Source organism: Gadus chalcogrammus, chromosome 3 (genome assembly GCF_026213295.1).
Source record: "Gadus chalcogrammus isolate NIFS_2021 chromosome 3, NIFS_Gcha_1.0, whole genome shotgun sequence".
Taxonomy (NCBI): Eukaryota; Metazoa; Chordata; class Actinopteri; order Gadiformes; family Gadidae; genus Gadus; species Gadus chalcogrammus.
Genome location: NC_079414.1, coordinates 12,580,875 through 12,650,775, shown reverse-complemented (window position 1 = coordinate 12,650,775; position 69,901 = coordinate 12,580,875). Strand labels below are relative to the sequence as shown.

Here is a 69,901-nt window from a genome sequence, read left to right as displayed (position 1 = left end):
TCCCAAAAAGGTTGTAATAAAAAAAAAAAAGATGATCAGATTTGCATTAGTTCTAGAGCATTAGAGGTCCAATGGCAGCGTGAGATGTACTTGTCCAAGCGGTGGAAGTGTTGTCAACTCTGCATTGCCAGGGTGGGTGAACCAGGTTGTGCAACGTGCCAGAAGTGACGTGAACAGAAGTTGTGGCCCCCGGGCTGAGACTTGGCAGCTGTATTTCTCTGGAAAAGCCTTCCTAGAAGCAGTGACACTCAGGAAACGTGTTTACAGGGAAGCCGTCAGCTCTGATCAACAACTGAAAAACAGCAAGGGGAGAGTGAGCAAGAGCGAGAGAGAGAGAGCGAGAGAGAACGATTAGTACTGAAGTTGTTTTGATATGTTGTGCTTCTCAATAGTGATCTTTCGAATACTTGTTGAGATTGCCCAGCTTTCATACTCAATGTCTATACATTTTGGGAAGTTTTCAATACATTTACGGATGGTGAAACCAAATCAGATGCTAAACTCCACACCGTTTTATACAGCTTTATGTAGAAGACAGAAGTGAATCAGCAATACTTTTACTCAAAACTAAAACGGCTACACAGGCCCTAGTTATGCACTAAAGAGGTCCAATTTATTAAATTGAAGAACCTCAGAAGCATGTCCAGAAGTGAGACACAAGAGAGCTCCACTACGGTCACGTCTCCACACCCAGTTTCCTGCTGGTCATGGTGACCATGTGACTGTGTCCATCCGCTAACCGAGCTCCTGTACTGAATAACGGTGACGATGTATTCTGTGTTCCAGTGTCTGTGAATGGATGAGAACATTTGGTCCAAACCCACTTGGCTGGAAGTGTGAACTGTTCCAAGGTACCAACACCAGAGCTTATCTGGATTGTGATAGGTCAAAACAGTAGCAGCGCAAATCTGGTTTCACTTATTTTTTTCTATTCTATGAAGCATGGTTTAATAATTTGCCTTCAAATTTGAAGATATTGTCTTGTTGCCCATAGCCATGTTGACATGCGTGTAGGACATGATTCCTGACTGGTAACAATTCAACATTCCTGGCCAGCTAATCCATAAATGTAACACAGGAATAGTGGGGCCGTCAATGCATAAGAACTGCACACACACACACACACACACACACACACACACACACACACACACACACACACACACACACACACACACACACACACACACACACACACACACACACACACACACACACACACACACACACACACACACACACACACACACAAAGTAAACCAAAACAATAAGAACATTTGATTGGTCTGTTGTGTCCTGGGTTTCTAAAACGGAATCAGTCACAGTTACTCAGCAACAATTGTGCTGCAGATGTTGAGTTACATAACCCAGCACCTAGGGGTTGTACACGGTCTGTAATCATTACTGCACGAGGTGATAAAGGCCGAGAACAGGGGGCAACGTTCGCCTAATGTACAGTAGTGGCCTAACTAGGTCAGTGTACTGAATATGAGACGATTCCAGCTATTTTAAACTATAAAAGATGGGCCTATAACTGAAGTTTCGAGATGACACATCGACACGTTGCTATTGACAGTATACATATTAGACTCAAGTGAACCCCAGATATACATCAACTGAATAACCCATATACAGCTGCTGCATAAGAGTAGCGAGACTTCTATTTAGGGCGACTTTTTTTTTCGTCTCGGTTAAATAGTTTCACGCAGCATGCTTCTGATATGCAGGCCTGAGCGCGGTCTGCGAGCGACTGTATGAAATTTGACTAGACTGTAGTCCATCGTAAGGAGTTCATTCCCGCCAAATATTATTCGATTGATATTGTTGCGATTCATATTCAGTATATGCCTATCTGTGTTGCGTATACGCTCTGGAAACAGCTGTCAAAACAAAGCCCAACAGTGCACGGTGCAAATTGCACAATAGTGGAGTTAGTTCCACCATGGCAAAACTTCATGTATTCAAACAATTCAATAGAGCCAGTGTGTCTTTTGACGTGCATTACTACACTGCCCATGGACAAGTAAGCAATGACGGCACACTTGGGAACGAGAATAAAATCAAGCGAGAAGGGAATGCAAGAACGGACACTTGTACACGTTTAAAAACAATTTGGCAAAGAGCCTTCCTCGGTGACTCATCGCGAACTTACCAAGCACAGTATCAGAAAAGAGATTCACGGGACTCGATGTACGAAAATGTGAGCCGCGATTGAGGAAGGAACTGAACATGGCATGCATCGACTCATGCTTTCTGTGCAGTTTGTCCATGTGTGTATGATTCATACAAAGGACAGCGTCAGCCTGGGATCTAAATCCTCGAGTTTTTTAGGTTGGCCAGAAATAATAAAACGCCCAAATGCGTGTAAAGAGACCTAACAAAAGTGTAACAGAAGGCACAATAGACCCGACAAACAGAGATCACGGGAATTCAAATCACAAGTCTTCCTCGGAAATATAAGTGACAGCAAAAGGACTGATATCGTTCAGTAACGTTCCCACAACAGCCAAGAGTCGACATACGTAACGTTACAGTAATAGAGAAAGGGGCTGTACTACATATGTTTCTGGTTGTAAATACATTTTCCGTCCCGTCAACGAACATTTATCCAAGACAGCTACTATGTGAATATGGACAAAAACAAACTCACGTAATCTAGATCCACCATCGCTGTCCGCCTAGCTGTACGCCACAAGAACTGGGAAAGCTATAACTCACCATGACTAAGCATTGTAGGAGCCTCCCCTTGCTATCAAAATAAGAGTGTGCAATGAGAACACGCGTCTCCGCTGCCTTTAAACGTAAAGGCATTGTAACGTTGTCTGATGGGAGGAGCTTTTATTTAGAAATATACGTTTTTCTATTGGACAATAAAAAACAGTTCTTGGAAATGCGAACGAAGAAATATGACAGTATTGAATCTCGAAACACCATACTGGCAAGAGGCAGGACTGGAACAACCCTTGCTACAAAATAATTAAGAATACATTTAATTGCCATATCAAATGTAAGGATTTCGAAGAAGCCTTTCAAAATAGTTACAAATGGTGTCTTGACGTTATTAGGGATTCCTAAAAAAACGTGCACGTTGCAACATATTCATAGTTGCACACGATTGATTTAAGTTTTCAACACCACTTGTATCTTATAACGGGTAATAGTTTTGCCGGTTTTGTCTCTTGATAAGGTATGGAAAAATAAAGATGCCTTCACGCAATAACAGCTCGATTCTTGACAAAGTATGTTCAAGATTCCACACATTGCCAGCTGTTTTCATACAGACCATCATGGGGCAACACATTTAGGTGTCAATCATCCAGACAGGTAACGCCCGCCTTCAAATAGCGAATTTAGGCAAAAACCACAAGGTGGCAGTATATTGCTATCCTTACAAAACCAATTTAAAAATACCGTCAAATATTTCGGTTTGTTCTGCTCTTAAAATTACATTCTCATGGTCCGTTTTTACCCCATAATGTAGACCCACTGTAAAGTGTGTCGGCCAACAGTCTGAAGCTGAATAGCCTACTAATAAAAGCATCCACTCCTTTTGCATATTATGAAATAAAGAGAACCACGGTCAATTTATGTACATCACAGTACAAGCAATGTGCCAGGTGTTGCCTGGGCACTTTCCTGCTTTAAACCAACCATGCACACCAGCCGGTCAAGTGATGGCGGGCCAGCATGTACAAGAAGGAAGGATAGAATACAATTGCAGACAACTCAGAAAACTGAACAAAAAAGAGCCTTTAATAAAGATACGGGATCTCCATTTCATGAAAAGACAAAATAAAACCGTACAATTTAGAAACCAAGAGGAACAAGGGGCATGACAAAAACGAAGAACCAACAGAACAGGTGAAAGGGAGAGACTAATGGAGGAATGAGGTGTAGGTGGAAAGATTGCCAGGAAAAGCTCAGGTGAGGGAAATTAAGTGATTGCAGACGGGAGTGACAGGAACTGCGAAGCGAGATGGAACGTTAACATCTGATGGACAGGGGGAGAAAAAAACACTAACCATAATAAAGACAAAACATGACATTCCGAACAGTAAAACCTGTACAAAGTAGCCTACTTCATTGCATAAATTATACAGTAACTGGTGGTTATTGGTTTCTTATTATTATTGGTCATAATATAATGAGATAATTATAAACGTTGTTGCCTCTTGTTATATCATGGAACTATTATAATGTGGTTACCTCTGATCGGTGAGATTATAAAACGACTATTATAACTTCTTTGACTCTGATTAGTTATATTTTGAAACTATTATAATTTAGGTGTCTCTGAATGGTTATATGTAACTGATTTTAATTAGGCTGTCTCTGATTGGTTATATTATAATGGGATTATTATAAGGCGGTTATCCACGACAACCAGGGAGGAGATGACCTCCCTGAGTAAAGGGGAGGTCCATGGAAGGAGGGGTGAGGAGGAAAGAGGACATATTAGGATTAATAGAAAAAGTAGAGTCTAACATAAATGGCACATAGCAGAGGACAGAAGACTATGTTCAGTGAAGGGGTGATCAAACTTAATAGTATTTTCTTTAGATAAAATCCAGTAGGCCTACAGCCCCAAAAATGTAACCGTTTAACCCAATTCAAAGCGAGAGGAGGGAGACGGCGACACCAATCCACAGAAACGAAGACATAGTCAGAGGTGGACACCCGGTGGACGTCATAGGCCACCAGGTGGACGTTGTTTGAACTGCACTGGCAGTAGTGATGCCCGGCGGCGGCGCCAGCGTGGTGGGCTGTTCGATTTTCGCTTGTCCCCTGCAAGTGCCCACGTTCCCCGCCTGGTCCACAGCTACCAGCTCTACTGTTTGCGCACAGCAGGAGGCACTGAAGGTAACCATGGTGACGTTCTCTCCGGCCGCTCCAACCTGCTGGCTGGTGTTTAGCGTCCCGTTCCCCTGGCGGACGGAGACCGAGTCAATGCCGGTACCGTTTGCCCCATCTGTCAACTGGGCGGAGAACTGCCACTGGGCGGAGCTACAGAGGGCGGAGCTGGAGGGACATGCGTCTGATATGGAGATCATCTGACACACGGGCCCCGAGACATCCGTCACCTGCGGTCGGGGACAAATATTTTACATTTTTAATAATTAGATTTTAATCCTACGATTTGGAAGCTTGGGACAGAAATGGATGTTAGATAACGATAGTGATTTATGTGAAATAAATTATCCAACACTCAGACATTAGCCAAACCACGTATTGCCGAAATAAGAACAACTTTTGGCTTAGACGAATAGACATAAAAGCTGAAGGTTGAGGCGTTACCTTGGCAGCCAATGCGAGCCTCAGCACAGCGTAGTTGACGTCGGCGTCCTTAGCTGCTTCCACAGTCAGCGTCACGGCGCTCCCGCTCGCCGCGGTCCCTGGCACCATCAGCTCCACCGTGCCGTTGGCTGTTCCCCCGTCGCCCAGGGTTACGGTGGCAGGCGCCGTGCTGGTGTAACCTTGGTCGTTGCTGACGCGCACAGAGTACGTGCCGGTCGCGCTGGCGTTGACCACCCCGTCGGCGGTGGAGGAGACGGTGAAGGGGACTGAGATGGTGGAGCCCGGTTCTACTGAGGTGGCGTTGGCTTGGACCTTGAACCACACAAGTACACATTCAGGGTGAGCTGGTTCGGATGCCCGCTCACACTTGGGTTATTCCAAGCAACTGTTTGGCCACCACTACTAAACAATAATAATAATAATAATAATACGCTTATTTTATATGGAGCCTTTCTCACACCAAGGTGGCTTTACAGATTCATGGGAGCACACACGGAGCAAGACAGCACAGCAGGAAGTACAACAACACAAATAAAAAATAATAATAAATACAGAGGGTCTATGCAGTGGTGGAAGGGGAGAAGTGAACTACATTCGATGGGACAGTTTTTAGGTGTTAGCACATGAGTGTCTGGAGCTACTGAGGCTACACTGGAGGGGTGTGGTGGTGAGGTTGGGCTGGTCAGGAGGAGATGGAGTGCTCACCGAGACGGAGATGCTGGAAGTCTTGATCTGGGTGTTGGCCTGGCGTTGGAAGGTGCCGGGGGCTGACGTGGATCTTGAGGGGGTGCTGGCACTCTCTTCACCCCTCAGACGCACCGAAAACTCCCCCTCTGGCACGTTGGGGAAGGTGACCAGGTAGTTACTGTTGCCCAGCGCCTGTGGAGGGCAGGAACCAAAACACTTGACTGCATCCTCTAAAGCCAGAGGTGGAGGATTGATTGCATGGAGGTTCTATACACGAGTCAGGGTCGCTCGGTGGTTTGAAAAAGTGAGAGAAAAAAATGCGGGAAATTCAAATTCCGCATTTTACCCGAATTGATCCATTGACCTGGCGTGACCCTGAGCCTTCAACCAGAGTGACCTCAGTGAGCTTTGCGGCGTCACTTCCTGTCACTGTCACTAGTAGGCTAGCATTGCCTCCTGGAGGAGAAAAGAGAAAACGAGACTCAGCGGCTGGACACAAACTACAATGGAATTTAGATAGACAAAACATGCCACAACCAACCGGTTAGACTAACCAACAAGGCAGAAACACAGACCAGTTAGACCAACCAACCAGTCAGAAACACAGACAGATTAGAACAACCAACCAGTCAGAATTACAAACCAGTTAGACCAACCAGCAAGTCAGAAACAGAGACCAATAAGACCAACCAACCAGTCAGAAACACAAACCAGTTAGACAAACCAACCAGTCACAAATACAAACCAGTTAGACCAACCAGCCAGTCGGAAACACAAACCAATTAGACCAACCAGTCAGTCGGAAACACAGACCAATTAGACCAACCAGCCAGTCGGAAACACAAACCAGTGGTTAGACCAATCAACCAGTCAGAATCACAGACCAATTAGACAAACCAACCAGTCATAAATACAAACCAGTTAGACATACCAACCAGTCAGAAATACAAACCAGTTAGACAAACCAACCATTCAGAAGCACAGACCAGTTAGACCAACCAACCAGTTTGAACACAAACCAGTTAATTTCCTTGAAGGTTTGGTTCCCACGCTAGTGGAGGAGACATGTGAGCGGGGTTTCACCTGTGAGTGGGCGGCCCTCTTTCAGACTGTAGCCCCTGTGGCCTCCCTCATGCACCTCCATCAGGTTAAAGATGAAGTTCACTGAACTTTGACCTGGAACAGACCCAGCCCGACATAGCCCATTGCTTAAATAGTTGGACATCTGGATCGGAATGGCTTAAAATGGCTTGACCAATCAATGAAATGCTGAGTAGACAGGATGTATACCATTACACCCTAATGCTTCATTGATTGGTTGATAATCTATGGCTTGTGGGCCAATTGTGGGCTTGAAAATCTTACCAGTGACTTTGAGCGAGTAGGGATCATTGGAATTAACCGATATCTCCCATAATCCCGTCTGATTGTCAGTGTGGAGGCTGAAGCGTCTCAGGTTGCCCACGGTGGAGAAGGTTCCCAATGGGCCGCTGGGCTGGCTGGAGCCCTGGGAGGTACCTGCACAACAGGTACACACAGTATAGTACAGAGCCGGCAAAAGTGCTCCAGTACTCATGTGAGACTTAAGGCCCAATCCCATTTCTACCCCTTACCCCTCCCCCTTGTTTTGAAGGGGTAAGGGGAAGGCGTAAGGGGAAGGCGTAAGGGGTAGAAATGGGACAACTTTTGAAAAATAGCTTTCAAGTTTTTCTGGGCCTGCAGGGCTGCCAGTCCACCTGTAAATAAAGTTCCCTTCAATGGAACGCATCAGTGCCCGCCCCCCTTTTTGAACAGCTCTGGTTCCGGAAGTAAATATCCCCTCATCTTCTCGTCTTACTTTACAGAAAAGCGTTATATAAAGAGTTTAAAGCCTGATTTATCCCACTAATTATTCGTGAACATAAAACATTTGATTTTGAGCAAAATAAAAATTAAATAAACGGCCCTGGGTACAAGCCTGTGTACATTATTTATAACTCTTTCACTTATAACGAGTGAATGAACTACTTTTCCGACGACTTACAACCCAAGTGCGGTTCTTGCATCTTTGAACCTTAGCCGTTATTTAGTGTTTACATTGTTAAAGGTTGTATCAGCGATGTTGGGTGACGTCACTTCTGTCGGTATTTGAAGCGAGATCCCAAACAGAGTCAGCTCGCCCCTCCCTTCCGTGTTTCGTGCTTCCAGTAAAAACAATCATGATCATGAACCGCACAACACCCACCCCTTGTCGGTGATTGGTTGTTATACCACTGATTTTGTTGGAGCGGTTGGAGGTACCATTTGTCTTTGTGCACAATCTCGGAGCATATATAGGATGCGCACAGAGAGACCCAGTTTTTTGACAGCCTGCTTATTGGACGGGCAGCTAGCGGATCGTGAGGAAAGATCAGATGAATGTGATCATTTATGTTTCAGCGTAGAATTGCTGATACCATCTTTAATGAAAGTGTTTTAATATATTGACTGTGTGTATGTATATTGTTTCATATAGTGTTTATAGTGTTGGCGTTGACATGGTACAGTGCTTCGTTCCTGATTGCAATCACCACTTAGGTGTTAGGAGTGTTTTGGCTAAGACACGGTAGATGGGTTTTTAAGGTAATAATAACGTTACTAGTATTTAATACACATGAATTCAGTTACCCCTTCCAGTTATATATTCTTTCAACGTTATGTAGCCTATTCATAGCCTTTATCCTAGCCAAATAACTGTATAGCACTGCTATATCATATGTAGCACTTGCATATAGCAGACATGCCGAATAAAACATGTTTTTCTGGAAACCTTTATTTAACTTGTGGCTTCTACAGGAGCATATACCATTGTTTCACAATCTCTTGGCGCGTGGTAAATATACCTTGGAGGGTGACGAAATAATGGCTATTAATCAAAACCTCTATGCAGAATATGAATGTGATTTCCGTAACCACAATAAGATCTTTTCAGGTGTGTTGCATTGACGCTTAATCAGCAGACAATGGCATGCCTTTAACCTATAGAAGAAGGTAACATTTTTAATGTTGTCCTGCTTAAAGAAGAATGCATTGCTTATCTATAACTGCACTGTGTATTACTTAAAAAAAGGCGATGTCACTGATATTTTCAATGATACTGCCTATCCAAAGAAATGGGATCATTAACAAGCTGTTTATTTTTGTAACCAAAATATCCCATATCTCTGAATCTTCGCTCTGGGAATATTAAGTCAGTAATATTGAATGGAGTGAGTGGTACCTGAGGAGCTTGTGAGGTTAAAGGTGAGGGAAGCAGCTCCTGTGATATAGGCAGTTAGGTTTCTCATGGATCCGTCCACCTGGAAGCTGAAGGTGTCTGGCTTCCCTGGCTTCCTTATAGCCTGGATCAGCGTGACCTGCCATAGTGAGAACAACAGAACAGGTGTTCAGCTCAACACACTATTCATCAGGTCAACTACTGAATGGAGTACAGTTCAGTATGAAGTTCCGCACATAGCAGAAACCTTCATGTGTAGGCTTCATTGTGCGAGTGCTAGCTAAAGCCTACACATGCTGCAATGCAAGGTGTTCAAGCACCTTCTTCCAAGTGGTTTGAAACATGTTTAAATTGTTTGTACTGCAGGTTGTGCTGGTATTGCAGGTTGATAGGTAACTGAACTGCCAAAGGTTACAAGGTTGATGTCTTTCCAAAACCTTACTAGGTTACAAACATACAATTGATTTCTGTTAAAATCTCCTCTATTGTACATGTAGCTAGTTTGCCAAAATAGCAACCACTGCTTGGCAGGTTATGTTTATGCTGCAGTTTGTTTGGTTTCTGTTGGGTTAGCCCAGCCAAGTTGTGTTCGTGCCGCAGGTTTCTAGGTTACGATCGTACCACAGCGGGGGCTGAAGAGTCTTCTATGACGCTAGTGGCCAGGGTCAGGTCTGACTTGGTGACCTCTATGGCCTGTCCTCCAGAGGCCTGAGCCAACTCCCGGTACAGCTGGGCATCTAATTGACTCATGACCCGCAGAGTCCCTCCCTGAGCCTCACGGCGGCGCCGTCGACTGGCCGTTACATCTGTTAACATGAAGGTCACCTGGAAGTGGGAACAATATGAAAAAGTAGTTGGACAATCAACAGTGCTTTCCCCATGCAACCACAGATGAACCACCCCCAAAGAGACACAGATCAGACAGACGGACAGACAGACAGACAGACAGACAGACAGACAGACAGACAGACAGACAGACAGACAGACAGCCAGACTTACCACAGACTTGGAGCTCTCTATGAGGGCAGTGATGGCACCTTTTAGGTGTGCGTCTTTTGCAGGAGCGTCAGTGAAGACGAAGATCTCAGAGGAGGGAGGAGCTGCCGCCAGGGCCAGCTGTTCGCAGGGACGGGAAACACGGACCAATGAAAACATGTTAGAAGGTAGTTGGCATGCCTCACAGACCATCAGGTACTCAAGATGGAGAAGAAAGAAAAATATTAATGAAAGAACAATGAAGACGTCAAAAGACGCAACAAGGAACTTTTTTCAAACAGCTCCATCAAATTTTCGTCTCGCTACAGAGTTATTATTTTATGGGACACTGCCGAGACTCTAGTGACAGCATGAATGAACTGCTTTTACCTTTTTAGTCCTAAAAACTATTCAGTATTCAGTCAGTATTTGTTCCCATTATCAGTAGGAATGCACCAAGCTAACCTTTCATGGCTGATACTGCTTTCATAAACAGTGGGGGGTTTAAAACATAAGCACACTAGATTTATTGGTAGATGCCCTTTTCACGGCATCTACCAATACATTTGGACCGTGTACATGGGAGGCTGATATTTCAACTAACAATTGCAAACCTGACAGTTAGATATTTGTCTTAATAATATCTCTAATGGATTGGGTGTGTCCACACGAGAATGTTTTTTTTTGCACCCAAATGTCTGCAGTCTATCTATATGCTTCCACGTATCCTGAATCGTATTGATTTTATGAATATATGAATTTATGGAACATATATATATGTATCTATATAATATACGAGTCCCACCTGCAGTCCGGAAAGGCAGAGTTCTGGTATATCTCCTCCTCCAGATGCTGTCAGCCGGTTGATGTTTGCTTTGAACACATCTGCATCTGTTGTGATGAGCAACGGGCCAAAACCTGGACATCACAAAGGTGAATGAATATTGGTTTCATGGTTAAGGTTGGTTGAAATTGGTCATACAGCCAGCCAGCCAGACAGACAACCAGACAGTGAGACAGGCAGACAGACAGTGAGACAGGCAGACGGACAGATTGTCAGGTAGCCCGGCAGACCAACACCCAGGCAGCCAGACAGAGACCTGGATCGTTGAAGGGGACCAGGATGTAGGCTGAGGGTTCCTCCTGTGTTCCTCTCTTGCTGTCTATGATGGAGAAGGACACACGCTTGGCCTCGGCGATGTCATCCCTCATGCTGCCTGTGGTGTCGATGACGAAGCACAGCACAGAAGACTGGGAGAGGCCCATCAACCTGGGCCAGAGCAGAGCAGGGGAGCACGGATGTAGAACACAGCCACCTCAAGGGTTCGGATCACCCCCAATTCAGAACAAAACCACTGGGTTAGTGGAAAGCGTCGCGCAATTTCACACGTCCATTTCAAACCAGCTCCGTCTTCGCTCGCTTCAGACAGCTGTCCGATCGAGCCAAAGTGAACTGAAACGTGTCCTAACATGGCTGCCTGAAGTGTCAGCCGCAACGCTCCTGGTGCTGGATACTATTAGATCCAATTTAACCACTATTCACTACCAGCCTCAAGGCTTGTCGAAGGCTGGGGAAGTCTTTTTGTACGGCACCTGCCGCAATACAGACACCATGTAGAGCGCTTTACAGTAGGCAGGAATCACATTTAAGGAAAAGCATTTAAAGAGATTTAAGGGACAATCATTAAAAGACATTCCTTTACAAGAGAAACGTACAATTATAAGATTAATTTATTTATTAAGTATAAGAAGTTATATAAATAACAAAAAATGGATCAAAGTTTGAGCACTAGTTTGAAGTATATCGTATTGAGGCAGACCGCAATGTTCTGAATACTTTTTACGTAAGGGTGTGCTCCAGTATCTGGAGACTCCCTTAAAAACATTACATGGAAATTGAACCTTGCAAACCTATTAGATAGATTATCAGATTATTAGTGCTATTTAAATAACTTGCAGACTACATACGCTATTACATTTATTGTATATAATGTATATACAATAGCAGAAGCTTTTGTCCAAAGCGATTTACAGTAAATGCATTCAACAATGAAGACATACCTCAAAAAGTGCAAGAATAGTTTCGGTGCATAAAATAAACCAAATAAGCTCAGTGCTACATTATAGAAACCAGAGCTAGAGGCCGATAGAGAGATAAATTGCTCGCATTTTTTCAATTGTATTTAGCTGCTAGCGTTCCCCACGCCTTACCGCAGGAAGTTCTTGTCCCCCACCGCCAATCGGATGTCCTCCAGCAGCTCTATGGTGGCGTTGACGGCCAGGGCGGCGGCCTGGTGGTGCAGGGCCCCGTGGGGGGATCCGGGGTCATCCTTGCTGATCCCGCCCACCGGGTCCCGCAGGCTGGTCTTGTCGAACGCCCCACCATGGCTGCACTTACCTGGTGGGGAAACGTGGGGTTGATCAGACATGATCTGCTGGGATCGGTCTGATTGGCTCAAAATGGGTTCTGCATGGTGATGCCATGGGTGGTGATGCTCTACCCAGGTGTGCCAGGCGTCGGCCTCTCATGAGGTTCTATTGGGTCTTCCGCCTGACCGTAAGTGGCATTTGAGAGGGTCAAGCGTGGGTTGGGTGTTGACGCCATGAAAGGGTAAGTCCTAAATGACCTAACAGTCTAGTGGGTGGGCACCTGCTGGCTTGGCTGAGGAGAACAGGTTGAAGTAGCCAGATGTGAGGAGTCCCTGTTGCAGAACGTCTGGCAGGATGTTGTCGGTGCAGTCCCCGTCGATGCAGCTCCGACAGGTCGGGACACTCGAGCCTAGAGTGAGTTTAGGAGAACACTACAACTTTGAATGGTGCTGAACCAAAGACACATTCCTCTTTTAAGAGTCAAACTGCTCAAGTCTGGGTATCATTGGAATACAGGATAACAACTATTTGTAAAGCCTTTTGTACCTGTAGTGTATTGCAGTCTTATAACGCGTTGGTTGGTGGAATACCATTTGGCTTGTTTTGCCATGTTTAACACTTACTATCCTCCTATGTATTTGTTCACCCAGTTTGTTTTGGCCCACGAAGACTTTGTGTAAACGTGATGCTTCTTCAAACCCTAGTTGTGGGGCCAGGAGGGCTGCCTACCTGCCAGGTTTTCCAGCTGTTGGTCTGGCCTGATGAGGGTGCTGTACGGGGCTTTGTTCCCCAGCTCTACCCAGTTACTGTGGCTGTAGAAGTCCTGGGAGAAGAAATAAAGATTACAGCGGGGCTCTACCAGCAAAACATGCTCACCATACTTCGAGTCATCATCCCATCCTATCCCAACAATCATTCCTCCCCCCTTCCCTCCATCTCTCCACCCTCCATGCATCCATCCAACCCCCCCACTATGCCACCATCTTACCAACCCCATCAATCCAGCCACCCCACCACCTACCACCAACTTACCAAACCCATCCATCCATCCACCCACCCCTCCACCTACCATCATCTGACCAACCCCATCCATCCACCCCTCCCTCCATCCATCAACCCCTCAACCTACCCCTCCCTCCGCCCACTGGCCCACTGGCACTGGCTCCCTCTAGCCCACCTGAAGTGTGTGACAGACGAATCCCAGGTTGAGCCTTCCAGCCACAAAGTTCTCCAGCTTCACGCTGGCCTTCACCGCAGACACGCCTATAAGCAGAAATGAACCGCTAGACCCGTTCCTACCACCCTTTGCATTGATGTTCTGTTGTGATTATTCCTTCAAACCAGTTGTAGGGATTTATTCGTAGTGTCTTGTAATGGCAGGAATTAATATGAATGAAATGACTCTTAATGGAATCAGCGCAGTGGTTCGGTTAGTACAGAAAATCACGCTTCTCAGAAGTTTCCCACAGTTAGCTGGTCTGACATTTGTCAGGAGCAGTGACGTTAAATTCGGGCTCATGGGTAGTGTAGTAGATATCACGGACACAAGTAGAAGTTATATTATGAAGCACAGATTCTCAGTAGTTAAGGTAAACATTAACACTAAATGGTTTAAGGGAGAAAAATTCTCCCCTCAACAGTTATTCTAATGGGTTGAATATGGGGGCAATCTGGAAGGAACCAAATGGCACACAGATTATTCTGACACAATCCTGTAGCCCATACTTCCTGCCCCTATACCTGCTGTTATGACATCACGTCCTCCCTGGAACTCCTCGTCGTCGAAGTGGACCCTTTCGTCCAGCGCCAGCGCCACGTCTATTGCGGCATTGCTCAGGTATATGTTGGTGATGGCCGTCTGGAACATGACGGTCGAGAGGAGCGTGGATCCGCTCGTGGAGCACGCCCGCTGCACCTCGGAGCTCGTCAAGCTGTCGTCTATCTGAGGAGCGGAAAAATAGAGACTCAGGAGGGGAAAAACTACAAACTGAGGAGCGGGGAAACTACTAACTGAGGAGCGGGAAAACTACAAACTGAGGAGCGGGAAAACTACAAACTGAGGAGCGGGAAAACTACAAACTGAGGAGCGTTAAAACTACAAACTGAGGAGCGGGTAAACTACAAACTGAGGAGCGGTAAACTACAAACTGAGGAGCGGTAAACTACAAACTGAGGAGCGGGAAAACTACAAACTGAGGAGCGGGTAAACTACAAGCTGAGGAGCGGGTAAACTACAAACTGAGGAGTGGGTAAACTACACACTGAGGAGGGGCAGAAGCAGAACTACAAACTCAGGAGCGGGTAAACTACAAACTGGGGAGCGGGTCAACTATAAACTGAGGAGCGGGTAAACTACTAACTGAGGGGCGGGAAAATAACAAACTGGAGATCCGATCAACTAAAAACTGAGAACAGAGAGCTACAAAGTACAAAGTAAACTAGGGGAGTAGAGGACTACAAATAAAAAATAGATAAAAGTAATGATGGGAACTGCAGATCAAGAAAACCCTAAGAGTCAGGGCTCTATACATATATTTAGTCATTGCTAAGATAAAACCCCATTGATCATTTCACAATCTGGAAAAAGTAATGCACGCTTTCATCACATCACGGCTGGATAACTGCAACTCCCTTTACCCAGGACTCCCTCAATCACTCCTCTTGTGCCTTCAGATGGTCCAGAACTCTGCAGCAAGGCTGCTGACTGGATCCAGAAAGTGGGATCATATTACCCCCATCCTAGCATCCCTCCACTGGTTGCCATCCAGCACAGAATTCATTTTAAAACCCTACTTAAATGACCTGGCCCCGCCCTACATTAAAGAGCTCATCCACCACCAATCAGCTCCCAGGTCCCTTAGATCATGTAGCATTGGTCTCCTGTACGTTCCACGCGCTAGATTAAAACAGAGAGGTGACAGAGCTTTTGCTCTGGCTGCCCCCCGCCTTTGGAATGACCTATCGGCGCCTTAAATTAGAGACGCTCCTTCCGTAACCATCATTAAAGGCCCACTATGCAACTTTTTTAGCCAAAATTACATTAATTATGCTGGTCGAGAGTTATTCTGATGGTTCTGCAACCATTTCTGGGTCGTTTGGTGGGTGTGTCATTGCCCCATGTGTGTCACCTCTCCAAGGAAAAAGCGCATATGCAACTTGCTCTGTTCGGACCGACACAATCCGGATGTAACGCAGCGGAAGTATCCAATCGCGCCTCGAAAATGTAGTCAGATTGTAGTTTCGAAAATGCTTTACGGCACAGACACACACCCAAACATGGCACCGGCTAGATATAAACAGCCAGTTGCGAGGCAATTGTTGCATTCATCATGGATCAATCGACTGATAAGGGACCCAAGAGGCGACTGTGGTCCAGAACAAAAGAAGAATGGACCAGAAAAGAGATCAGACACGAGTGAAAGGGGAACTATGCAACTTTTTTGGCTTGATTTACCTTAATATAACAGGCTAAGAGTCATTGCGATGGTTCTATTATACATTTTTGTTCAATTGTTCGTTGTTTCGACTCCCCCTTGCGCATCTTGGCGGAGAAAATAAATATGTTTCTGCCGGCGACCCGCCGCCCACTCTCGCGGGAGTCTCTCGGGTCTCGCGAAGTAATGAATTGCTTTACGGCACAGACCCCCAAACACGGAACCGGCTCGATATAAACACAAGTAACTAAGGGATTGTTACATTCATCATAGATCAGCCGACTAAAAAGAGACAGAGAAACCCAATGTCGGAGGAACAGAAGAAGAGAAAAGGGAGACTGACCGACAGAGAGGCCAGACACGAGTAAACGTTGGGCAAGCTTTTCAGGAATAGCGTGAACTGAAAGAAAAAGAAGACTGCAAATCAGACGCCGACTTGGCCGTGTTGCTTTTGAAATTGAAAGTACCCTTGGGTGAACTTTGTCTTCGTGGTATTCTTGATGTTGATAGTCTCTGTACAAATGTGTTTGCTCAACCATTTTGTTGTGAGCCCTGTAAAAATTGTTTTCTCGACCGTTTTGTTGTGAGCCCTGTATGTTTCTAGCTTGCTTGGTTGCAACCATATAAACACCTTTGTTTCCATGGGTGTTTTGCTGTTCGTCTGTCTCGTCCCCCAGACACAGACTGAATCCCCGAATCCCCTGTTTATTTAGATTATTATGTTGGCCAACACTCTTACACTGATTGTTCTGTTCAACCTAAGATAAAACAATTATAATCTAGGATATAAATTCTCCCCGTCAACTATAATAAAGGATGTATTTATGTTTATTGCAATACAAATACACCATTTTAAAAATGTATAACCTTGCCTACACTTTATGAACATTTATTTCGGACATGGCTCCACGCATTCGCCGGCTTCTTTGAAAACAAATGCACATGGCTCGCGTAGAAGTGCATGGGGAAGGGTCGTCAACGAGTTGTTACGACAGTGTTGTAAAATATCTACTACGATGCTGTAGGGGGCGCTGTGTAGAGAAATGTGCGTGCCAAAACCAAGAAAACAGCGAAGAAATGCCCGAAGTTGCATAGTGGGCCTTTAAATCTAGGCTCAAAACACACCTCTTCTCCCTGGCCTTTCCTCCTCTTTTATGATATGTTGTTATTTTTAAGTTTTTCATGTACTCGCTATGTGTGTGGTATGTGTTCTTTTATATGCCTCTTTGCACCATATACGCCACTTTGGCCAGTGAAAGCTGCTTTTAAGTGTGCCTTATAAATATTTTTTGCTTACTTCCTATATATTATGATTTAATATGAATATAAAAACGATAAATGGAAATCAGTTCAGAAATGGAAACCTAAAATTGTTTTTAACTCTGAAAAACTGCAGCTCCCCTGTTTCCTTGTATTTGTTTAAAGGCCAGTCTTTCTCTATATGGCGGGAACAGGTGGAAGCATTCAATGCGGCGTCTGTACTGTATGTACTGTATATATGTCTATGGTGAGGACCCTCGGCTCCCATAAGAATACCCACCGTCAGGCTGAAGTCTCGGCCCTCTGCGGAGGCCAACGCCCGGCACACCTCGGCTGACTTGTAGAGCAACGCCCTCTGTGTGATCTCAAGGTGAGTGGAGGAATCTCCCACCAAAGAGAAGAGAGGCTGGAAGCAGAGCGCTGAGGACCACAGGAAGGAGAAGAACACCAGGGGGGGAATAAGGGAGCATGTGTGTGTGGAGGTCATGATGAAGGAGGAGGAGGTGGGCTGGAGACGGAGAGAGCCCTGAGTGGAAGATACACAGTGTCCCGTTCGGGGGATTTCCGAAACTATCCAGGCGGGAGATCCGTTGGCCTTTCGGGATCTGAACGGCTGTGTTAACCAGGCGCAACGAGCTAGAGTGGCTACACCTGCGGAGAGAGAGACAGTCAGAGAGAAACATAACACAGACCAATACTTTTACAATAAGATGGAAACTGTAAAAACGAATAAATGAAATATATCAATATATATATATTTATTAATTGATTAGAAAATATAATACATTTTATAATCTTGTATATTCTTAGCAAACAGGTATATATGTTACAGAACATAACTGAATAATCCTAATTGTGTGATTATTTTATGTAAATGAACTCACCTAATACATTAATAAAAAAATTCTGACATTGTTGTGTCCAATGGTTCATACGACCAGTACCACAGCATTATTCATGGTAAGGAAGCCTAATGCTGAAGTGAGTTGCTGAGCGATCAACTAAACTTACCTTGAAGTTCTTCTTCTGTGGTGCTGATTTGGTCCTGTCACCGTAATGTATTTTAAGTGTCCGAGGAACGGACCAACCCAGACCTGTCCGTTCAAGAGGTGTACGAGGGACAGACTGGCCTCAGGTGAGTTTGTGTGTACAGTTTTGAGAAAGAGAGAGAGAGAGAGAGAGAGAGAGAGAGAGAGAGAGAGAGAGAGAGAGAGAGAGAGAGAGAGAGAGAGAGAGAGAGAGAGAGAGAGAGAGAGAGAGAGATAAAGAGAGTATGTGGAAGACAATGAGGTGCGTGTTTGCTTTCTGAGTGTGGGTCATGGTTGACAACCAGCCCCACGTCACAACCATTTCCAGCCCTTAGTGATTTTTTCATTTACCTATGTGTTTTTTAAATAAATGGTATTTAAATATTAACAATTGTGTTATTTTTGTGCTTTTTATAAATATAAATCAATATCAATATCTGATAATTTTAAAATATCCATAACTTTGGCTTGATATGTAAACGTTTTGTTAATGATGTTAATCGTCGATAATAATGTCCTTATTTCTACAAAAAGCTGTTTGATTATCATTTTGTTTTATGGAGCTGTCAACCACTATTGAGAACAATAGGTGTAAGTGGTAGTATCTGATTATTTTAACTGGTTGGAACTAGCCAGCTTTGCTGGGGGGGGCATTGTGAGGTCCGTGGGGAACATGGAGGGGACCACGAGAGAGAGAGAGAGAGAGAGAGAGAGAGAGAGAGAGAGAGAGAGAGAGAGAGAGAGAGAGAGAGAGAGAGAGAGAGAGAGAGAGAGAGAGAGAGAGAGAGAGAGAGAGAGAGAGAGAGAGAGAGAGAGAGAGAGAGAGAGAGATATGAAGGACTGCTGGGATGACTCGCTAAACCACACACACACACGTGTTGTGCAACCAGCTGAATTTGCAATATAATTACAGTGAGGCAATTAAATCCTTTCTGATTCAGATTCTGAGACACGTGCGAATGAGAGAGAAGATTTGGAGAAGCTTTACAAAAAAGAAAATGCTATGTGAAGCAATGAATCAAAACAACCATGGCATTTTGTAATGCTAACTAGCAAGCTCACTGAAACACTAACAATGGGGAAGTGACTTACTGCAAACAGAGAAATATCTGATCAGGGCAAATTACATCCCCCCCCCCCCCCCCCTGTCTTCATTACTAAGACCACAAGAAAACAATCATTCTATTTAGTTATAACACTTTAATAATAGCTTAAACAATGAAACGTTTTTGGCTTTGTAGTTTAGGGACAAAGGTTAGCTATTTGTTTGCTCTTTTCTTCTATTTATGGAGACGTCGGATATGGAGGGAAGTTTGAATATTTGGGGTGCCATTGCCCAACCGTGCGCATGCCTTTCGGCATCCATCAGTTGGATGGAATGACATCTAAGATAAGATAAGACTTTATTGGAATATATTAAATTGACTGATAATAAAATGCTCATCAACCGCAGCTAGTACATATGTATCACCTTTGTACAACGTGAATTGTCACACACAAAAACACACACAAAAACATGCACACAAACACACACAGAAACGCACGTACGAACACACACAAAAACACACAAAATGTTTCACCCGTGAGAAGCATTCCATGTGTGAATCAAAGTGTGCACACCCTGGTGTGTCAAGAGGACCCCGCCCCACTGTCACTAATATGAGCCCTCAGACAATTCCATGAGTACTCAGATGCTTGACTATTTATAATTCATATTATTGGTCCCTTTTATCCAAAGTGACCAACAATGAACTCAGATGCATGTCATTAAGGAGCAGGCAGAGGCTAAGAGACATGTCATTAAGGAGCAGAGGCTAAGAGACATGTCATTAAGGAGAAGGTAGGGAATAGGGGACATGGAGACAAGGAGCAACACATACACACACATCACAAACACACACACAGACACAGACACACACCCGCACACGCACGCATGCACGCACGCACCACACACACACACAGGAAATGGAAGAGTCAGCCATCTTATTTGGTAACGTATGAGTTAAAGAATAGACTGAGAGAGAGAGTTAGAGAAGAATAGATTTAACCCTAGAGGTAGAGTGACTGGCATAGTTTTTCTCTTACAGTTGGCACTCTGTCAACAGCGTTTATTGACATTTTGAAGTAGAGAATTGTTCACTATTTTATCGTCCCCATTGTTCACTGGCTGTGGAAACATGTGGTCAACCCTTTCCAGCTGAGATAATGGAAACCTTAAATCTGGTATATCTGGTTCAGCTAGGTTAAGGAAGACTAAACATCAGGTGTACCCAGCAGTGGAGCCTTTTCAGGCATGCTACGGGTAAGATAAGGGAGACTTAAGATCAGGGGTATTCTGTCGTATAGTATACTGCAAATGCTAGGGCTAGATTAATACATACATTTATTTAAAACAAAAACTTGAAGATTTCCACTTTAGGTAGGTTTTGACAAAGAAAGATCTACCTAGTTACATTTAAAATGTCATTAGTGGATAAGAATACATTTGAGTCTCCCTCAGAAATAAATGTGTGGAAAAAGACTACAGGCAAGAGGAGAATTATCTCTACGTCTGTACACTGCACACAAAATGAAATAAAAACACCTGTTGTCAAGCTGATTCGATTTAGCCTCAAAGAGGTTTGTTTTGGGAAAATCAAGACAAATTCATAACATTTAGCATTCGCTTTTAGAATGTGTGAAAAGGCTTTGCTAAAAGTAACTTTCAAAAGTAAAAAGTATAGCAGATTTCACAGATTCTAATTCTGATTTGAATCCATAGTCTAATACATTCTTTATATATTGGATCCACGCTGGGATCTCGTTGACATATTGCCATGGTTATTTTGTATCAAGCGATCAAACCAACAATTCTCAACAATTCAACAAATCACATGTGTTGCGTACGCCCCTGTCAACTATCAGTCTTAACATTCCCTGGTTCTGAGTGATGAACGCACACATGAACACCTTTTGTCCCTGTATGCACCACCATTTATCTCTGTAGGCATCACCTTTTTCTCTGTAGGCATGATGACAATTGAGACCTGTTCTGTACAATGCGGCTACTGTTTAGGGTTCTTCTGTGTCTTTTACACAGAGGGAGGACTGGTTTCATCACGTCTTCCTTCACTTAAAGCACTATATCAGGTAGACATGACCCTAACAACAAGTGGACATAACCATAAAATCAAGTAAACATGATAAAAGTGGAAGTAGACATGACCCTAGCAACAACAATGTTGCTTTATTGCTTATCGGAAATCACGCTGTATGTTTACAGTCCCATTCAGGTCCATAATGTGTAATTATTTTATTGACTATTTTATTGAAATCACAACAAACAATTGCGTTTGGTGTACCTTTTAACTTTTCTTTTTATATGCTTTTACATTGAAATATATATAACTATTATATGAACATATTATATGCTGTAAAAGTATATAAAAATGAATGTTGATATATGTTTGCATATCTATAATTTTTTTCATAGCGATGTTTCTCAATAAGTGGGGTTGAAAAGGGAACTGACTTTTTCCTGAATGAACCAATAATGTCGAAACTGTGATGATGTTTTTAAAGCTCTTTAGTTTTACCACTTGGATGTTATTCCTTATCTTAAGGAGGGATGAAGAAAAATTATTGTCATTAAATACAATTAACTGATTTTGTAATTCTACAACTGGAATAAAAAGCATTATAAGACATGAGGCCGCACAAATCCAAACAGAAAGTCTTTCAAAGGTTCCTATACATTCAAAGGGGCGGAAAGTATAGGGAAACTGAACAGAAATCAGCATCAAAAAGAAAGTTGACCCCAAAAACCAAGAGGTTAGAGAAATTATACGCTTCAGCTGGATTTCTGGATAAGGGTTACTCTGTGATTGACAAAAACGGCGTCCATGTCTAATAAAGAGGAAGATGCCAATTGTTTTTATAATGTAACTTTAAGATACATTTTGGACATATTTGTTGAGTTGATAATTATGAATATGTTTTTAAATATTTGTATAAATTGATTCCAGATGAATAGCTGAATGCAAGGTTTTGATGAATTAATCATCTTTTTAAAATATTATTTGAAACATATAATTTGTGTTTAAAGCAAGGGCCGACACTTATGCAACTGTGTGTCCCAAATTACCAAACATGCTGTCCCAAATTACTAAGTGAACACTAGGGCTGTCGAGTTCTGGTCGGTTGATCAGTTGGTTGGTCGATATGCACTTGTTTGATCAAATCCTCATTGGTCGGACAATCGCTGGTGTAACTTTAAAGAAAAAAGCGCAAAATCCATTATTTTTGTGGACAGGAGGGACAAATGCAGACTGATGTACAACATTTTTCAGTGATATGCTATATTATCATATAAATAACATAAATTAGGAATAATATAAAAAATATTCATTGTTTTAATAATAATATGGTTTGAAAGACTCCCCCAACTTAATGGAGACTGCTAGTCATTGCTGACATTTAACATACGCTGCAAACTAACATACAGCATTTCAAATAAGTATGAAAACCATTCGTAAAAAAGTGCTGACAAATGTTATTGAGTTGCACAAGAAAAGAAAAAACACAAGCCACGGTAGGAGAACCTGGAAGTGAAATTAAAAGCTTCAACTTTTTCCTCCACTCTCTGACACAACTTCCTGACCCTGGCAGAGAACACAAGGTAGGTTATAACACAATAGTCATTACTTTAAACAAAGGGATTTAAAATAAGGAGATTGTTTTGGTCACACTTTACAATAAGGCTACATTAATTAACCATTAATTAACGTTAGTTAATACAGTAAATCACATATTGTACCGCATTAGCGTAGGTATGAGGAAGGTAGTTGGTACATTATTGGTCGAATATTAGATAATGTGCATTAACTAATGTTAATTAATAGTTATTGAATATTGTTGAAAGTCTGTGAGGCTCTGAAAAGTATTGTATGAACTACTTCTGTATTGACTTGGATATAATACAACAATTATATTGTCCAATTTCCAAAATAAAGTTTAATTTGTGTGTTTATTTGTACCAGATGAAGTCTCTACTAATAGTGGTGGTTCTGACCGTATGCGAAGCAGCCCCTGAAGGTGAGCTCATCTCAGTAGTGGTTGCTTTCTGCCATTAACCTCACTGCCGTACAACAGGTGGAAAGTTATGGACAGTTAGTGTGTTGCACTTAGTTGGGTGAATTTTGGGTTCACCATAAAAACACTACTCATCTAGGTGAATTAAATCCAGTGCACTAACTACATGTGGAACAAACACACATTTGGGTAAGTTTTGTTAAATAGTATCATCATTCATAACTAGATCATTTGCTTGTCTTTTCAGATCTCACAGGAAAAACCTTCAGCTTTTCAAAGGAAACCAAAACGGACTATGTGAAGCTGATCCCAACAAGCGAGATGTTGACAGCCATCACAGTCTGTCTCAGGTAGTACGGTGGCACTTATCTAATAATAGTTATGAAAGTAATGCCATTTTATATATTATTTGTTCCACTTTATATTGACATTGCAACACGTCACGTCAAGTTTCAGTTTGCTAAAAAAAGAGAACCTCTCATCCAAACCACTTCCCACTTGACGCTACGCTCCCTTTAGTCGTCAGAAATCCACCCGCCATGCGGGAAGGCGATCGAATGGTTGATTGTTGAGGAAACCGAAGGACAGACATACGTACAAAGGCTCCTTCTATTTGAGTTAGATACTGGCTACTGGCTAACAGGTCTTGTTTGCTCTTCTCTAAAGGTCCTTCACAGACCTCAAAAGAGGCCACGGCCTCTTCTCCATGTCCTCTACCTCCTTGTACAATGCCTTCCTGATTTTTAAGGATGAAACAGCAAATCAGTTCCAGCTGTTTGTCAAGGATTCTTCCGCGTCCTTTTTCGAGCAGGAATACAAGCTGAACACCTGGCACTCTATCTGTGCCACCTGGGATGGAAATACTGGGGTGGTGCAGCTTTGGCTGGATGGAAGACCTAGTGCCAGAAAATACTGTACTGATGGAACCTTAACATCAAACAGTTTGATCATGATAGGACAGGTAGCATTATAAATTAATACCTATTGTACTATATATCAATAAATGTGATGATATATATATGTGTTTTCTTTTATCTTTTAGAAAATGATACATTAAATGGTTCTTCGTAAACCTTTCCCTACAGGAGCAGGATTCCCACGGTGGCCGATTTGACATTAAGCAGAGCTTCGTCGGCATGATGACGGATGTCCACATGTGGAACTTTGTCCTCTCTCCCTGTGAGATCCAGCGCTATGTAGAGGACCTTAACTACTCCCCAGGCAACGTGATTAACTGGAAAGCCCTAAATTATGCGATTGTAGGGAAAATACTTGTGACTGACAAAAACGACGTGTGTCCATGTCTTGCAAAGAGGAAGATGACAAATATATTAAATCAGTCCTGCCAGGCTTGATGGATATCCGCTGAACGTGTTGTGAATCATTGTCAAATGTATTTTCAATTACATTGTAATGAAATGAATAAACCGTTTGATGACTGTCTTCTCTCCTCTTCTTCTCTTACTTCCATGTGTGTAAAGGCCTTTCTTTCAACGATAATCCTCAGAGAATGTCAGAATGGGAACACGGTGTAATAATGTGTGCAGCCAATATTCCTTAGCGCTAGGTGGGTGCTCAAAATTGTCATCCAGGCCACTGCTCGGTTTTCCTCATCTGCAAAAGTGCCATAGCTTCTACCTGCTATGGCACTACCTCCCTTAATGACATGTCCCCTAGTCCCTATTCCTTATGACATCACCTATGTATGATGTCTTTCTCCTATGCGTGATGTCTTTCTTTTGCCTCTCTATGATGACATAATTGATAAGGGGAGGGATAAATGGAGGACCCCTTCAGCACTCCCAACATGCTGTGTTTCATGGTATGGACAACTTTTTCCCCAGAGTATTTTTCTTTTCGTTTACATGGATAAAATCTTCAACTTCTCACCAAGTTCTGCAGCATCTCCTCGACCACCAGCTTTACATTAAGGATGAGAAGTGTGAATTCCACGCTCCCACTGTCCCTTTTATGGGGTTTATAGGCGTTTTCCGTGTTCTGCAAATTATTCGACACTTTTTTCCGAAATGCATGCCCTTGCCTCCTGTAAGGTCAAGTTCCAATGGTCTCCCAAGGCTGAGAGGAAATATGACGTGGGGAACAGGGAGCTGTCGACTGTCAAGTTGGCCCTGGAGGAGTGGCGCCACTGGTTGGAGGAAACCAAGAGTTCATTCTTGGTTTGGATTGATCAGTTTTTTTATTATAGTATTATCTACTCTTCCTTACCATCCTGGTTTGAAGAACATCAAGCCTGATGCTCTGTCTCGCCTGTTTGACCCTAGTTCTGCTCCAATATCCTGCCCTATTCCTGCACTGTAAAAACGAAAACTTAAAATTGTTGGTCTCATTATGATTTCTGAGTAAAATGAATATAAAACATTAAGTATTCACGTCAACTGTGCAATGCAATTTAGTCCAACCAACAATGTTGAGTTTTGGGTCAAGAGTTGGGCTCACTGTAGTATCTTTGTTAGCAAGACACACAGGTTTAAGTCAGACTCTGTCTGAAGCTGGGCCAACTACGGTGCATATGCGCATTTCGACACTTTGGAAAATACGGGGTTTCCTAACGGAATTTTCAGATGGTAAATAGTGTGGCGACTCTTACCCCCCGGGGAGTCTGGGTATTCGTGATGCCGGTTGGGAAAAAGGGGTTTATTGCCTTTTGTCAATTTGTTTCTGTTAGGTTAACTGGTGGGGTTAACGGGTTTGGGGTCTTTATTGTTTGTGTGTTGTTTATTGTGTGTAGTGTTGCCACCACCGTTACCGAGACTTGCATGTCCATTAGTTGGCTGTGCGGTGCGCTGTGTGTTGTGGGTGTGTGTTAAATAAAGGCAGCTCTCGGGATCATGCGGTGTATGAGGCACGAGAGTTGCGTCACCGTTTAACCTGGGCTTCCGTCTCGTGCAGAACAAGTTTGACCATAATGTCAAACTTGTTCTGCACTTTGGTTTGCTGCATTTAGACAGCGATTCTCTGCTGCTGAACTAGCTACATGTTGCTTGTTCTATTGCTGTCTCGCATTCAGAAATGTAAAATGGAAGTTTCCAATTATTCATTTTAATAAAGTGAACTTAAAACTTGTTTTGCATACTTTGAAATTTTTTTCTTTTTTTTTTTTTTCTTAATTTGAAATATTAAGTTAACAACCCTGACTTACTTTTTTTAGTTTTGTAAAATATAAAAATCTTAGTTGGCATAACTATAACAAGTTTGTCTAAAGAAGAAAATGATCTTTTGTTGGGCTCAAAAATTGATTGCAGTAAGTTGCCTTGCAAATTTGAGTTTTCTCAACTTTTACAGTGTGCGTGGTAGGGGCTGTCCCTTGGGGCAATGAGGAAGGGGTCAGACAACTTCAAATCTGTCCCCCGAACCGATTGTTTGTTCCTGCTCCTCATCGTGCTCATGTCATACACTGTGCCCATACCTCCCTCCTGTCCTGCCACCTTGGAATACAGCAGACTGTTGGTTAAGTAAGGCTTCTGGTAGCCGTCCATGGAGAAGAAGTAGTTGAAGAATATGTTGCCCCCTGTCCTGTGCTTGGAACAAGGTCTCCTTGCACCTACTTTTCTCCTGCGTCCGCCCCTGGTGCCTGATCACCTTTGGTCGGACATTTTGTTGGATTTCGTCACAGGGTTACCACCCTCGGAACTTAACACCACCATTTTAAGGGTAGAGGACAATTCATTTTCACTCAGCTGCCCTCCGTTATTCTTTTTTTTCCAACTCTGGCTAATAGTGGTCCGCAGTTCATCTCAGTTTCTAGAAAGCCTTTTTATTGCTTTTTAGGTTGCCTCTCCTCTGGGTATCACCCCCAGTCCAACTTCCAGACAGAGCAGTTCAATCAGGATTCCACCTCCTCCATCTGAACCAGCCCGGGCCGTTAGGTGCCGTCACTAGAGGGGGATGGTAATGTCACATCTCGCCCTTTTCATTGATTACTTCACTCCCTGTCCTTGTTTTTCCCACATCTTTGATTGTCCTCACTCACCTTGTTTTTTTCCACTTGTCCCTTATTAACATTCCCCTCCTGTATTTAGTCGTGTGTTTCCCTTCCTCTGTGCCTCTGTGGTTTCCAACTGATTACTAGTGCAACGACCCACTACGCCTTTCTCATCTCGCAGCATTTGTACCGACCGATCTTCTAGCAAAGAACATTCTTTCTTCTGATACTTTTGACTCTGAAACGTGCTATTGACTCCTATTTTCCCTGTTGCTCACCAAGCCGTTATACTACCTGCTACTTAATGACATTAACCTAGTCCCTACCCACCTTTAAATTACATGTCCCCTAGTCCCTACCCACCCCTATTCCCTACCTGTTCCTTAATGGCATGTCCCTTGGCTCTTACCTGCTCCTTAATGACATGTTCCCTAGTCCCTACCTGCTTCTTAATAACATGTCCCTTAGTCCCTATCTGCTCCTCAATAACATTTCCCCTAGTACCTGCTCCTTAATAACATGTCCCCTTCAGCAATAAATGTAAGGAAGGAGAATTCAAGAGAATAATTATTTATACACCTGCCCACTGCGCACAAACCTAATATAAACTTGTGTTGTCCAGCTGATTTGATTTAGTCTCAAAGTGGTTAGTTTTTGGAAAATCAAGATACATCGTTGCCATTAAGCATTGGCTTTGAGAACGTGTGAAACGCAGATTTTTTTTCTTTCCTGAATGGCTTTATTTGAATTCTTACTTTTTTTCATGCCAGTAATTTTACTTTAATTGAGTAAATTTCATCATAGTATCACAGTGCATTGATACGTGTTGGTGGTCCCACTGTTTAATATATTTTTTGTGTATTTTATTTATTTTTTCAAAACATGCACACTCCTTTGTATAACAGAATTCCTGGTTTTACTGCAGCAGCAGAATATCGGATTGCACAGATTCAGATTCTAATAAAAATAATCTGATTGACAAATTGCCATGGTTATTTAGTATCAAGCAATCAAACCAACAAATCACAATGTGTAAGCCCCTGTTAGTCTTAACATTCCCTGGTTCTGACTGATGAACGCACACATGAACACCTTTTGTCCTCTTGTCTTCTCTGTTGGCATTAGGAGTAGGGAGGTCCTGGGAGGACTGGTTTCATGACCTCCTCCCTCACTTAAAGCACTCCATCAGGTAGACTTGACAGTAGAAACAAGTAGATATGACCCTATAGGTAGACATGACCCTAACAACAAGTGGACATAACCATAAATTCAAGTAAACATGATCTTAGCGAAAAGTGGAAGTAGACATGACCCTAGCAACAACAATGTTGCTTTATTGCATATCGGAAATCACGCATGTTTACAGTCCCATTCAGGTCCATGATTTGTAATTATTTTATTGACTTTGGAAAAAATAGTTTGGCGTACCTTTTAACTTTTCTTTTTATGTGCTTTTACATTGTAATATATATAACTAATATATGAACATATTATATACTGTAAAAGTATATAACAATTAATGTTGATATATGTTTGCAAATATATAATTTTTTTTATATAGATGTTTCTCAATAACTAATAACTTCTCAATGTTTCTCAATAACTTTAAAGAAAAAAGCGCCTAATCCATTATTTTTGTGGACAGAAGGGACAAATGCAGACTGAAGGTTACATTTGGTGAGCTGGGAAAACCCAGAATAATAGGATGTAAAAGGGAATTCCATCCAGAGCATTAACTACTAATGGCTTGGGCAAGGGAATTCAATTGAGTTCAAGTCTCTTAGCTAACCTCCAATCCATAAATCTCTCATCAGCCCCAGAGTCGACTAGCGCTGAGCACGAGTGACAGGTCGAAGGAGATAAACAGAGGAAGTTGTACGGCACACCAGTGCCCTCCTCAGGGGTGAGCTCTAACTTTCAATAGACAGGCCAAACAGTAAATGCGAACAATAAGTAGATGATGACTCAGCCTTCAGTAAGCAATGAGGAGACAAGGGGCAAAAATAAATGTGAACGGCATCCGGCTGCCCTCCCTCTTGGAGACGATTGTCAATCCAAATGACTAGGGCGAATAAAGAATCCAGGTCCGGAGGAATCTCTAGAGGTGCCAAATGGTTCCAGCCGCTGCCACTGTCAACTCGAATTAGAATTCCAGGACCACTCGGCTGTGGCCTTGTAACCTTTGCACCTTCCGCCTGCAAAGAAAGCGCATGCCACTCAAAATGTAGCCCACACTAGACCAGGAACGCAATTCCCAGAGTCGCAGGAAAAATGTTCCGATCGGGAAAGATGAGGAACCGGGGCTGGCTTGGGAGCTGGAACAGGTACAGGAAGAACAGGAACAGAGTCATTGGCCAGAGCTGGTGCTGGAAGCAGAGACGGGACAATGATTGCCAGACTTGCCATTAACTGCTGAAGTTAGTCACTCATCCGACCGACCTGATATCAGATGGAAGACTGAAAGCCATAATTGCATCCTGCCAGCTCCCTTACTCCATGGCAGATTGAGGTGATTTGCTCCTCAGGGTGGAGAATCTGGTTCCCTTGGGTTTGCAATGGGGCCTGCATAGAATCTGAGTTTGCTGAATATAATGCTGTTGCCAGTTCTTACTGTAACGTCTGGATGACAAACAGGGAAAATAGGACCCAATACCACGAAGTCTGGCAAAAGCCCAGTTTTTATATTTTTTGGATAAAAAAAAAAAAAAAAGTTTGGATCAAATTTATCTGGATTTGGAAATCCCATGTTTTGCTATCCAGGATCACCTGATCCATTTTAATGTTATGCCAGTTTTTAAAGGAACATTGGATAGGATCGCTGTGATCCAAAAACCTAGTGTTAGGATAACCAACTGAATCCACCCTTCCGATGGGATCAGGGCAATCCTGTTTTTTTTTGGATCCAATAGATCCAAAACCGAGTTCAAAGTTTTGAAAAACCCAAAGGGCAAGTTTGATCTAGATCAAATGTTAAATTGGATTACATGATCTGATCTTAGTTTGGAATCGCTTTTGCCCTGAAAAATCAATTCCAAGAAAAACTGGGCGTTGTAGTGTCTGCCTATATGCCGGATTAGATTTATTTTAACAAAAACTGGGAAAGCTCTTCAAATCAGTCTGTAATTTGGTTATAATTTCCTTCCAGGATTTAAAATGTTATTTATTATAAATTGGTTTTTAGTTTGTCCATTTCAATGATTGTACCCCCTAGTGGTAAATATAACTGTTTTTTTATTACTATTATATCTAATTGTTTGTACAATAATTAGCCTTATTGCTGTAGTTTCCAATACTACAGAAGCTGTCCTTAATATGAATTTCATGTTAAATAAACAACATCAAACTAAATTGGTTGGTCATATGTGCATTTAATGTGTTTTTATATCCCCTTCTGACAGCTTCATCCACTCTCAGGCGTAACTCCGCCCCTCGCCGTTTCTGGTTTCCGGCCACACCTCTCTGCTACCTCTATCTGGGATTAAAGAATATGCTAAATACATTCAACACACAAACACTTTACCACATCTTTCTTTGGGTCTACATTTACTTGCAATAAACTTTTTCCAATGAATTTTATAAAGCAACATTATTGAGATTGATTCAATATTCGACTAGTCCGTCTTTGTGATCTGAAGTTTGTGGATGATTGAAACCTTATACAAAGGCTTTTTACCAACCACTTCTCCCACTTCCTCCTCATCTCTCTGAGCTCCTGAATTCTTTCCAGTGTAATCTCCACTCACACAGCCTTGACCAGGCGCCCAGCTAAACAAAGACTCAGGAACAGGGGGTCAAAGATCATTGGCAACATTGGAGCGCTCTCTCTCTTCACCCCTTCCACCGTCATATAACTTCTATCGCCTTACACTTTTAGGGTGTGTTTGCTCACAACCCAACATAATAGCATAATACATGACAAACATGATCAAATGTGTTCCAGGGAGGGGACGGTATCCAGCCTATAGAGAATAACATGTGGGGGGAGCGTGCGGAGGAGACATCAGAAAGCAGTCTGACTACAGGGAAGATCAACAGCGATGTTATGTCTCTGACCGGGAAGCATTGCAGAGGGTGATGAAAAATGCGCAACGCATCATCGGTTCCCCCCCCCCCCCCCCCCCCCCGGCTTCCTTTCCTCCATGGAAAAGTGTGTTTGAGGACTATTTTAACAGGCCGAAGAGAGCAACCGTTAGGTACACCGCCCATATGCAGCCAACGACTTTGGTGGAGGAATTTCCTTTCTGGAGCCTATCAGGAAAGAGGAGAGAAATCAAAATGTTTTAAAAACCATAGTATTAATTTAAACTCTAGAGAAAAAAGAAAATTAAGTGAGAAGACACCTATTGATATTGATATAGAATTTAAAGCTGTAATTTGATGTCATTTTTCAAAAATGCCATTGCCATTCGTCAGTGAAAATGTTCTGATTGACATCACTCTTGGCACATTTCTGACCAATCACTGTACCTCTGGGTTGGTTCGGGGAACCCGGCTTGCCCATCAATTAAATGTGAGCTATCATTAGAGCGAAGGGGGATTTTTTTGTTTATTTTCCTCTGTCTCACTACAATGCTTAATCATGACTAAAGCAGCTCAGTGATGGATTTAACTATAGAGACAAAAATCCTGTTGTGGATAAAAAGAGAGAGGAGACCAAACTGGGGGCGGGGCTCACCGAGCAGGTAAGTGACAGTTGTGTTTAGAGGAAAAACCGGAATGCTTCAGAGTGATGCTGGTGTAGCTGTTGTAGTCCTCGTCATCAACCTTGTGGATGTCCTCCACCGTAAACTCTTCAGCGGGCAACAGGAGCGTCTCGACGTCCTCGCATTCCATCTCCAGGTTGGCCGCGAGGCAGGTCGTGATGCTGAACAGAACCCCTCCCTCCAAATCAGGGTCCTCTATCAGCAGCGATCTATCCTTGGAGGCTGACGTGAATCCGCCCAACTTCACCTTTGCGCCCTTCTTCGCGGTGTATAACTGCCGAGATAGGCTGTACACGGTCCTGTTCGTGCCCTCCTTCCCTGACAGCAACGTCATTGCGTCCGTAAGCAGGAAGTGGAGGGAATAGAAGGGGAAGCTGTGATTGCCGCCCATGGTTGCCACAGCGTTGTTAAACTGGACCTTGAATGCTTCCTCTGCGTTTAAGTAGGCCCGCAGCGCCTGGCTGTGCTCCGGTAGGCCTCCGGGCACAACCGCATTACAACCCTTTTTGGTTTCCCAGGCCACTTTGAACTCTGGGCTGGCGGCCAGCTCAACCTTCAGCTGGTCAGGCAGTCCCTTCAGGGCATCGGCACGGCATCCATTATACCGGTCGTCCACTGAATCCACGGCCATATCCAGTTCTTTTGCACCGTTTAACTGTGATCAATTAACACTTTTAGTTTACATTACACAACTTGAGAAGAACATGAATTAATCAAATATTCTAGTGCTTTTTTTTTTTTGCCATGGTTAAATTTCAATATACAGTGAATGTCTATGCTTTCAAAAAGTTCCAAAGTTAATGATCCCAAATACAATAGGTGTTAACATTAAATGCATTTCTATTTATATTCAAATATAGGTGGTTCACAAGAGGAGTTAAAACACTTACTGTGCCATGAAGAGCTGCGACAACGACAAGAGCAAGGACCGATTCTCTGTTCCCCCACATCTTCCCAGGGGGTGTTCTGTGCTATAAGATACAGAAAAGAAAAACAGGAGAACAGGTCATCTCAATGTGAGAGATTGAGCGATCTGATAATGAAGCGTAGTTCTGGTCAAGGAAGATAGCGTGCTATCCAAATCTGGTACGCCCCTGTCTGACAGAATGTGGCTGCCCTCCAGGATATCCTATACCCTCCATTTTACCATGAACCCTTATATCACGACAACAACATGACATGACAGAACGAGGAAAGTAAATGAAGGCAAACTCGGGGACATACCCTACGGGCTGAAATCCTGTTGCGCGTCGCTGCAGGGGTAGGAAGCAATGAGGGGAGGGAAGCAAAAGCCCTCGATCCAAGTAGTGGACAGGATATTCTAAGAATGCACGTACAAGATGTTCCCTCTGGACCCGATTGTGGGAAGGCTCGCCAGAGCAGGAACTCCTTTTTTCTTCCTATGGAATTTTGCACTGCTCCCCAGTTTGCACTGGGGAGCTGCCAGGGTCGGTTCATATCATAGGGAGTGGATATCATACTCATAACTATAACAACTCTAGACTAATGTTATTTTTTCAAAAAATAGGGTTGTTGTTGCTTCACAGATCTCAGTCTAATGCTTCCCTAGAAACTATAAATACAAACAAACACATGCTTAAAAGGTCATCTCAAAATAGAACAGCTCTCTTTCCTGGTCTGTGGAATAGTAACAAGGACATTTTCAACATTACTTAATTTACAATATTACAATATTATAAATCGCTTTATGTGAGTCTAAGCAGCGATCCTGGCAAAAGCGTCAGTTTTTTTTATATGTTTGGAATGTGTGAAGTGGTTTATCTTTCTGCAAATCGCCCATGTTGCACAAAACAGTAGACAACCTAAAACTCAAAAAGGGCTGCAAACATTTTCATAAAAACAGTTGGCCCACTAAAGTTGGCTTGCAGGAAATACGGGCAGCAGCAGGAAAGGAAACCTCCTAAAGCTTTCTCCTGTGTTTTCCTGACACTCATTGTCTTTGCTTACCACATCATTCTGAACCTGTCAGTAAAACAAACTCAAAACAAGGTAAAAAACACAATAATATCCAATCTGAGCAAGGCTGAAGTTGTTTATTTGACAACTTGTTTGCTACGCCCTAGAGACCAAAGGATTTACGACTATCTAGGTCAGGGGTCTTCAATTAAAATTGAACAAGGTCCAGTTGCTAAAAATTCCTTCCAAGAAAGGTCCGAACCTTCCACGTCCTAATGGCCTTCATTTTTGTCAAATACAATCAACCTTATCAATATTACCTTATCATTTCAGATGTATTTTCAATTTCCAAATAGCTTACTTTTAACCATGAAAAACTAGTAAGACAAAGTAACGCATATTAACATTTCAAGTAAACAAAACAGGTCATTAGGCCTGCAATTCAAACGAACATAAAAAGTGCATAAGGCCTACATGTGAAGTAAGCAGAACAGGAACACTAGGCCTACACTTCAAATAAACACAAAGTGCATTAGGCCTACATCAGACCTCTTCTTTTTTTTTGGCAACATGTTGCCACCCACTCTGCTTTTTGTTGTTAGTGATCCCAATCCCGTGACCGCCGAACAAAACTACTTTTCGGGCCTCCGCTGCACAAGTGTCTCCACTTCCACCTTCTTGAAATTTCGCTTTTTTGCTTTTCTCAGTCCTTCTGCCATTGTTTCTGACAAGACATAATACTTGCATCTGAGTCTGTTTTATATGCAGATCGCATTCATAAGGTCGTTTGCATTGACTATTTATGGTTAAAAAGGGGCGTGTACAGGGCGGAACGTGAAGCTGATTCAGCTGCGCACACTTGTAGGAACTCTGTGATTTATAAAGCAAAGATTGCTTAGAGGTGTGCGTACGCAGGGTTTTATAAGTCTAATATATATTGGTGCACGCAAAACTTGGCTTTTGGGCGTACGTACACTTTTAGTAAGGATCCATGTAAATGTTTACTGTTGCTATGGCAACAAGAGACTGCTGACGTTAGCAGATGTTAGCTAGCTTAGCTAAATCATCTGAACAATAATAACCCATAATATCACAATTCGGCATATTTAAACAAAATCAAAATCTGTTGCATATTTTCTGCAGTATGCACAAGTTTGAAGCGTAGACAGGGATGACAAAAACATGCATAAACATAAGATCTCCTCCCAACCAATTACATTTTTATTAAAGATGCTTAATAAATATTTTTTATTGATTTGATTAGCACTTTACAGACCCATACAATGGATAGGGCGTATAGTACGGTCCTTCGCCGTTGCTTCTTGTTCTTTATCCATAAAAAGCTACAGTCAGTGTTCAATTACGCTGATTGAGCATTTCCTATTATAGGCTACTGTGTAAAATGCTTTTAAGAATTAATGTTCGTATCAAGAAAAGAAAGACCCACCGGTGGGGGGAGATCTTATGTTTTATTTATGTTTTTGTTATAACGCATGTTATAACGCATGTTGCAGAAAATGTACCACAGCGCCCCCTGGGTCACACTTTTCGGTGGGTCCCAGAATTGAGAGGCATCAGGCTGCAGACCTCCACTGTGAGGTCGCTTCCGGTGCAGGCTCCACTGTCAGTACACCTCCACTGTCAGGACGGAAGTGCAGACTTTTAAACGCCCATTTAAATTCAAATTGCATTTTAATTCGAGGGAGACCAGCGACAGCATGTGTCCCGAGTACCCTGAGTTGCTGAATTTGCTCATCCACAGAAAGTAAATGCATGGTTTCTTGTGTTCTTTGTCAATGTAGGTGCCGTAAAATAGTAACGTTGTAGAAGTCATTAATAAATTAAATTACCGAATGTTACATGTCGGTTTGGGTTGTCGTTTTGAAGCTAAGTTAGATAACGTCAAAGTTAACTTTCACCAATGGCGGTTAGTATCAACACTTCAAGTTCTCAGGGATTATTAACTTTTTAGTGCATAACGTAAAGTAGTTGTTCATGTTTGTATGTAACGTTATAAAACATTTTTTGTAAACTGTCCATGCATAGCTGGCCATCGTCTCAAAGTTGTTAATTTTGTCTTTCTGAACTCACAGACGTGATATGTGTTAATGTACTATAATTCAAACATGATGCATTTTATATCCTTTTTAGATTCATCATTCAATTGGAACCTGTGGTGGAAAGGCCCTCCAGCGAGGTGAGGTGCCACCAGGGTTTAGGCTGAAGAAAAGGAAGGTGGATGACATAACTGAGGTCAGATTTAAATTTTGTTTGAGTTCCATCTGAGTTTTTCTTTTGTTTCAGGTCAGAAACCAGCATTTCCATTTCCCTATTTTTTTTACCAATATTTTTGCCAATTGTACTGCAATTGTGGGGTCGCTTTAAATAATATGCCATTCACAAGTTAAGGTCAGACCTGCTGTCTGCAGTTTAAAAATAAAGTGTCTAGGTAATGCATGATTGGAAAATTAATATGGTGAGCTCTCTAATATGTATAAGTGGACACATTAGAGGAGGGCAATGATGTGATATTTTCTTTTTCTTCTTTTTGGAGCTTGTGTTTTGAATATTACAACTGATCATTTTGCTTATCTATATATTTTCAGGAAGAAGGCTGAGGTCTCAGTCAGACATGACAACGTTGCCTATGATTGTCCTGTCTCCCAATTAGGACTGGTCCACCTGTCTCCCAATTAGGACTGATGAAGGGGGGCGGAGTGGCCTTGTTGGTGGCCTATGTGGTGCGCCCTGTTCCAGCAGTCCAGCCCCTTCCTTGTTGGCACCTCCACCTGCTTGCCACGCTGCAGTTGTTTGATCTCTTTTTGTTATGGGGTTATCAAATTAACCTTGATCATTGTTAAACTAGAATCAGGCCTCCCCCTCATTGTCTGGTTACCCTAGGCCATGACAATGTAGACATACCAGTTGGTGCAGCAGCTGTGGTGCAAACATCTTTCTGTCTTTTCCATAGGACTCGGTTGAAGATCGCATTCTTTGGGATTGCAGACATGCAGCAGAGTGGGTTGAGGCCAACCAACAACTGTTCGCTGCCAAAGTGGACTTGCCTGATGTTCTGTCCATAGGGGAGGAGAACAAGGCTGAGGCTGCTCTGCAGTTCATTGTTTACATTTTACAGCACAAATGACATGTGGAAATTCTGTGAGGAAATAATGGACAAAAGACAGAATTTGGCCTATTGTGAATGTCACACAGATGACTGAGTTATGTTCAAGAGTAGAGGGCCACAGAACATTTCATCATGTTGTGTTTTTTTTGTTCTAATTGATCACTTAATTATTCACTTGGATTATACGACATGTGGAAATTCTGTGAGGAAATAATGGACAAAAGACAGAATTTGCCCTTTTGTGAATGTCACACAGATGACTGAGTTATGTTCAAGAGTAGAGGGCCACAGAACATTTCATCATGTTGTTTTTTTTGTTCTAATTGATCACTTAATTATTCACTAATTATACTGTAGATATCAAGAGTTAGGGTTGTATCTATTGGTACTTAGGTGTTCCAGAAGCACAAACTAAATTAGCACATAGAACCACCATACAAACGTTAAGTTTTAAGCTTGTGCACGTTTCCTCACGTGAACGACTTCATGCCTGTCTACATTTCAAAGTCGTGCATTTTTCAGAAAACGTGTAACATCGGAATCCGGGGTAACAGCCGTTGCCGCGTTGGACATGGCTAAAACCTGCTTTGCACATGCTTTCCACATGCTTTCCCGCATCAGAGTCTGACAGGTATCCAACAAGTGTCGCTCTTATTCCCGCTCGCTCTCCTTGCTTGACCGTGATCTAGCATCTATGATCGATAGCTCTTCCTTGGGTCCCTGGATTTGAACACTGAATTTCATGATGGACCAATAAGAATTGAATTGAATTTTGCATCTGAGTTTGGCTTGTTGAATTTTTTACGTAAATTGGATTTTGAATTTGTTAAATTTGTTAAATTCAGAGGCAAATAATTCTGACACGTTATTTCAATGCATAAATATTCAATGCTTAAAATTAAATGGCTTAAATCTTTTAAAAAATACAATGAGACTGGTTTACTTCCATATAAAAGTGTTTCTAGATCAGCGTCATTAAAAGTACAAAAACAATTGGACTTGGATTTCGATTACAAGTGGTTTTCACCATAAATTTAAACGTTGAAAGTATGTTTCAATTTATGTTTCAACTTACATTTTTATGAAATTCCTTCGAGCTTCGTCAAAACCTTTATGTAAATAAACTGCGGAAGTGAGATAGCTTGCCAGCGTTCCAGGAAATGACGTTTGAAATGACCCGCCAACTTCGATGAAAACAAATACACTTCGTAACGACAGTAGTACAAGAGCCCGTCAGCCCATTAGACATTCTCTGGTAGTACTACTACCATTGACGTGTTCAACTACTACCTGTACTACTACTTCTACAAGAAAAACAGATACAGAAAACACATCTGTTGAATCTACGTTCAGCTCCGCAAGCTTGCGTAAGATAATTACTAATTACTAATACCCATTGATGTAAATAAATAAGTGTACCCTGCTGTTATTGAAATACGTTAAGATGTATGTTTGGATATACCATTTACCCATGTATACGGAGGGTTAAAGCGTGAACTCAGATAATTTAATTTAGGCATTTCTATGAACGACAAGTTTGATCACAATAATAGTAGGCGTGTAATGCACCGTGAAGCGGTATAGTGTAGCGGTAAGTAAGGGAGGATGAGGAAGTGGGAAGAGCGAGTGAAGAAGGTGGAAGGGCTTGCCCAGGCGTTCCACAAGACTCCCCTGACCACACCGTACAAACCCCGGCTATGGCCATGCCAACCCTCCTCCGTCTGGAAGCTCTTCCCACGGCAAAACCTGGCAATGAGCTTCACACATACGTGCAAAGAGGTACTGAAAGCTTTTCATACGTGTATACGTGCTCTGACTGGGTGGGGAATCTTTATGTATGGTGTCAATGACATGAAGTGTTTGTTGACCATGAAGGCAGATTGACCTATTTTCTATTCTCTCTATTCAAGGATGTGCATATTTTTGCTCTCGAGAAAGAAAAAGCTGCCACGGGCCAGAGGATCTACCTGGTTACCAGTTACAGTGAGCTGTGGCACTACTACAGGTGTGTGTGTGTGTGTGTGTGTGTGTGTGTGTGTGTGTGTGTGTGTGTGTGTGTGTGTGTGTGTGTGTGTGTGTGTGTGTGTGTGTGTGTGTGTCACTGAGCTGTGGCACCACTACAGGTTTATGAGTGAGGGAGTGAGTTGAAGCGAGGCGTCAGTGACGAGGATATTTCCTAACGCCTCCAGGACCTTCCAGCACTCCCTGATGCACTGCTACGAGGTGATTCCAGAGGGCGCTGTTTGTAAGCTCTACTTCGACCTGGAGTTTCACCGGCAGTGCAATCAGGGGCTTGATGGGAAAGCTATGGTGGCCTTCCTGGTCCAGGTGAGGATGGTTCCCCAAGCACAACACTACGACCCATTCCTCCTCCAGTATCCAATCTAATGGTTAAAACATGACAGAATTGATTAGAAGTTGCCTTAGATAAAGGCGTCTGCTAAATGTCTAGGTAACGGCACAATATGTCTGCTTGTTCTTCATGGAAAAATGATGTACATAAATAAGATGTGTGTGTGTGTCCGTGGTATCAGTATGTGTGTGAACGGCTGATGGAGGTGTATGGGGTTGCGTGCTCAGCCCACGATGTTCTCAATCTGGACTCCAGCACGGAGGACAAGTTCAGCCGGCACCTGATCTTCTGTCTCTCGAGCGCCGCGTTTAAGGACAACATCCACATGGGTATGTTCCCATGGCAATGTTGTTTGTTCCCATAAACGACTGTGTAATAACTCACTATATGTTTATTATACTGACTGTTTAATGCTACACTATGTGAATATTATTATAATATTACACTATGTACATTATACTGTGTGTAATATTGCACTATATGTATGTTATACTGTGTTTGTAATATGACCCTATATATTATATTGTGTGTATGATATTACACTATATGAATATTAGTAAACTGTTTGTGTGGTACTACACTATATGTATATTATTATACTGTATGTTTAATATTTATTTTCTTCCTTGTGTGTGAGACGTTTTCATAGTTACTCTTTCTCACCTTCATATTTTAGGTAAATTCGTCCATGGCATCCTCACTCCAAAAACAAACACTTTGGCAAACCCTGACAGTGATGCAGAGAATGATGTCCCAGGGTTTGTCTTCATTTTATTTTTCATGTGATACCATCCAAAGCTAGGTGTTGGAATCCCATACTTAAGGCACTGGGATCAGACCCCAATGTCTCCAACATCACCTGTATTGATCCTTGATCCCATAGCCACTCCACAATGGCCCATATCTTCATTCCCTTTAGGTGGCACTGGGTTGACATGTTTGCTGGACGACCATATAACAATAATCAATAATCGTCTGTGTTTTCAAGCCACACCGGTAGAACTCTGATGACATTACTCTGTCGGTTGAGCAGATGGCCTGGTCCCTCTGAGGAAAGCTCTGTTGAGGACGGTCCGACCCCCCATGGCCCCATGGCTAAGAGACGGCGGTCCGGCCAGACCCCGGACCCCAGAGACCTTAGCTGCCTGAAGGTGAAGGGCAAACAGGGCCAGGAAGGCCTCTTCGTTGATCTTGGTAAGTCAACCATGACCAGTCGATATGACCTGCAGTAGTTAAATACAGCTTTTTCCACTCAATAACTGAAACTTGTATGTTTTAGATTGTAATGAATAATGAATATAAATTGACATACTTAAATAAATGCTAACTTGACCTTATTCAATTATAAATAAATTAACAAAACTCTTAAGTTTTGATTAGTTGACATAACTCCCAGCATCCGCAGTCTACAAGCATGCCCCCCCCCCCCCGCCCACCATTAACCCCCTTACCCTAACTACTTGTAACGTTAACAGTAATAAAGAGGCATGGTCTTCATCCATTGAACCAGGTGTCTACACAAAGAACCGGAACTTCCGTCTTTACAAGTCATCCAAGGTGGGAAAGAACGTGGCTCTGACCGTGGCTGAGGACAACCTGTTCTCCCCCCGGCCTGTGAAGAACCTGTCCCCAGAGCAGAATCTCTTCCTGGCATCGCTGGTCTGCAATGTTAGGTACACCCAGAGACACAGGCTTGTGGTTTGAACTACCATACTACTATGACTACTACTGCTACTACTACTACTATTACTACCACTAGTATTCACACTCCTACTGCAACTACATCTAGATTCTCATTAGGCTTTAATGCAAAGCGACTTCAAAGTTAAAGCGCTGCCTGACCTCCTCTCAAGAAAGCAGCTGAACCGAGTGTGTATAGCCATAGGAATCTGAAAAAACAACTGGTTAGTATTTGATGTTTTTAGTGCTAGTATGGAACACAGTTGACCTTGATACTACTAGTATTACAAAAATTCCTGTCACTGTCTCGGTTTGTTGCTGTGTTTGCACTCAGTTACACCGGCCAGAGAATCCTGACGTGGGACGCGCCCGATGGAGCCACGACGAGATCCAACACACAGCAAGCTGAGCAGCCACCGGGAAACACACTTCCTGGTAACTTCAAAATAAGAGCGGAGATATCGTCGATTTACGCCTATGTTTAAGCCTTTCTTGGATTAAGATTTGAAAGCTGTACCTGACGCAGGTCCTGGTTTACAGGCACATTGGGTGGTTCTGCGTATTCCCCTTACAAAGAAGTGGATGACTTTGTGCTGACTGTGATCAAGAAGGACGGCGTTCAGGGATGTATGTGTTCGTTTATACCATCCACTTGGTTGTGATTTAAAGCAAGCAGCGTTACTTTGACAACAGCCTACTCTTCAAATAGGTGACATTAGGGAGAACGGAACAAATGTCTGGGTTGGTTGAGATCGTAGGTGAATTGTTTCTTTTTATTTTAGTTTGAGTTTGATGGTGACAGCGAGGTTCCATCTTAATTGTGTCAGACATGTTATTGAACCTATTCAATAATCTGTTATTTCTCATTAACTAGTTTTATCAACCGCAAACCACTGGAACCCGGAGAAGGTAGTTGTTAGGCATTTGGCTACCTACAGGTAGACTGCTGATATAGGGGTTAAATCCCACAACCTTCTTGTCTGGGAGTCACCCAGAGAATCATGAGAGCAACCCGACACAATCACTGTGGGACGAGTCTGTTAATATTTTATTTCTTTAATCAACGATGGGGAACCGTTTGTCGTTGTTTCCTGAACAGTTATCAGGCGCTGGAACTACTTTGTTGGGGAGCAGCTGCTGGTCTACAGCATTCTGAACTATCGCTGGTGTGAGAACGTGGGCCGCTTCCACAAGAGTAATAACATCATGTAAGCATCCCCCGGTAACCGTAGAAACACTGGTGTTACCAGACAGATGACTTTTCTGGTGTTTTCTCCTCTCCTTTGATGCATTGGTTTACTTTAGTTCATGGATTAAGGAGGGTTTTGGGACAACGTTTTTATTTGGATTTAGGCGGTTCAGATTGTTTAGTTTAGGTATTAGCCTAGAGTTGGGGTTTTCAAGTTATTTTCTTCCAAATTGATTGCGGAGGCAATGCTTCATTCAACCCTTTATTCCTGGGCTCAAACAAGATACCCAAAACAACCACCAGAGTCCTTCCCTGGTTACACAACTTCCCTCATTATTCTTCCATTACTCCTTCCGTGATTCTTATTCCATGATTCCATGGTTAATATCCTCAATTCATCGCAAAACACATTATATTAGAGCACAGCACGTCACAGGTTACCTCGAGTCGTTACCTGTTATCATACAAAAGGGTGTAACCCACTAATACCTATTGGGTTACCGTTATTCAAATCAAACCTACAACCGCTCTAGGCTAACGGTTTTAGCGAAGTGTGATACCAGGGCAAGAATTGCCCCTGACCTGTTGCCTGAGGGGGAATAATTAAATCAACCTAAAGCGGGGGACAGAGATAGGGATCTGTTGTAGGGCTGAGAGAAAAAATAAGGGTCCGTTTATGGCAATACCAACCACTCAGGTCATCCGTTGATCACTTGAAAAGGGGTTAGAGACAAACGTCTGGCAGGGAGGAGGCTGAGAAAAGGAGGAAGGTGAATACCAACAAATACTTTGTTAGACTAAAGTGACGTGGAGGGATGAGGGGGGATTTAATCAACTAAAGGTGGGGGTCAGAGAAAGGGATCCGGCAGGGAGGGGCGTGAGAGCAGGGAAAAGGCGTCTTCAACTAACAGTGGGGGTCAGAGAGGGAAAAAACAGCATGAGGCGAAACAATATCTAACTGTCTAACAATAATACAATCCTCAACAATGGATCTGGATGGAGGCAATGGTTCATGGGAATAGAAGCGGCATCAGAGACCTCTGTCTAGAGTACGTTCTCCTGTTTAATGACGCCCCGTTTACCCCCTCCGACCCCTGGTGGCTTTTCAGGATTCTGGTGGACCTGAAGGAGGAGATCTGGTACCAGAAGTGTCACGACCCGGCGTGCAGGGCGTTCAGATCTTCAAGTAAAGCACCACCTTCTCATTCGTTCATGTATGCCTGTTGGATGAGAACAAGTCAGTCCATCTTTATGATGGTCCATCATGTATGCTCATTTTCCTTCTGGAATGAATCTTAATTTTATGCAACTGCATGAAAGAGGTTAGCGAAAATATATAATGAAGCATTTGTCCTGTTGCAGGTTATCCTCTACCTAAAGAGATATGTGTCAGCTACCTCATGAAAAAGGTGAGGTTCTCTTAGCAGCGACGCCATTTTGTTTGAGCATTTTAGCTAGAGAAATGAATAGGTCGTATTTTTGCCAAATTCACTATTGTGCACCAATTTACCAATCAAATATATGAGCCCTGAACCTTGCCCCCCCCCCCCAGGATGAGGAGGAGGAGGAGCGGTACTTCATGGATGCTGCTGGTAACATAGGGTTGAGGGAAGCTCCAGGGACGGCCCCGCACAGCGCAGCTCCTCAGCCCGATACGGTGCTTGACGACTGGGCAGAGGGCGCCAACGACCAGGCTTACGTGGAGGCCTTGGAAGACTTTGAGAAAAGCATTGAGTTCCCGGAGGCGGCCTCTGAAACCGACCAGGTTCTGCTTGAGTTCATGACCAATTTTGAATCTGGTTGAATGGAAAACGTTTTCTCGCCATTGATAAATGGATTGCAATAATAAACTTTTAATTAGTCCGCTGCTTATGCACTGCTTATACAGTATAATTATATAAATAAATGTTATGTTCTAACTGTTCTGACCAAATGGTTGATGTAGCATTTCAATAAATGCCTGTAGCGTAATGTACAAATGTGACCTTGTCTAAATCATGTGAGGATTTTGTAAAGTGGTCAGAGTTAAAGATGCTGTCAGATACACATCAAACACAACACAGACTTTTTGCTTGTCAATCAATGCATGCTTCAACACGCATTGATGCGTTTTGAATGATGCAAAATGCAAAAATAAAAAATAGGTCTGTAGTTCTTCAGATTTACATCTTTCATACAAATGCACTGATTATAAATGCACTTATTAAGTACTAGTAATTAGAACTAAAATGATAGCTTAATTTGTTAACTTCTTTAGAAGAAAAGGGAGGCCTTTTAATAAACAAAACAGAAGTTCCAGCCAATAGACATTTTAATTCAAATGAAAATAGACCATTATGAAATGACAGCATGGTTCTAGTGGTTTTATCGATCTCAGTGAATATTGATATTTAAAAAAACAAAACAATTGGCCACATCCTACGGCTGAAATGAATGCATGACATTATCAGGCCTCAGACGCTCAGACTTATGCTACATGTAACAGTTTAGCTTGACACCGGATCGTGATCGCCCTGTAGCCTGACCTCAAAGGGCACCGACTCGCCCGGCTGCTTTCTACCATACCAGCTCTGCTTCATACCCTTGTTGGGAACAAATTATGTCCGTGGTCCAACCTTTTCTGGGAAGTTTTTGTGGAAACAGGATTTCACGCTGCTGAGGGACGGAGGTTGTTTTCACAACTGGTTTATAAAGCAGTGGTCTCTTGCGCTGGTAAACAGCCAAGTTAGACGTTTCCTTTTAGTCACTGTGACCTCAAGAGAATGCAGGGAATAACTATAGTGCCGGTCATCACACCCTTTACAAATACTTGCTTTCTTCTACATATATTATTTACAAGTCCTATGACAACTTTAAATATCAACTCAAAATATTAAATATGACGCACCACCATTTGTTGAAAATTAAAAAGGTTCATTGCAACTTCCTGGTTGCTGACAAAGATCCTTATTCCGTCCTGAGGCGGGACAGGACGTGTAAGGTTCAGTTAAGGCACAGATGTGGCACTATTCAATCTTAATTAATGTCCTACAGTATTAATGCGTCGTATTAAGGTCGTAATGTCTGACTTTCTACTTTAGTTGACCTATTATCCGCTCTGCTGCAACTTGTTAAAAATAGGATCCTCTTTGCCGAAGGATCCAGTTAATGGGAGAATGATGAACAGCCATATTTACGCGAGGGTCCTTCCATTGACATCTATTTGGTTCAGGCAATAGGTGCTAAATGATTGTCTCTCTTTGCTGCTGCTCTTCTGAAACGGGAGCGGCCTTTACATCGTCACGCCGGCGTAGAGCGAGTCGATCTGCTCCCTGAACTGACGCAGGAGCTCAAAGCGCTTGGCCTTCAGTGTCGGCGTCAGCAAGCCGTTCTGCACCGTGAACATCTCCGGGTGCAGCAGGATTTCTCTCACCTGCACAGAGTGTGGACATGACCATGAGGCTACACCGGCCAACGTCTATAGCATGACGATGAGGGACCATCGGTTGGTTTTTGGCAGTAATGATTACCTGTTCGAAGGACTTCAGCCCTCCCTCCTTCCCCAGCATCACCATGTCCTCCAGGATGGCTTTCTTAATCTCCTAACATCGGGAAAAGGTATGTTAGAATCCACGGTGATGTCCAGCCAGCTCTCGTGGCTGATGGACAGAGGGAGGTAAACCGACCTTGTTCTGGCAGAGTTCTTTGTAGGAGCCTTCGATGCCTCGCTGCTGGGCCCAGCCCGGTAGCAGTTCAGGATCCAGCACCACTATGGCCACCAGGAAAGCCTGGACACACCACACAAGATTTAAATAAATGATCATATACCCCTCACGCTCTGTTTATATACCTGTACCCTATATACTCTGTCTACGTACCCCACCGAAAAAATCCTATCTACCCCTCACGCATAAACCCCTCAAACATTTAAACCCCTTCCGCATCCTCCCACATATCTCATTAAAATCCACCTCATATGTAGATACTGATAGAGTGGATACAGTATATAATGCATCATCTGGGTAATGCTGAGGTGGAGCCTACCTGTAGGCTGTCTCCATGGACAAAGATCTGGGCCACGGGCCCACAGCTGTTGTAGATGGTCTCTATCTTCTCGGGGGAGATGTATTCTCCTTGGGCGAGCTTAAACAGGTTCTTCTTCCGGTCGATGAGCTTCAAGGTCCCGTTCTGTGAACACCGGAGACGGACACGTTGAGACGGGGCTCGACACAAATACAATTTCACTTGCAGTGATTCCTTTGGCGTTTCCCTGCCATCCCATAATGAAACAAGGGTTGTGGTGTTCAGCTCCCACCCGAGGGGTTTAATGGCGGGCAGTGGGAGCACCTTCCGTTGGTTATGGGGGCAGTGAGCGAGGCACTCTGTGGGGGTGTTTGCTCACCGGCAGCCATTTCCCGATGTCCCCCATGTGCAGCCAGCCGTCCTCGTCCAGAGCTTCTGCCGTCCTCTCAGGGTCGTTCAGGTACCCTCGGAATACGTTTGGCCCTTTAACACACACCTAGGATAGAGAGGGACAGCTTAAGACACACCTAGTGGGGAGAAGGAAAGCTTAACACACACCTAGGGTAGAGAGGGACAGCTTAACACACACCTAGGGTAGAGAGGGACAGCTTAAGACACACCTAGTGGGGAAAGGACAGCTTAACACACACCTAGGATAGAGAGGACGGTTCATATTTCAGATGCTGTTATTTGCTTTTCACTGTTTGACTTGCAAACAAATCGCTCAATATGGTGAAACTGAAAGTTCAGGATCTGCTACCATCTGCATTTCCAATTGTATTATTGTTATAAAGTTCCTGTGTGCATTGGAAATCCCTATATAAATGGACCTAAAGGACCAAACCCCTTATAACCATCAGCCCTACAACACAAACAAGGCCCTACCCCCCCCCCCCATAACCATCAGCCCTACAACACAAACAAGGCCCTACCCCCCCCCCCCCCCATAACCATCAGCCCTACAACACAAAGAAGGCCCTACCCCCCCCCCCTACAACCATCAGCCCTACAACACAAACAAGGCCCCACCGCCTCGTAACCATCAGCCCTACAACACAAAGAAGGCCCTACCGCCTCGTAACCATCAGCCCTACAACACAAACAAGGCCCTACTACCCCCCCCCCATAACCATCAGCCATACATCACAAAGAAGTGGCCAGCCCAAAACAGACACACAATAAGGGGAGTGATAATAACAACACCAACAACACCACCACCACCACCACCACCACCACCACCATAGGTAGAAACTGTGTACCATTAAAAGCACCATACAGCGTCTCGTGATTGGCTCCCACTCAGCAGCGAGACCATAGAGTCTCACACCACTGTTCTTCCGGCGCACGGTCTCCAGGGTGCCCCAGGGTACACTGGGTACACTGGGGGGCTCCGGGTTCTCACCGGGTTCTTACCTCGCCCTCCCCGTTGGCCGCCAGGTAGTTCATGTCAGGGACGTCCACCAGCTTGACGAGGTTGCAGGGCAAAGGAGGCCCGACGTGACCTGGGGGGCAGGAGGTGTGAGGAACCGTTTTCCCATGGTTCTCCGTTACGCCAATCTTTGATGTGTCTGGGAGCTGCTTACCTGCGGAGAAGTCCCCGGGGAGCGTCATGGAGCAGCCGGCAGTGCACTCAGTCTGGCCGTATCCTTCATAAAACTGCAAGACACGCTGATGTTAGTGCTGCAGTTCATGACGATATCCATTGGCAATTTTCACTTTTGCTGCCGTCTGTAAAATAAACATGTCAAATGCCCGTCTCAAGTTGCCATATTTGAATGTTCATTTCAATAGAATTTGCTTTTTAGACAAGCATTTACGAATATTATGAAAAACACATTCTTGAAAATTATTGTTAAAATTACATTCATATTTTTTTAATTAAAACATGAAGCACACATAAAAGCAAGCGGTTGTGTGCATTAGATGTGTGTACAGTAGAAGTAATGAGGGGTGTGTGTACAGTAGAAGAGGTGAGGGGTGTGTGTACAGTAGAAGAGGTGAGGGGTGTGTGTACAGTAGAAGAGGTGAGGGGTGTGTGTACAGTAGAAGAGGTGAGGGGTGTGTGTACAGTAGAAGAGGTGAGGGGTGTGTGTACAGTAGAAGAGGTGAGGGGTGTGTGTACAGTAGAAGTAGTGAGGGGTGTGTGTACAGTAGAAAAGGTGAGGGGTGTGTGTGTGTGTACAGTAGAAAAGGTGAGGGGTGTGTGTGTGTACAGTAGAAAAGGTGAGGGGTGTGTGTGTGTATACAGTAGAAAAGGTGAGGGGTGTGTGTGTGTACAGTAGAAAAGGTGAGGGGTGTGTGTGTGTATACAGTAGAAAAGGTGAGGGGTGTGTGTAGTAGCGGGACTGACCTGGCAGCTGATGGCCGTGCGGAGGAATGTCAGGACCACTGGGGAGACTGGAGCAGCCCCGGTTATCATCAGCCGCACCCGCCCGCCCAGTCCGCTCTGGAGGCACACACACACACACACACACACACACACACACACACACACACACACACACACACACACACACACACACACACACACACACACACACACAGACACACACACACACACACACACACACACACACACACACACACACACACACACACACACACACACAATAATGGACACCTCTTTCTTTACACTGAAGAGGTGTGGTGCCATTTTAATGGATGGATTTTGCTTCTATTCAGCTTTGAACTTTCACAGAGAATTAGCAATGGTTCTTGATCAATTAAAATGAATAAACCTAAACTTACGATAACATACGATGAGATAAGATGGACTTTAGTGATCCCAGAAGGTACATTTAATAAAACGACCAAATCCTCCATCAAAACATCTCCGACATGACTTGACATGACAGAACTTGTATGTGGTATTCTCACCTGGATCTTCTTGAAGATGAATTTGTCCCAAATGCTGTCCTTCCTCACCACACCACTTTTAAACTCCGCCATCTTCCTCCTGGACGCAAAGTCCAGCAGCCATCGTTTCAACGGCGACCCGGCCATACCAAATATCTGTGAACACAAAGTTTTATACATAAACATTTAAATGTGATGTCTGTAAACTGAGAGGGAAAGAGTCAAATGTATTGCATGTGTAAAGCATGCACGTCAACAAAGTGGATCAGATTGAATTTAGTAATATTCCAGAGTACATTACATTGAAGTATGAATTGAGTGACTGGTAAAAACGATCTGATCAAGCTTCACTAGTGATATGAGATAGTGACGACATTGTAGTGACGGAGGACATTCAGCCATTATCATCACAGACACAACTAGATACTAATATAATCCCACACTTCCTGTTCCTCTGACCTTATCAAACATGCGGTTGAGAAGACGCGGAACGACTGGGAAGACCGTTGGTCTCAGCATCTTCATGTCGTCCATCAGCAGACGGATGTCCCCCTGGAAGAAGCCGATGCGGCCCCCGTTGATGAGGACGACCCCCTGGATCACATGGCAAGACACGTTACACGCCGACGCAGTAACACACAGCGCCACTAAGGGGTGCTGCTTTGCAAGGATGAATCCAACGTCTCAACTCACAGCAAATGCATTTTTTTAAGAATTCCTAGACTTTGGTAAAACAATTTATAAAAGGTGAAAAAACGTATTTGAAACATCTTGAAATGTGAGTCATGGCTTTTGTTTGAATTTATTTTAGTCATCAACTAATAACTTAACGGTAAATATATATTTTTAAACAAAATATTTTAAAGACAAATCAAACAGGAATGTATTCACTGACAATCTCAAACAGTCGTTGTTGCTTTGGCAAAATCTAGTCACAGGTTTTACTCCTAAATCAGGATTCAACTGTGGTTAACAGTGCAATGGTCAAACAAACGCCAGCTCCAAATGTTTAGTGAAGCAGAAAAACATGATTGTATGATATGGTATGATATAATATTAGATAACGTAACATGATATGCATATCATATTGGGCGAAAGTTGAAGGACAAATGGGTCGACTGTCCCGACTGCTAAGAGCACGGCCTTAACTCATGGAGCAGCTGACAGGATTAGGGGTTGTATAGACACTGGGAGCTGCCCATGCTAACGTGCACAATGTACACAAAGTAAGATGCTCTGCATAAAATCATCTACATTTGATTTGCATACACCTGAGGACATTTCCAGAACACATTTATTTACATCCTGGAACGTCCCCAAAGGCAACTAGTAATGACTAACACAAACAAGAGTTGAGAGCAAGCGGTAAACAGCTAGAGATTAATAGGTTACATCTCTAGCTGATGATCAAACATATTGATCAGAATACGTTTCTGTCTGTTGAGTTTTTTTAATTTTTCATTAAAACATGCATTTAAATGAGGCAAATACACATATCCTAATTTTTTTACTTTTGTCTGTGAAAGATTTCCTCATCCTCTTGCCAATAATTCATATAAATATTAAACTATTGGAATAAAGTTGGTGGCACCAATTCAAAAATCTTGAGTTAAAACCACAAAAATCTGAAGAAAGAAACTGGTGTATGTATCTACATACCGCGACCACTCTCTCAAACATGTGTGCTAGCGGGAGGAAGGACATGTGAACATCATGGGCGGTCAGCTTGCAATGTACCTGTGAAGCACATGGCAAACACATGCAAGGACACACACACACACACACACACATGCAAACACACACACACATAAACACGTCACAGACACAAACGTCAATAAAGGCATACCTCCATCACCCTCTCAAACATGTGGGCCAGAGGAAGAAAGGAGATGTGTACATCTTTAGTGCAGAGCTTCAGGAATTTCTGAGGCCCAGACATGGAGATGAGGCATGAAGGTCAGACCACAGAGAAGAGGAAAGGCACAGGAAGAAGGAGAAAGAGTGTGAACTGAGATAGCACAGTTCAAAAGGAATGTTAGAAAGCGTCCCAGTTAATTAGCTATGGAGCTAGGTTAAAACCAAAATGGAGATCTGAAAGCAATATTTTTTAAGGACAGGGTTCAAAGACGTAAAAAAACAACCAAAATATAACAGAGGTATTCATCCATACACCTACAGAATTTCTTAAAAACTATCTTTTAGTCTCAAAGGCCTACCCTCGCGAACAATTTGCAGGTATCGGTTGTCCGTCAATTTAAAGTCTGTAAATGGCCAACCCAGTATAGGCAATAGCCTAACCCGTCATTGAGCTAGCATCATTTTTACACAGAAGGAAAAGGGAAAGGATTGTTCAGAAAAGCTGAAGACTTCGAGGCCTTGCAGGAAGCAGGAAGGATTTCTTGTTGACTGCATGTTTTTACAGTTAACAGATCAAACACCCCAACAACACCCCCTGATGTTGTTGTCTTTATTTATCTGTTCCAAATAACCACCCCAGAAGTTGTTGGGTGAGGTTTAAAGTTATCTTTACAATAATACACCACATCAATATTGACGGTGTTTACCTCTGTTAGCTCAAGGAAGGCTGCAGTGTTTGAGATGACATTCCCATGTGTTAGCATCGCACCCTTAGGGTTCCCTAGAAGGACATACAATCAGGATTAGACATCAATATGCAGTACCACGTCATTTGAATGTGCTCACATGTACAGAGTCTGTGTTCTGGAGTCTATGGAGGGTTTACCTGTGGTCCCAGAGGTGAAGCAGACTAGTGCCAGATCGTCTGGCTTTGGAGGCTGTGGCACATTGCAAACGGAAATGAAAGAGACAAATAGGAAACAATAACTAACTGTCACACAGAACTCAAACTAATGACTATCAATATATATGTTGGACGTCGTCATTTGGAATTTAATGGAAAAAGTGTGATTGCTTTAGTAGTGAGATACTGGAAGAGAGGAGGTTTGTGTTGAGGGAGAGCGTGGGGGTGGATGAGTTACAATGTGCTTGTATGTTTACTCACTGCAGGCTTGGCATAGTGGGCTTTTCCAAGATCCTTCAAACACAAAAATGGACAGTTATGAGCAGGGGTCGATCTTAAGGATCTTTAACATTTTAACCATCCCGGCTGAAATGTGTTAAGATTCCTTTATCGTTGTAGCTTATTCATGTCAAGTGAATCTGTGAGTAGCCATATTTTTTATTGATTAATTGTATTTGCTGAGTTTATATCATAACAAGTCCAAACTAGTGGGCACCTTAGAAAAGGTCAGTTCCCAGAGGGGACCTTTTCGTGTGTTCTGCATGAGTCATGTTTTTCTTCACTTGTGCAGAACTAATACTCTGTCTTGTGTCATTATTCTGATTACTTCCAATTTCAAATTCAACTTTAACTCCATTTACAATCTTCAGGAGCCTACTGGTTCTAAGGGTAAGGTTAAGGGATCCCAAGAAAAGGCTGGGCTGGCTTAGGAATGAAATACATCAGTGTTACCAAGACATCAAATCCATAACTACGCCATCGCTAACAATTTGTCTTTCACTCATCGGCCTATGCTTAGCTTAGCGATAAAGCAAACAAATGATAGCCGATGTGGTGTGGTGATTGGAGTACCACAGAACCGAGGGAAAGCAATGCATGTGTTCTCTGCCGCGCCTATTGTGTGGCCGCTGTCTGTTAACACTTGTGTTGCGATCAGAGTCGCGTCAACTGATTGTTAGTGTACCTGTAGAGGGAGGGTCCCGAAGCCAAGCACTATTAGCCTGCCACTGCTTAAGCGATGACCATTATCAGTCACTTCCTATTTCTACATAATAGACCCCCTTATAATCCTCTCTGGCTGTGGAGGTAGCGGAGGCCAGGGTCTGCGGAGGCTCGTTCTTCTTCTCTCACCTCTATGTGTGCGAGACTGAGGATCTGGATGCCGCAGGTCAGCCCCTGGGCCACCAGCTCACTGTCCACAGGCTCCATGACCACCAGGGTCTTCACCGAGTGCTGCTTCTCCGCCACGCAGCCCAGGATCAGCCTCACCTTGTCGGGCACGTCGCAGAACACCGTGGAGATGGAGGCTGGGAGACACCCACGAGACCCAAGAGACCCAAGATAAGCTCACGGCAGGGTGATGGTTGACCCCGTGTTTCGGCTGGCATTCTTGCGCAGAGATGTTTTGGGCTTGAGAGTTTTAGTAAAAGGAGCGGGGTCTGTCATCCCCATGGCGACGACCCACGCCACCGTTGTGATACTTTTTCTTTTTTTTTATTACCGTTGTTGTGTAGGAGTGTTACCAGGAGCGGTATACGAAATGCACCACAACCCTTGGCTTTACGCTGTGCTTGTCCGAGAAGGTTGACCCTCTCTCGGACACGGCCGTGAAGTTAAACCGCGCGCTGCCTGGACTGTGCGCCCCCCCCCCCCCCCCCACACACACACCTTGATGCTCACAGAAGAATTGGCAGAGACTTGAAACTACATTTCACTAAATGAAGGCGTGATTGCAGTAGCAGTAGTAGTTTGAAATTAGAAGACAAATAACCACATTTAAAACATTAGTTTTTTACGGTTTTTGGGTTCAGTAACTCTTCAGGTAAAGCACAGCGTGTGACTGATAGGAAGTGGCCTTTAAATGTGCCCTGGAATAAATACATGTGTAATCAAAAAGAAAAACATATATATATTTTAATGAAAACCTATATCTATCTATCTATCTATCTATCTATCTATCTATCTATCTATCTATCTATCTATCTATCTATCTATCTATCTATCTATCTATCTATCTATCGATCTATAAAAACAGCGTCAGCATTGTGTTCCTAGGGTGTTGAAGCGGTGAAGCCCAACCTCGGGGTTGAAGCTCCTCAGATTGTCCAACTTGGGGCCGCGCTCAAAGTTCAAGCAATTTTAACCTTGTCCTCAAACTTCTTGAACTCGTCCACTCAGACCTCAGCTTTGTTTGAGGTTATAAAAGCCAACAGAATCGACATGCCCAAAGCATTCATCCTTTCTAAACCCAATTCCATCAGGGGTTAAAACGCCCATCTGTCAGCTGGACTCTGGTTATGTGGTGACTGGTTAAAGCGGTGGTGCGTTGCATTAATGGATAACGTCGGTCCAACTGCTGCGATCATAAAACCCAACCACTGGCTCGTGACACCATGGCCGTACAACTAGTGGGCACCATAGACAAGCTCAGCCACAGAGGGGACATTTTAGTGTGTTCTGCATGTGACATGGTTTACGTCAGTACCGCAGATCTACTATTCGGTCTTGTGTCAGCCACAGGGTCGCGACACCACGGCCGGCGCGTGCATGCGTGTTTCAGGGACGCACCTTGGTCGATGATGTAGTCGATGGCGTCCGTGCCCAGGGTGTCATAGAGCGGGACGGCCACCAGGGAGTACGTGTAGCACGCCAGCTCAGTGATGGTCCACTGGAAGGAAAACACACAGGACATGGTGAGACCACGGCTCGGCTGGTCTGAACTGAAGGCTTCAAGATAAATAAAGAGCAGAAATTCTGCTCTTTATTATTCCGCTCAAAACGCATCTCGTGCATTGTCGGAGAGCATTGCTTTCAGATAATATAATAGATAGCATTTTGTTGGCAAATACAACAGCGAAACATTAAACCTTGATGTGCTGCTTCAAAAACAGCAGTTCGAACGACGGTAGACTGATAAAGAGGGTGGCGATGAAAGGACAGTGGCACAGCCCTTGGTTTTAAGGAAAAACCAAGTGTCAGCCTTACCTCCGGCCTGTTCTGGGAGAAGATTCCAATGTGTTTGTCTCCGTCTGGAGTGTGACCTTTGTGTAAGAGCGCTGAGCCGATGTGTTCCGCTCGAATCACCACCTGGGTTTTTTACAAAATCAAAAGTGATTATTGTTGGTCCTGCCGTTACTACAACGGCTGCCATTATTGATGTTAGAACATTGAAAGAATGTCTTGAGCAAGAGTCTTCCCCTGCTTCTGACACCTCACCTCGCTGTAGGACTGCCATTCATAAGGCTGGTTGGGCTTCCTAGACCCTAGACACGGTCCGTCATCTGTCAGGAAACCACAGAAGATCTTTAGAAAAGAATGCCAAATTGACCCTGTAGCACGTGGGTTCAATTCCCACTGGGAACGCCCATAATACAAAACACACAGTATGCACATCCACCACCCAATGCATTGTAACAAGCTTTGGATGCAAATAGACTATAGACAAAGCAGACTAGGAAATATGCGTTATCAGGGCTTGAAGCCAAATTGCTCGCATGCATCGGGCGAGTAGCTGTCCTCCAAGCCGGTTCAGCCTTCTGCTAGGGATCCCAAAAAAGCCTGAGGTCCTTTCTCCACTGAGGATACTCATTGTCCCAGCAGGACTGTTGTTTGTAAATTTAATCAGCATACAAAAGGGGTTTTGTAAATGTGAAACAAAGGTTTTCCAGAAAATGGGAGTACTTCATTATAGTAAGGCTCAGCGCCACTATATACGCAAACTAAAATGAATAAAACTCTGCTGAAAGACGTGCCATTTCAATTTAAAAGCTACTACTGAAGACAGTGGTTAGGTCGTCGCCATGGAACCTGTACAAAACCCAGAAAATGTCTCCTCTGGGAGCGAACCGTTGACACAGTCTATGGCGCTCAGTCGTCGCATTGCATTGCGGTTTCCCCCCCCAACAACCTCGTCGAATGCAGAGGGAACTCACTGGACACCCGCAGGCCTCGCAGGAACAGCTCGTAGAGGGTCAGGGCGTCGTCGTAGAAGTGAGTCAGCAGCTGGTCGCTGTGGGCCAGCCTCCGGGCGCCCTCGGTACCCTGCGGACACAGAGCAACGCGGTGAAGCCTCTGCTTCTGGTCCACCCCAACGCTTTGGTCTTCCTACAAGGTTAGAAGCTTGTGCAATCCAAATCTGAATTGTATCTCTTAATGGCGAGAAGCCCGTTTAATTTTTTTAGAGGTTTATTTTTGCTTTTTTATGCTTTGGGATAGAGTTAAATAGACAGGAAGGTATCGGAGAGAGAGGGGAGGACGGGCAGCAAAGGACCACAGGAGAGATTCAAACCCGGGTCGCTGAGAAATTGTGTCGGCCAAATTGTTATTTTAAACATCGGTATCGGCCCAGAATTTCACGATCGGCGCATCCCTAATTCCAACATTAAAATAAATGGAAAACTCACTCCTTACTCCCATTACAAATGATGCAGCAGTTCGCAAATATCCTGAACTGAAAGAGGAAGACTTGAGAGTCCAACTGGCCATGTTTAAACTGCAGATGCTGTGCATGCTTTGAAAGAAATGCCCCCTGATGTCCGTGGCCTGTTTGATCAGGTAGAGACACTAGTGAGATTGTTGATGGTGGTGCCCATATCATCTGCTGAGGCAGAGCGCAGTTTTAGTGGGTTACGCAGATTGAAGAAGACATGGTTGCGATCAACCATGATGCAAAAAAGACTCAATGGCATTGCTTTGTGCCATATTCACCAAGAGAGGCTTGGCAGACTGGACAGACAAAAAATTGTTTCTGTGGGTGATTGGCATTCCAGACAATTAACAGTTTCATTATATATGGCTAGGGTTGATCAAGGAGGCCCTTGTTTAACAATGTTCACTGTTGTTTATCCATGATTTCAAATAAGTGTTCTCCAATGGCTTTTTAGTGCAAACCATTGGCCCATAGGCTATTACGAAAGTAACTACTTGAGCGCTAGTTAAAGCCCAGATTACACAAAAATAAACGTATTGAGTTGAAATCATTTGCAGTTCAAAAATCCCATCTGCGCCCCTGCCTGTGACCCAACAGTCGGTTCGGAGTGGCGGGTGATCATGATGATCTAACTGTCAGTTCGGAGTGGCGTGTGATCATGTGACCTACCGGTACTTCCACGGACTGCATGGCGAGGTCGCAGCGGGCGGGGATGGCCCGGGGCCGTGTGGCGTACCAGTAGGTGCTGAGGGCGGCGAAGGCGCTCATGCCCATGAGCACGTTGGTAGGCACGCCGCGCACGTACTGCCGCAGGTCCTCCAGCTCCGGAGTCCACAGCTGCCTTAGCACACCCGGAATCTCCATGGCAACGTATTTACTGCAGGGGGAGGGGGGGGGGGGCGGAAGACAGAGTTTTGAGTCCGTTTTATTCATGCTTTTCTGTGTTTACGTGACTCCCTTCTATAGTCTCATGTGTGATGGAATGTGATGGGCCGCCAAAAATACTGCAAAGCTGAACAAGCTGAATTGACGGAGATTTAAATTAGTTATTTGCATGGAGATGAAACAGGCGCTTTTTTCTTACAAACATTTGCATTTCCAGGAGAAAACTAACCCAAATATTTTGAAAGTCTGGACCTAAAACGTAGAGCACACAGCTCTACTTCACAATAATGTTAAGGATGGTTCAAGCTACGGAAAGATTTTTATTAGTGTTGCATTAGCATTGTAAGTATTGTAAGTGTTGAATTTGTGTATTCATTTTGTATGTATTGTATTAATATTCCAAGTACTGTATGACTACTGCAAGTATTGTATTCATATTGTAAATATTTTATTACCGTATTGTTTTAATAGTTAAAGTACTGTATTAGTGTATTACTACTGTTAGTCTGGTATTCAAAGAATTGAGTTGACATGTATTTCTTGCATGGATTTATCTACGTGTCTGTGTTGGATTTAAATGAATCCTCAAAAGATAAAGCATTTAAAAAGTTTTTAAATTGACTGAATCATCTGCAACTGGTGGCTAAATTTCTCAAACAGGCCATTTCCCACCGCATTTCCCGATCAGACAAGCAGATGGTTGTGACTACTTCTCAGCTGAGCCATGACAACATCAGTTTCTGTTCTTACTTAAAAAACACTTCCCGTCTCTGGCGTAGGCGCTATTTGTCAGACGAGGTGGGAGATGAGAGGGCTACACACCACAAAGCAGAGAATTGAAACAGGGATCAAAACTTTCAATGAAAATAAGAACACATACAAACAAGATAAATAGAATTACAATTTCAATACGGGTAGTATGAATGTAAATGGACAAAAATAAATGTCAACATCATACAATGGTAGACATACGATGTAGTACTTTGTAAAACACTAAAACAGCAGCATTACATCTGGTCTATCTCTTGTGACCAAACAAACGTTAAATTCCTTCTGCCATAGGTCACGGTAAACTGAGTGCTTATCAGTATACTCAATAAGTAAACATTTAGATAAAAGAGCAAACAATCTCCAGCTGATTTAAATTCTAAAGACAGCTTCGAAGTTGTTAACGAATAACCTTTCATTCATTATAACATCAATGACATTTATTATATACTCTTACCAGATAGTGGTTTCAATTCAAATCAGCTTGCCTGTGAAATGACCACAATTAAACCTTAACCTAATGACCTCATTCAAAGTTGTGAATAAGTATTAACATTGATGGGGAATGATTGGTTTGAGCACCAATTCGTTGGGTCATCTGAGGTGACGGTCGGTTGAACAATTGACTTTTCACCTATTGCTATTTTAACCTCAGTTCCTCTGACATGTTCCAACTGGCTCAGAGCCACCTCCACATACTGTATCTCCTTGGGATTATTAGTACTCATAAATCGTAGCAATGAGAAGATGCCACGGGGCAAAAGTACAATGCAACAATTGAAATGCTACATGGTATTTGACACAATGTCACGCAAGTATAAGGAACGGTGCGGATATATCTCAATGTGCTAGACATGGAGATAGACACCTCCCCACACTCATTCAAACATTTTCACGCCAGCATTTTTCAAGTTAAGACACGAGTAAGAACTTACATTGAGTGAGGAAGCACGCCGGACGCTGAAGAACCCAGGTGAACAAGCCGGTGGAGTTAGCGCTGTGTTTGTGTGCGAGTCAAGATCCTGCCCGCAGCACTTCAACTGACCTTTAATAGTCCCCCTGAGCTGAGGTGTGTGAGTTTGTGTGTCTGCGTGGGGCTACTATGAATAGCAGACCGCCTCCCACTGCAAACAGAGGCTGGGACGGGCCTGGACACCCCAGGCCCCCCCTCTCACCGTGACATCACCACCATTAAAGACGCATAACCCCAGTGGCCCCAGTGGCCACATCACACACACACACACACACACACACACACACACACACACACACACACACACACACACACACACACACACACACACACACACACACACACACACACACACACACACACACACACACACACACACACACACCGTAGAGTCCCAGGGCCTTTGATCTCTGGCCGCGCGGGACAACACCACGTGCACCCATCAGCTGTGCGCTCTCCACGGTGGGCTGCCGTCTGTCTGGGTGTGACTATGACTCTGTCCATCCGTCCGTCTGCGTGCTTGTGAAATGTGTTGTGTCTGTGTTTTTCTGATTGTGAAATCCATGTGCCATGGCTGAGTGAGGAGAACATTCACCAGGAATGTTAATTCAAGGTTACAATCGCCCCAACAGGTAATTTGTCGCCGCAATGTTAGCCGTTCTTGGGTTACAGAGATTCCAGTTCCACTCCTGAGTACCTGTGCTGTTGTTTTTTCTACCTACAGGATTTTCATTTTACCCCTCAACTGTTAACAGGGAAACAGCTGCAATGTTTACACAACACAGCTGTTACACCCTACAACAGGACAGAATACAATCCAACTGTAATATTATGTAACACACAACCCCCCCAGGGTACAGACTCACACACACACACACCCACCCACCCACCCACACACACACACACAATTAACTTCTGAGTGATATACACACTAAGCAGCCGCTTCACCATTAAACCGGTTTTGCGATGTGCCCCAGAGGCATAGAGTATAGAGAGATAAATAGTCTCTTTCTGTATGTGTGCCTCATTTATAAAATGTATACAAATGTGATTGTGTTGTCATTCCAGGCCCACGCATGTGAGTGACATGCCAGTGGTGTCACATGTTGTTGTGGGTAGTTAACCCTAAACACTCCCCCCCCCCCCCCCAACCGGACACCAATTTCCATACTTGGGCCGGAAGAATGAGAAACCAATAGCAGAGCACAACGTCTGGTCAGCCCACTCTGGCTCACCATGCACTTCAGCACAGCAGAAGAAGGGGAAAACCAATCCGGAAGGAGGAAGAGACCCAGCTGTCTAGATTACATACACACACACACACACACACACACACAGCCACACACACACACACACAGCCACACACACACAAACACTCCAGGAATACAGAGCAGCCACGCACACACACTGGCTTTTGAGGGAGTTTTAAGGTTAGGGTCTGAGTGAGAGAAGGAAGGAAAGCAAAGAGAAAGTAAGAAATGAAAAGGAGAGGTTTAGCGGGTGAAGTACTGAATACAAAAGGGCCTTCATTCATTCATGCATCAGCGTAGTTAGTTATCTCTGAATCTCTTCAGTAGCCGAGGGTGACAAGACGTCCCTGTTGTCAGGGGACAGCCATTGTCCTGGTGTCCTGTCCCCACCTGAAATTGTCCCAGTTTACATATAGTTTCATTGTATAGCTTTCTGATGAGTATTAATTGTTTGTTGGTAATTAGTCTTGCGTCTATCTGAAATAGGGCCCGACCGATTTATCGGCCTGCTGATTTAATCGGCCGATTATAGCCTTTTTGAAAATAATCGGCATCGGCCAAAAAGACGCAGATTACAACCGATTATTTTATTTTTTTTAAATGTTATTGCGCTTAGTATCCTGCAGATTGCGCTCCTACTCGCCTTGCTAACTAACAACTTTAGCTGGAGTAAAAAAGAGGAGATTTAATTTTACCGTACAACATGAAAGCACGCTCGCTCAGGCAGCTGCGCGCTCACCTCACCAATGTACACAAGACGCGTTGTTTGAGCATGTTGTGCCTGTTTTTCTTTAGGTCCCAGGCCAAGTTAATTTGTTACTGTAGACTCTAACGGTGAGACCATACTGCTCAGCACGCACGTATTAGTCACTGCTCACGAGCGCAGCACATTGGGAGTTAGTTATTTATTTTACATTTTACATTACACTCATATTTGACTGTAAATGTATTCTAAAACACTCAAAGGTTCTGCATTCAATTCACATATTCGTCAAAAGTGTTTAAAGTATATTTAAGGTATCAAAAACTATGTTTTATATGCTTTTAATTTAATCGGCCGATTAAATCGTAATCGTAATTTTTCTCTGAAAATAATCGGCATCGGCACTCAAAAATCAATATCGGTCGGGCCCTAATCTGAAAGGCTACGACGTGTTCGCACTATGCAGTGATCCTTCTCACTTAAAGGCACCCAGTGCAACTTTATGTAAACATTCAATGAAAAATAAACATTCAATTTCTAGTCTTTTTTACACGTAGTAAGTTTCAATAACTCCATACCATTACATATCGGCATTCAAGGAGCAAAGATGAGACGTCGTTGTGTGGTGAGAACTGATAGAAAATCATAAACAACAACAATCGCCGGTGGGGAGAAGCCATTTTTCCATTGACTGGAAGCCTGCTTTATTTATTGTAGGTTACAAAAAATAATGAAAATGGCGGCATTGTTGTTGTTATCGATTTTCTATCAGTTCTCACCACACAACGACGTCTCATCTTTGCTGCTTGAATGTCGGTATGTAATGGTATGGAGTTATTGAAACTTACTACGTGTAAAAAAGACTAGAAATTGAATGTTTATTTTTAAGCCTCGAAAGTTGCACTGGGTGCCTTTAATGATCGAGACACAACTTTGTGATGACAAAATGAGACAATACAAAACCAGTCAGCACGATCCAGAAATAAAAGGTGGAACTGGAGCTCCAGGCGACCATGCTATGTAAGGCGATATCAGTAGAGGTTCAGGTGGTGGAGGAGGAATGCATTAGTCGTGTTCAACCACAATCAACGATTGAGTGGTGTACCTCGGCATCACCGATAACTAATCTTTGGATTGAGCTCGGGCTGGATGAGTGATTTTCGGTGGATACAGTGTCTGTCAATACCGCCTAGATAATCAAACTGATTGACACACACACATAAAACACAGGCCTTGTGTCCTGCAGAAGGATAAAGGTAGGCAGGCAAAAATCAGTATTATCAGTACTAGGTCTCCCTCTCAAAACATGTGACTAGCTCGCCAGCTTTAGCAATTGCTTGCCTAGCCTTGTGGACGACTATGGTCATAGACTGATAGGTAGACAGGCATGGCACCCAATCATTTCATTCGTCTGATACTAGCGCCCGAACATACTGTTATTTCTTTGTTATTTGTCTGAGCATTTGATTTATCGATTGCTATTGGGATGCATAGAGAATGTCATAAATTGTCCAACTCTAGCTTTAAATAAATAAATGTGCTGAATTCTTGTACCAAGCCATGGCCTGAAAGTCTGTTACCTATAGGCCTGAAAGTCTGATACCTATAGGCCTGAAAGTCTGATATCTATGGGCTTGAAAGTCTGATACCTATGGGCCTGAAAGTAAAATAGGTATCAAAAATGTTTTTTTCCTCAATAATATGTAATTGTAGTTCTTAAAAATGGCTGTATTTGCTTAGGGCTATAACACTACTGCCTTGGGCTATTATGGTTGACTTTAGCATAATGTTTCACTAGTGAACCGGGTTATTGACATAGTCATTAGCTAACTACTAATATAATGCTGGGCTGTAATACCTTGCCCAGATTGGCCGAGCGGAAAGACTGGATCTCATTCCCCTATTGTTGGATGGATCCAAGAAAAGGACAGTGTCTACTATTACCATCGTCAGTCTATCAATAAATACAGTTCGAGTCTGTGTGTGTGTGTGTGTGTGTGTGTGTGTGTGTGTGTGTGTGTGTGTGTGTGTGTGTGTGTGTGTGTGTGTGTGTGTGTGTGTGTGTGTGTGTGTGTGTAGAGGATGGCGTTAGCTAAATAGAACAAAGGTCACCCATTCATTCATGCATCTAGCACATCAACCGTTCATCCATTAATCGCTCCAATTATATAATACAATCACGCCATGCATAATGCAAAAGGCCTCCGGGCTGGCAGTCATGGAACACCGTAGCGTTAATTTGATGCTGGTTCTTATTAAAACATACTTCTTCATTTTGAAAGAAAGTATGTTGTGGACAACAACATGTTTCACCAGAAGTCCTGGCTATTTCAAAGCATTGTGATCCGATTAGAGTTTGCACTCAATTATGAATTATACTGCTGGTCATTTGCACAAACAGAAAGCTCTTTCTTCAGTATTAGGTGTCAAACTGAAACATAGTAAAACTCAAAGTGTTTGCATTGCTTATAAATTATGTACTAGAACATGGGGAGCTTAAAGTAAAACTAGAAACTTAACCTTGACACACACACACACACACACACACACACACACACACACACACACACACACACACACACACACACACACACACACACACACACACACACACACACACACACACACACACACACACACACACACACTTTAGGATTTCAGAAATATAATTTCTCCTGCTCTTGGATGTGCGATTTTTCTGAAGTCCTGTTCCTGTGTGGGTGAAGTCACCCCTACCACAGGGCGAACTGAAACCATCTTCCTCCTTCCATAATCATAAAAGGATCAAAACAGCATGTCCTCAGACAACCCTGCACACAGAGGGGACACTGAGGCCCTCACAGCTTTCTTGTAGTTACAACAGCGTTGTTTGCACAGAAAGATTAGCAGTTGTTGGTAACACTTGTTGTGTGTCAACAGTTGAGCGAGAGATGAGTGTGTGAGATCACGTACATGGGGGTGGGCTGGGGTGTTTGAGGCTGTGCCTGCCCTGCACCATGGATCTAGAGCCAGCTCTAGCAGGGCAGAGGTGCAACGTTTCTGTGGTGACACGTCTGACCTCCAGATAAGGTGATGAGTGGGAAATAACTGACGACCAAACAGGACCGTGGGGGGGGGGGGCGACGCCGTCCAAAGACTTTGTTCCGTGTGAATGCTTACTTTTGGCATGTGGTGTATTTTTGTGCTCTTCTAAAGCGCATTAAGAAATAGTTGAATCTTGAACCTGCCAAATTGTACACATTATTCCACTGCTACTTAAGAAATCAATAATTTGACACAATATAACATACAACTGTTTTATTGATTTAAAAAAAAAGCCTTTTTTTTTCTATACAAAGCCGTGCAAACAGAACTGCATAGTAGTATTACCAGCTCTGCCCCTAAATCAAACATTGACAGTTGTAGAATCAAATATTATATTCTAATATTTGATTACTAAAAACAATAACAGCCCACCTTTCAACCGCTTTGTACCAACAAAGGTTGCATGGGGAAGGCCTGAAGCCAACATTCCTCTCTATCCAAGTAAAGGAGAAGGGTAACGGACATCAAAACACACACACACACTTTCCTAACATCATGAAGTGGTACTGAATACATACCAAGTCAACACATTCCTATCGTGCGTATAATATACATATCCTGATGTCTCAAACATACCTAGGCTTCAGTACACACACACAATACCATAATTCACCTACAGACATCTCTTTAATGTAGAGTCTCATAGTTGACATTCCTCTCAGTTCCTGCGGTTGTCAGCAACAACTGGGCAAGGTCCTGTAGTACCAGGCACAGAAAGTGTTTCCAAATCCTGCAAAGACGTCTTGTATTGCTAGAATGGGCCAAGGTCAGTTAGCCTACTCAAAGAAGTGTTGAGTCAACAATTTCCGTTGAGAGAAGTTTACCGTTGAGTTCAAAGAGTGCATTAAGTAGGCCTCCAGCAGCATATATATGTAGAAAGTGTTTTGTCAAACAAGAAAAACCGATCTACACAAGGTGACTCAGTGAAGGTTACAACACTTCATAGAAAACAGGTAGGCCTAGTAGTAGGCTACTCTAAACCACAAACAACACAAAGAAAAAACAGTCGTGGTGTCAATGATTACAGGTAGAGGCAAGACGCAACACGCGAATGTTGGGGAGGTCGAGAAACCCACTTTTCAGTTGACATTCCTGGTGCGCGACTTTTTCCTACAAACCCCTTCCAGTATTGACTACATGCCATAATAAGCTAGAGTAAAAACCCGTCCGTTCAGCCCTACATTTTCATATTTCAGGCCTGGAACTAGCTTTGTCAACATTATTACACGCACAAATCCATAGTGTAGTGGCTTCAACAAGTCGTGTATCATGTCGATGATCTCCATCAATCTGCTGCCAAGACTCTCTTCCTGGTGTGTAGCGCACTAGGTATTTGCTCATCAAGTACACACACACACACACACACACACACACACACACACACACACACACACACACACACACACACACACACACACACACACACACACACACACACACACACACACACACACACACACACACACACACACACACTTCGCCAACGGGGTCTTGAAGTTGCACGGAGGAGACACTGCAAGTAGGCTACTATATCTGACAATAGCTGCGTTTCTCCATTTCTCATTTAACACGCAAACAACACATCTGAGAGGGTGGGTGGGTGGGTGGGAAACACTTCAAACCGGAATTGTCAAAGTCCGATGCAACTCCTTATCGGTGAAGTTTTGCGGGAGAATCCGTGCGCGACCGAGGCATCGCCACACATTCCATCATCGTGGTGAATAACGCAGTTATATGGAAAATGCGGTGGTTAAAGTTAATGCACAAATTCAAACTCATTCAAATTCGCTTAAAGAAGAAAACGAGCAGGAAGTAAAACATTTTGAGAAAATTATCTTGGCACATCATCACATCATTCGGCTTGCAACGAACGAACCGTCCTGTCACCTTAATCGTTTCTGCCGTAAGATGGATAGCAGATTAATGTTGCAAAATGTTTTAGTAACGGTGCCAGGACAACTGTAAGGGAGAAAAGTGAAACGCATCGACCAACCTGTGGAAGGAGTTGCGACGACTTGCGCCCGTCTGAACGAGATGAGCTGCGGAGTGCGGACTCTGCTGTGCTGAAGTAAAGGGACCCGTCAGCCAATCCGAGGCGTCCTGCGAGAAAACATCCTCGCCAGAGCCTCCGTCACTCATTTAACCTTGGAAAGCACGCTATGAATATTCAGGAGTTCGAGCGTGCCCTGATTGGTTGATTCCAAATGCACCCTCATTTGCCATTCTTAAGCACATACACAGTAGATCGATGTTTTTTTTGTAACATATGAAGGATTTGGTTGTTATTGATCTGGAAAAAGTCGTTTCAACAACTGCAACACAAATTTGGAGCTAGGACTGCTAGGCACGCATTGTTTCTCTCGGTTCTTTCGTCCTCTTTTGCCACCGCAACTAATCACTAATACGTTAGCTTAGCTGTATCGCTATATATGTCCAAACATTGGCTGATAAGTGAGACTTAAATCATTGATTCAAAGACTTGGTAACCGTGTTGATTAGCCTAGCCTACTGCTAGGGATCCCCAACAGGCAAGTTAGAAAACAAACCCCAGTGTAATAATGATACAAACTCTTCTAGATGTCTAAAAATACCGAAGATTATCTGTACTAACTTTAAAGGGGACATATGATGCCCCCAGGTGTGAGTGAGATTAGCTTTACAAGCCGTTTCGAAAATCGGCCCCATATTACATCACTAGTGGGCGTGTCCACCTAGATGTGTGCTGGATAGATCAGTCTACCAGCCTACCCAGTGGACTGAAATAAACGTTGCTCCTCTATCCAGCACAGATGGCCCTTGTGTCAATTTTCATTATGAAGACACTTTGTGGAAGAGAAAGCATGTGCAAGCTGACTGAGCTTTGAGGATTTTGATAAGGGGATTTATACAGTGACAAGTCTAGAGGGTGTTGATTTAAAACGTTTCCAGACACTTGTGATGTTTGGATCTAGGAGGTTTAAGCTTGTCTTCCCGCCAGAAAAGCTTTGATGACTAGTTAGTGATTCATCTTTGTCATACCAACTCTCTGCGATTACAGATCCCCACCTGCAGCATCATGATTGGTTGAAACAAATAAGCACGAAAGTGAAACGGCCCCTTTGTCCAGTATTAAGTTTGTCTATCATACTTTACCTTCTAAAGTCGGATTTGTGTGAGAATAGTCCTGAGTCAGTTAGCCTCCAAACGGCTTCAAATATGCCCTCTTTGGGGCTAGTAAAGACCATGGTTATAGAAGATGGAAGACTGGAAAGGGGAAGCGAGGGATCCCTCCAGGGATGTTTGTGCAATAGGTGCCAAAAGAGGCCGATATCATTCCAGGGTTGGCTGGCTTGCACCTTCCATTGCATGGAAAGACCATTTGAAAACACCCCCTATTCACTGACCAAACAAAACAGATGGCTCCTCTTACTCTTGAAGATGATCTCCTTTTCTTTATTTACAACAATTTCTGAAATATTACAATCAGGTATTTTCCTGTAGGTTTATTGAACTGAGTTTTTATTGAATTGCATTACTTCTTTTTTTTAGCGGCATTGCAAATGCCAGTAAAATATGCACACACCAAAAACAGGGCTATAATACTAATAATAATAGAGTGTCTGTCTGTCGGTCTGTCTGTCTGACTGACTGACTGACTGACTGACTGACTGACAGAGAGTCAGTCACCAGTGTTGATCGCACACCTGTGAAATAAGTATAGGCCAGAAGGTTAGATGAGTAATGAAACATTCAAACTAGGGATCAGGAGCTGCTTGGAGGCGATGTTGGTACAAGAGCCAGGTGGGCTCCAACTGGTACCTTTCTCCACCTGGAATAGACAGGACTAACAACAAACAGAGGACTTATAACCTTACAGCCACTTACAGGAATCTGGTGCGAATCATAAGCCTACGTTAAAAGTATCTCATGACCAGTAGCATATCATCAAATATAAAACAATATTCTTATACTTTTAAATGTTGGACTGTGCACTAAAGCCAGAAGGACGTTTCAGCAGATACTGAACCATATCAGCCGTGTGAATGCAGAGCACATTTCAGTCTTTGTGCCACAGTACACGCTATCAAAGTGATTCAAAATGTCCCTGCTCATCCGGGCGGCGTGTCCAGTCACATTTGAAACAGACTGTTCTCTACGGTTATGCTCCACTGTTTTCCAGCTCCGCAACACGGTCAGTCACTTCCAGATGGTGGACAAGGAGAGCATAGAGGCGCCCTCATCCTCCACCTCTTCAAGGTTACACCGCCCCCTAGCTGCTTCTGCATGCAAACAGCACTGTACTACATGCTCCTCCTGACGTATTTACTCTTTAGTCATTAGTCCAGCAGGCACTTCCACCCTTAAGGAGCAACGTTTTAGACACAGAAGCTGGTGGGGCGCAGAACTATTCGGTTGGGTTCAAAAACCTTTGGGTCCCTGCTTTTGGCTGACACCTCCCACTGAGCATTAGCATTGCACCTCTCTCCATTATTAGTAGTTTGCTAGCGGCTGTGAAGCAATATATTATATATTATTATACAACCCAGATGGATAAATACATGTGAACTATGCAAAAGATTCAACCTCAGTGACTAACTGCAAGACAGGGTTTTCGACAGGGCTGTACAACTCTGAGGTTATTCCCGTCCGTTTGGTCGGTGTCTTCACTTCAGTAAAGCTAGTTTTGTATAGAATTGAAGTTATCATCCTGTCTGCCCTGGGTTGATTGCAGGCCCAAAATGTAATGTGGCTTTTCCTCTCTAGAAATATCTAGAGAGGCTTCTGCAGGGACAGCGTTGGACTGACCTCGGTGTGCTGAACCGGATCCGTCTGTTCTTCTCGACACATTTCCGGCTCTGTTGGTTTCCTCTGTGCCTCTGTGTGCCACGATTGGTCAGGGCTGAGATGCTTTGATATAGAGGAACAGGACGTGTCTGTGCAGGAGAGAGGACACACAAGAACATTTTGGTTCCTGGTTCATTTGTAAACACTCTGGAGTGGCTGGTGGTCACATGATGGCGTGTTTTCACACAGCTCAGAGTTGCCTTGGAAACAAAGCAATGTTTACATCTGAAAGCCAGTTCTGTCACCCATTATCTGGTGACCATAGGGAATAGTGAGATAGATAAAAACATGCGTACTACAACCCATGTAGATAAATGAACACGCAGTTATTTTTTGCAGGATTTAGTAGGACCACAGATAGCAGCGTTGGTTGATTTCCCCACACATTATCTATAGCTTTGCACTTGATACTGCTTTTCCAATTGAAAAGATTAAAGCCTCATTTGCACGTTTTTTTTGTTATTTCTAACCCTATTTGGAGAACACAAATCACAAATTTACAACGTCAATGGTTCGCCCTTTCGCTGTTTTCCTTATTTTCCGGAAACAGATGATGTTACAGACTGAATTTTCTCACAACAGGTGTGTGACGCAGTACTCTTATCTAAAAAACGACAAGTGTGATGGTTCCCCTTTAGGGTGATCGATGTAGACAAGGTTTAGCCAATTTCACAGATTGAGACAGATTTTGTCCTAATCTCATTCCGAGCTGTTGGCCTTGGTAAAGGTCTGTAGTAACCTTTAACCAGGTGTGGTTAGCTAGTTTGGCATGGCTGCTGCAGCACAGATTCACTGAACTGCCCTCCTCTATTTAACCAGAGGGACTCACGCTCACTGAGGGGGGCTTTGGAGCGACTGTTGACAGTCACATTTGGATTCCCTAGATAAATTAACAGTTGGAGTCTATTCATGCTAAATCTACATTTAGCATTAAATATAATACATCTACGTAGTTTCTTACCCTAATTGACCCACACTTAAGCCAGGGGCGAAGACTTTCATATCCTTCAACAGCGCATCTCTGTCTACAGAGTTAATGTAGACTCTGTTGTCCATCCCTGTTCCTGCATACTGTCCATAAATGTACCAGATGTAGGTAAA

At 43.4% G+C, this 69,901-nt stretch overlaps 6 protein-coding genes across 14 annotated transcripts in view; 2 read left to right on the top strand and 4 right to left on the bottom strand.

Annotated features, from left to right (window-relative positions):
* The window catches only part of keap1b (kelch-like ECH-associated protein 1b), a 16,825-nt gene extending 14,015 nt beyond the window's left edge, over positions 1-2,810 (bottom strand). The window contains exons 1-2 of one of the 2 annotated variants that reach the window (XM_056586041.1): positions 2,718-2,810; positions 1-292 (exon numbers count right to left, since the gene is read on the bottom strand). The exon at positions 1-292 is cut by the window's left edge and continues 962 nt beyond it. The gene's annotated coding sequence lies outside the window, so the exon portion shown is untranslated. Of the gene's footprint in view, positions 293-2,649 lie in introns of both variants that reach the window. The other variant, XM_056586040.1, reaches the window with a different exon arrangement.
* A 476-nt stretch (positions 2,811-3,286) lies between these two features.
* Positions 3,287-18,367, bottom strand: LOC130379290 (von Willebrand factor A domain-containing protein 7-like). Its single transcript, XM_056586038.1, has 18 exons — positions 18,267-18,367; positions 17,536-17,906; positions 14,302-14,503; positions 13,739-13,824; positions 13,291-13,384; positions 12,842-12,970; positions 12,403-12,589; positions 11,292-11,461; positions 10,997-11,109; positions 10,216-10,332; positions 9,838-10,041; positions 9,220-9,355; positions 7,347-7,499; positions 7,065-7,157; positions 6,328-6,437; positions 6,000-6,173; positions 5,295-5,606; positions 3,287-5,080 (listed from the first exon to the last, which is right to left on the bottom strand). The coding sequence occupies exons 2-18, from the start codon at positions 17,740-17,742 to the stop codon at positions 4,610-4,612; spliced, it is 2,958 nt and encodes a 985-aa protein (XP_056442013.1). The 5' UTR covers positions 17,743-17,906; positions 18,267-18,367; the 3' UTR covers positions 3,287-4,609.
* A 4,520-nt stretch (positions 18,368-22,887) lies between these two features.
* Positions 22,888-24,982, top strand: LOC130380187 (C-reactive protein-like). The gene is made up of 5 exons (XM_056587377.1): positions 22,888-22,940; positions 23,302-23,356; positions 23,601-23,703; positions 24,020-24,314; positions 24,439-24,982. The coding sequence occupies exons 2-5, from the start codon at positions 23,302-23,304 to the stop codon at positions 24,706-24,708; spliced, it is 723 nt and encodes a 240-aa protein (XP_056443352.1). The 5' UTR covers positions 22,888-22,940; the 3' UTR covers positions 24,709-24,982.
* A 2,849-nt stretch (positions 24,983-27,831) lies between these two features.
* LOC130379288 (GPI-linked NAD(P)(+)--arginine ADP-ribosyltransferase 1-like) lies at positions 27,832-38,165 on the bottom strand. 2 transcript variants are annotated; one of them, XM_056586035.1, is made up of 6 exons: positions 38,119-38,165; positions 36,839-36,989; positions 33,224-33,439; positions 32,890-32,970; positions 31,972-32,654; positions 27,832-31,544 (listed from the first exon to the last, which is right to left on the bottom strand). In XM_056586035.1, the coding sequence occupies exons 2-6, from the start codon at positions 36,905-36,907 to the stop codon at positions 31,457-31,459; spliced, it is 1,137 nt and encodes a 378-aa protein (XP_056442010.1). In that variant the 5' UTR covers positions 36,908-36,989; positions 38,119-38,165; the 3' UTR covers positions 27,832-31,456. The 2 variants fall into 2 exon arrangements, with proteins under 2 accessions (XP_056442010.1, XP_056442009.1); XM_056586034.1 differs by lacking the exon at positions 38,119-38,165 and having other exon boundaries at positions 36,839-37,169.
* A 62-nt stretch (positions 38,166-38,227) lies between these two features.
* Positions 38,228-44,244, top strand: primpol (primase and polymerase (DNA-directed)). Its single transcript, XM_056586033.1, has 13 exons — positions 38,228-38,822; positions 38,954-39,048; positions 39,233-39,371; positions 39,578-39,725; positions 40,073-40,154; positions 40,430-40,590; positions 40,907-41,069; positions 41,411-41,511; positions 41,617-41,703; positions 42,176-42,284; positions 43,375-43,451; positions 43,628-43,674; positions 43,818-44,244. Exons 1-13 carry the CDS (start codon positions 38,649-38,651, stop codon positions 44,067-44,069), a joined length of 1,635 nt encoding a protein of 544 aa, XP_056442008.1. The 5' UTR covers positions 38,228-38,648; the 3' UTR covers positions 44,070-44,244.
* A 225-nt stretch (positions 44,245-44,469) lies between these two features.
* On the bottom strand, positions 44,470-66,141 carry LOC130379286 (long-chain-fatty-acid--CoA ligase 1-like). 7 transcript variants are annotated; one of them, XM_056586029.1, is made up of 23 exons: positions 58,902-59,149; positions 58,424-58,454; positions 57,949-58,012; positions 56,983-57,190; positions 55,817-55,925; positions 55,101-55,165; positions 54,870-54,971; positions 54,453-54,552; positions 53,016-53,191; positions 52,146-52,178; positions 51,867-51,918; positions 51,688-51,761; positions 50,970-51,047; positions 49,583-49,717; positions 49,145-49,279; positions 48,618-48,713; positions 47,851-47,923; positions 47,681-47,769; positions 46,647-46,763; positions 46,289-46,432; positions 45,931-46,032; positions 45,775-45,846; positions 44,476-45,677 (listed from the first exon to the last, which is right to left on the bottom strand). In XM_056586029.1, exons 4-23 carry the CDS (start codon positions 57,175-57,177, stop codon positions 45,537-45,539), a joined length of 2,088 nt encoding a protein of 695 aa, XP_056442004.1. In that variant the 5' UTR covers positions 57,178-57,190; positions 57,949-58,012; positions 58,424-58,454; positions 58,902-59,149; the 3' UTR covers positions 44,476-45,536. The 7 variants fall into 7 exon arrangements, with proteins under 7 accessions (XP_056442001.1, XP_056442000.1, XP_056442007.1 ...); XM_056586030.1 differs by lacking the exons at positions 58,424-58,454; positions 58,902-59,149 and adding an exon at positions 65,970-66,054; XM_056586028.1 differs by lacking the exon at positions 58,424-58,454.
* Between the last annotated feature and the right edge of the window lie 3,760 nt (positions 66,142-69,901).

What these genes read in the sequence shown, in the direction of transcription:
- LOC130379290 (XM_056586038.1), bottom strand. Translation starts at nt 17,742, where the DNA reads ATGACCTCCACACACACATGCTCCCTTATTCCCCCCCTGGTGTTCTTC. An exon ending in ACTCTTCAGCCCCCGCTGTG is followed by an intron (nt 9,356 to 9,837) that starts GTACGATCGTAA and finishes TCACTATGGCAG; the next exon opens with GTCACGCTGATCCAGGCTAT. An exon ending in CTACTCGCTCAAAGTCACTG is followed by an intron (nt 7,158 to 7,346) that starts GTAAGATTTTCA and finishes GGTCTGTTCCAG; the next exon opens with GTCAAAGTTCAGTGAACTTC.
- LOC130380187 (XM_056587377.1), top strand. Translation starts at nt 23,302, where the DNA reads ATGAAGTCTCTACTAATAGTGGTGGTTCTGACCGTATGCGAAGCAGCC. An exon ending in ATGCGAAGCAGCCCCTGAAG is followed by an intron (nt 23,357 to 23,600) that starts GTGAGCTCATCT and finishes TTGTCTTTTCAG; the next exon opens with ATCTCACAGGAAAAACCTTC. An exon ending in GTTTGATCATGATAGGACAG is followed by an intron (nt 24,315 to 24,438) that starts GTAGCATTATAA and finishes CTTTCCCTACAG; the next exon opens with GAGCAGGATTCCCACGGTGG.
- LOC130379288 (XM_056586034.1), bottom strand. Translation starts at nt 37,036, where the DNA reads ATGAACTGCAGAGCAGCCTCAGCCTTGTTCTCCTCCCCTATGGACAGA. An exon ending in CACAGCTGCTGCACCAACTG is followed by an intron (nt 33,440 to 36,838) that starts GTATGTCTACAT and finishes CGACCCTGGCAG; the next exon opens with CTCCCCAGTGCAAACTGGGG. An exon ending in ACAGGATTTCAGCCCGTAGG is followed by an intron (nt 32,971 to 33,223) that starts GTATGTCCCCGA and finishes TGTATCTTATAG; the next exon opens with CACAGAACACCCCCTGGGAA.
- primpol (XM_056586033.1), top strand. Translation starts at nt 38,649, where the DNA reads ATGAGGAAGTGGGAAGAGCGAGTGAAGAAGGTGGAAGGGCTTGCCCAG. An exon ending in ACCGGGAAACACACTTCCTG is followed by an intron (nt 41,512 to 41,616) that starts GTAACTTCAAAA and finishes CCTGGTTTACAG; the next exon opens with GCACATTGGGTGGTTCTGCG. An exon ending in CAGGGCGTTCAGATCTTCAA is followed by an intron (nt 43,452 to 43,627) that starts GTAAAGCACCAC and finishes GTCCTGTTGCAG; the next exon opens with GTTATCCTCTACCTAAAGAG.
- LOC130379286 (XM_056586026.1), bottom strand. Translation starts at nt 66,115, where the DNA reads ATGAGTGACGGAGGCTCTGGCGAGGATGTTTTCTCGCAGGACGCCTCG. An exon ending in CGTCGCAACTCCTTCCACAG is followed by an intron (nt 57,191 to 65,969) that starts GTTGGTCGATGC and finishes CTCCCCCTGCAG; the next exon opens with TAAATACGTTGCCATGGAGA. An exon ending in CGGCCAACGGGGAGGGCGAG is followed by an intron (nt 46,764 to 47,680) that starts GTAAGAACCCGG and finishes TCTCTATCCTAG; the next exon opens with GTGTGTGTTAAAGGGCCAAA.